Source organism: Mytilus californianus, unplaced genomic scaffold (assembly GCF_021869535.1).
Source record: "Mytilus californianus isolate M0D057914Y unplaced genomic scaffold, xbMytCali1.0.p SCAF_5, whole genome shotgun sequence".
Classification (NCBI taxonomy): Eukaryota; Metazoa; Mollusca; class Bivalvia; order Mytilida; family Mytilidae; genus Mytilus; species Mytilus californianus.
The window spans coordinates 14,529,423-14,601,511 of NW_026262701.1; the positions used below are offsets into that span (position 1 = coordinate 14,529,423).

At 32.9% G+C, this 72,089-nt stretch overlaps 1 pseudogene; it reads left to right on the forward strand.

Annotated features, from left to right (window-relative positions):
* Window positions 1-2,397: 2,397 nt before the first annotated feature.
* On the forward strand, window positions 2,398-46,071 carry LOC127701826 (uncharacterized; annotated as a pseudogene).
* The last annotated feature ends 26,018 nt before the right edge of the window (window positions 46,072-72,089 follow it).

Sequence of the window (72,089 nt, forward strand, 5' to 3'; positions counted from 1 at the left end):
TATCATGATGAGCTTTTTCTCTATTATGATGAGCTTTTTCTCTATTATGATAAGGTTTTTCTCTATTATGATGAGCTTTTTCTCTATTATGATGAGCTTTTTCTCTATTATGATGAGCTTTTTCTCTATTATGATGAGCTTTTTCTCTATTATGATAAGGTTTTTCTTTATTATGATGAGGGTTTTCTTTATTATGATGAAGTTTTTCTCTATTATGATAAGGTTTTTCTTTATTATGATGCGCTTAATTCCCTAACAGTTCCCATGTCGTTGCACTCCCCGATACTATAAAACTCCCCTAGCTGCTACCGAAATGGCGCAAAACTGCCAAAAGATGAACAAGATGAAAGAGATTCTTGAAGAATTAGACATGGGGGAGAAGATCGAAGCGTTTGAGAAAGAAAAGGTCAATTAGCAATGTTTTTTTAATTTTAACGGAAAATCAACTGCGGAGGCTTGGTGTTACAACTATCGGAGATATACACAGGTAGCAACAGTTCTGTAGAAAAATAACAAGGTTTCATACATTTTCTATGGTAAAACTTTGTTTTATTACCTTTAACTAGATTATCAGTATGATTCATGATTCCTCAACAACTTGTTTAATTTTAAAGCCTTAATTTAGCATCATAATCATGTCATAAGTGTATGTGTAACATTCAATAGTTTCTGCCGATTAATTTTTTTCTCCAGAAAATATTTTATATAAAATTTCTTCACTGGAAACTATATCATAATGAAAGAATATCCTTCCCTAAACAATTTCTTTCGTCAACTTTTTTATTAAAATAATGAAATAATGTATTTATACCCCCTCTCCAAAGGAGGGGGTATACTGTTTTACCCTTGTATGTGCGTGCGTGTGTCCGTCCGTAACAAAATATTTTCGTCACAGTTTTCTCAGCTACTACAAAGCATAGCCACTTGAAACCTGGTATGCTGGTGGTCCCATATTGTGGGATATGTCTCAAAGTTCACGAAAAAAGATGGTCCTGTCAGTCCTGACTGACAAATTTTTGTAAATTTTGGGGTAGGTCCACCACTTTTTGTGAAATTTGTCATAGAAATGTTATATGAGACTGACATAATTTCTTGAAGAACCATCAAAGGAATATTTCTTTTCGCGAACTCTGACGTCTTCAGGTCTGCTGCACTTCTATTTCTTGTTTGCTGACTAAGTGAATTTTTCAGTTTTTTTAGCAAATTGCGTAAATTTTCGTTACACTTTTCTCAGCAACTACAAATCACAGCTACTTGAAACTTGGTATGCTACATCTATAGGTGGTCCCATATGGTTGGATACGTTTTCAGGTCTGTTGCACTTCTGTTTCCTTTCCAATATCATGATCGAGAGCGTGGGTATCACTAGTGAGTCGTCGCTCACAGATTTCTTGTTAATGGATGAAATATTATCCTGGATAAAATTTTATTGTGAAAAAAAGATCCAAGATTATTATGCACCATTAAATATTACAGGCATTATTTGAAGTTATATATAAAATCCAGGTACAATTTCATACAAAATAAAATATTAACTGGAAAATAGCTGAAGTTTGACTATATAAGTTCTTATTTATACATGTTAGTTTAAATTTTATCCCGGATGATATTTCATCGTGACATTTCATCCCGGATGATATTTCACCGTAAATTGTATCCCGTCAAATGGTATTTTATGACCAAATTATATTCCAGATGATATTTTACTGTGAGATTGTATCCAGTAAAAATCATGATGTCCTCGGTGTGCTACTCTATTTAATCGTATGTAAACACTGAAACATCATCAGGAAGATAATTTATACTTTATAACGTATGAAATATTTTTTCAGCTCAATGGCCATACAATAACCTGCTTAACAGAAAATATTTTCCAGGGAAGGAAATTGTTTCATAGTCAAATTGTATCCTGCGGAAAGAATTTCACTTAAAATTTTCACCTGGAATTTATTTTATTCAGAAAGAATTATGGCTTACATATGCAACCTTGTTTATTATAGTTAAGAGTAAGATCAGAAATGAAAAGAAATAAGAGGAAGCACCATCATGTAGCACAGGCAGCAACTATGACACAACTTTAGATGAAAGACAGTCACAACAATCACAGTTCATTAAAGAAATAACTAACCAGAGGAATGTATTATTTGGTAAAGACAGAAGGGGTAGAAAGACAAAAATATCACATGGTATGCCCGATTTAGAAGAAGATCTTCCATCTAGCAAAAAAAGTAAAAGAAGTTTTAGAAGTTGGACAGTTACCGTGGTGTGCCTACCAAACAAAGACACCTGCCATATCCCATCAGCTGCAGACAAAAAAAACATTTCAAAGCAGGATTTGGAGCCGGAAGAAGAAAATTTAAAACAACTGTTATTGAAGAACAAGTTTTAAATACCATCATGTCTGATGAAGTCGTTGACAACGAAACTGTTGGTTTTCCTGCCTTGAAAAATTGTGGAGGGTTTGAACTACTGAAGTGCTATCAGAACTGTCGGGAGTTAACGAATATTGAATGTGCTTGGACTGTTGCAAATCTAAAAACAATTTTAGGATGTCAATCCAAACTTTATGTAAGACCTTTCCAAAGAAACCTATCCACAGAACCTATCACAACTACTATTGATCCTTATTCCCAAGTAAGATGTGAAATATATCAGAAGTCTTTCTCAGTGAGAGAATTGCGTACTCACTTAAAAACGTGTAATTTGGATAGTAATGAAAAATGTGACAATGATGAACTGTATAATCCAAAGCTGACAAAAACAGATGGTATTGTACAACATGTTCAGGAGAATGTTGAGGTAGATTCAATAGATATCAATGATGTATGCAGAGATAGACCAAATGACATGTTTTCACAATTTGAAGCTCATCTTGTTAACATTCAACATACCAATATCAGAAATGAGTCACGAGAAATTCCCAGCAGTTCTAACTACATTGTAGTATAGGTAGAAGAGCAGACTAATCAAAACCAGAGTGGATCCAACCTTGAGGAAGAGTGTATTCACGTTGAGCATGATATTCAAAATGCTGATTCCCCTCCAACTTTGAACAATGCAGTAGATACCACTTTAGGCAGCGAAATAGCAGCTTCATGTAATGAGGACAACTCTGAAGTTGACCTTGATTGTACAATTGAGAAAATAATCGAGTCCTGTCTAGAAAAGAAAATAGTAGATCCAGTTGAAATTTTACGATGTGCCCAAGATAAAGTAGTGACAGGAAGACAACTAGATATACAGGAAGGCAACATGGTCACCGAGCTTGAAGGTGACACAAATTTTATCTTGGTAGACCGGAATAAAATCCTGGAAACCTCTGTTGAAGAGATCTCTGAGATTAAGAGTGATGACCTCAGAAAGACTTTGCAAGTTCAGTTTTATGGAGAAGTAAGTATTTTATCTGGGGAAAAAACCCACATTTTTAATTCATTTTTATGTCGCCTGTGTTCATGCAGAAGCGGCATATAGGTATCACTTTGGTACAATCCGCCGTCATGCATCGGCGTCACACAATTGTTCGTTGCACTTTTCTCAGCAACTATACATCTCAGGATACTGATATTTTGTATGGAGCTTTATATGGGTATGATTAGTTACGATAACATAACCATCCATCCAATGCTTTCCCATGAGGGTTACGATTCCGGCTCATTGACTGTAATGACTCAAGCCCGGAATTGATCCACTCTGGGCGTAAAATCAGGAATTGTCTGTTTATTTTAATAAAAAAAACTAGAGCTAGTTGAATTTTGCTTATTTCAATATACATTTTACATCTATAATAGCAAATTTTGTAGACATTGAGACTTAAAAACGGCGTTAAATGCAGAAAATATGAAATTTTGATCTTGAATTTTATAAAGTTCAAGATCAGCGGCTAGACGCTGAAAATAGAAATAAGTTTTTTTAACCTAATGATCAATTCTGACATCTGGGATTGAAAACTATATAATAGTGTTAGATTTAACTTATTTGAAGTAAAAACACAACATTTGAAACTTAAATCGGGTGAGACAAAGAAATACTATTTGCGCCATTGAAGCCAATGGGATGAAATCGTAACCCTCACGGGAAAGCATTGGACGGAGGGTTACATTATCGTAACTAGGGTTTGATGTAATGTGGGATGCGATTTCATTACACGCAGGTGACATTTGCCTTCCCTAGAAAGCACCATCTAGTTTTTTATTTACCCTGATATTGATGATGAAAAAGGCTTTAAGATATATCAACTGTTATTGAGAAGTCCCTCCCTCAATTGCATGCCAAACATTCTGTTTTTCAATTAAAGGTAATAGTGACGATTACTTTAGAACAAGTAACAAGAAAATATTAGGATAACTTCGCACACTAAATGCTGGTATACAAGTCAGGAACGGAATCTACAATTTCCAGGTGTAACAATAAGAAATATTAGGATCGTTTCCCTGCATTGTATACCAGTATTCAGTTTGGAAACTAATTCTTATAATTTTGTTATTGTTACTTCTCAGAGTAATCGTTGCACGTTTCTAAATTAAAAGACAATATATTTAAGTTATTCTTGAGGGTCAATTGTTTTTAACTTTAAAAAAAGAAAAAACATGATATCATATGAATGTTATCCCAACAAGGAATACAGCACGGTTCACTATATATGAGGTCACTTTGACTTATATTTTCTGCTTTCAATCATAAACGTAATGCAGTGTTCTCCTATGAATTATCAATTAGCAACATGGAAATCAACATACATTGTAATACTGAGTTTCCAAAAAAAGATAGCATCTACTTTACATCCTACATGTATTATAAAATCAGTCAAGATACATGTAGCACCAGGTTAAAAAATATACCAACAGGTACCATGGTGCTATAAAGGATTTGGGAGTACAAATGTACACTGTGTGATTTATCATTTGTACAAAATGCATGTACAAGTGTGTGACATGTTATATTTTGCATTAAATCTTATGATTTTTAGACGGCAGCAGACTTTGGTGGGCCCAGAAGGGAATTTTTCAGGCTAGTTTTGGACAGAGATAAAGACAAAATACTTTGAAAATGGTATTAAGGAATATTTGGCATTAGATTATGTCACTGTTGGAAAAATCATGGGTTAGTATCAACATTAAATGTCAGGGGCGGATCCAGTAACTTGAAAAGGGGGTCCATTCAGGGTTCAGGATGAAAGGGGGGTTCACCAGACAAATTTTTGTCTATTTTTGCCAAAAATATGCACGAAAATTTTCGAACGAAAGCGGGGGTTCCAACCCCTGGAACCACCCCTCAGGATCGGCCACTGAATGTAGATTATAATATAACATATATGTTTATTAATAATCATTATCACTTTGCACAAAATATTCTATCACAAAATGCATTATAAAAGGTTGGTACGATTGTGCACATACATGTTTAACATCTATAAAGATGAATCTCCTCAATATTATTTTTTTAGTTTTTTAGGGTTTGTTGCCTCTTCTTCATATTCAAGGGAACCACTACAATAGTTAGTGTATTGCCCACTTTCAAAAGTGCCGTATAATATATTAATCACATTGTATGTCTGTTTTTGGAGTACGATTAATCAAATTTTAATAAGATTTTTACACAACATTTAGTACCAATTTTGATGAGACCTTTCATGTTAAATTTTCTAGTTTTATTATGTCTCCCTCCACTTGGTGAAGTTACATTGTTTTTCTCATGTCTGTTTTTCTGTCTGTCACACATCTTGTTATCCAAACTCTTCTTAAACTACCAAACCTAATTGCATGAAATTTGGTATGCAGTAAAGCCACCATATATTATAGTTTAATCCACTGAATTTGGCTTTGAACTTTTGGAACAAACTTTGATCAATGTTGTTACTGGAAACGTCAAGATCATTTCAGCAAAGAGATGTCAATAATCAGTTTGGATTTTTTTTTTATTACATTGTTGTCTGATTGTGTTGTGCAAAATTATAATGAAATGGAGGGGAGGATTACAATGACCATTAATTTTGTGAAATAAAATTGAAATAAAAAACATGCACAAATAAAGCAATGATATAGAAAATATCTTATAAGACAATTTTGTACATAGTGGCTGTAAGCTTTATTTTATATGAAAAACAGCAAGTAATAATGATACAATAAATGAATTATAATTGGTAATTTAAACTGATGATCCAATGTTGAGTTATATTTATATTTGTATATTTTTTCTAACAGCATTAAGCATTCTGCAGAATGGCTGTATGCCATCATTTATGGATGAGGAAATCTTGAACCAAATTTTTAGTACAGAAGATCCAGGGAACCCTAGTTTAAGGAATCTTCGTTTTGGGTTGGACACGTTGGGACTCTTAAGGGTAAGTTTTAAAAAGATATCAATCATTTTAGATCACCTGGCCCACAGGGCCATGTGAGCTTTTGTCATCCCTTTGCGTCCATCGCCTCCTCTGAAACTACTAAAGCAAATTCTTTGAAGCTTTGCAGGAATGGTCTATGGCATGTTGCAATTGGCTACAAGCTATCCTTATTTCGGAGCGATTTGTTAAAAAAAATATTGCTGCCGTTACTAAAATAGAACATAGGGGTAAATATGCAGTTTTTGCTTTTTTTCATGAACTTCACTTCTGCCGCCTACTATGCTCCTCACGACTAGGCATAGGTGTACCAGATGAGTTCTGCGACGGATAACAAAAACAAGACTAAAACTGGGGACACAAAACAGACAAAGAAATAGACAATGAACATTTAAAACATTGTTATTGTATGCAAAAAGTTTATGAAAAATTCAATCAGGCTTGTGTAGAAAGGATTTCGACACAATTCACAAAGTCATCAATGCCAAAGTTGGTACCTGTCCTATTGAAATCTGCTCTCATTAGTTGGTCATTAATTGCAATGTTCATTGGCTCAAAAATTAGCCGCATCGATGTTTCCCTCTGATCCATAATCAACTAAATCTTTTCACTGAGTTGTGTACCAACTGGATTCTGTATTTGACCTGCGATCCAAATATTGACGGGAGATGAGTTTGTTGTTCTCATTCTATGGCTTGCCCAAGCTTGAGTCCAAATATCAAGTCTTCTGTTAATTTCATCCATGTAAATGTAGTACAGGGCTACTAAATGCAGTTCATTTAGTGGATCGAGAATTCCCTGGTCTTCCATATGATAGAATAAGTTGTAGAAATAGCACAAAACACCCTCGTTAACGTCCCTTTACAATCTCTATATTCGCTGATTGTGCGTGCTTGGGCCTGAAATCATACTGCCGTCACCATGTTTTGTCATCATGAAATCCGCCACAGATACATTTTCTAGTCCCTTATCTGACCGAACCCTTAAGGGTATACCAAAATTCGCTACTCCAGAGAGGAAGCTACTCAATACGGTGGCGGATGTGTTGTTGTCACGACAATGTAGATACATAATTAGCCTACTGAACCCATCAATTCCACCCAGTATAATGAATCTCCATCTTACTAATTTATGGTTACTGTCTTTGTGCCATAAGTTGTTCGGTGCCATCACGTTGTATACACGCCTGTGCAGTCGACCGGTCTTTCTCTCTTGGGTACCAGCGTAGTCTATTCTATGAATGGCATCTCTTAACCTCCATCTTTGTACTTTAATTCCTTTTCCTTTCAGTATTTGACGTAACATGCGTTCGCCACAACGAGGAAAGTCCACGACAATGCCGGAAAGTATATTATCAAGGTTGTCATCATCAATGTCAGAAAAATCTCTTTTCTGTAGTCCAAAATGAGCCATTCGTCGATAGATTGTTCTCTCTGAGAGTTGTAAGAGATTTCCAATGTCCGATATCTTGAAGTCACAATCCAACAACGATTCCATACATTTTTGTTGACATGGTATTTTGGATGACCATCCAAACCATCAGTTTTTTACAGGTTTCATGTTTCCATACTTGATGCATTCCATTCTCAGTGTCATCATATGCGCTAGAATGGTAACTCCTAGATATTCAAGTTCATGTTTTGAAGGCATGCTGACAATATTTAGTGTGATTTTTTCTTTCTCAAACATTTCCCGCACATGAAGCAAGCCAACTTTTTGAAGAACTTTCAACATTTCTGATTCTGCCATTTTTCTTTTTGTTTTATCTTAATTCTCTTAATTTCCCATGAGTCCCTTCTAATAGCTAATTATAATAAGGAAAATGCTCATAAAGAAAAAAACCTCATCATAATAGAGAAAAACCTCACCATGATAAAAAAAACCCCTCATCATAATAAAGAAAAACCTCATCATAATAGAGGAAAACCTTATCATAATAGAGATAAAGCTTATCATTATAAAAAAACTCATCATCAGGAGAAAAAGCTCATCATAATAATGAAAAACCTCATCATAATAAAGAAAAACCTCATCATAATAAAGAAAAACCTCATCATGATAAAGAAAAACCTCATCATGATAAAGAAGGAAGTACCATAAGGCAGTTACGGCGTTCCATAGTTTTCATCAATTTGTTGGATTTTTTTTATAGATAACATAGTTGTTACATTTAGAGGACGTGTTTAAAAATAAATTGACATTCCTATGGAAATCAATGTGTCCCACTGCTTGCTGTCTTATTTAATTGTTCTTATGAGGTCTGCGACATACAGGAGGTTCCATGAAATGAAGAATAACAGATATTTCCCTTTTAATGTCTCGATGTCTCATTCCGCTAAATAGATGATGTCTTTTCACTGAATAATTCTGTTTGGTAACAATGTTGACGAAATCCAATGAACTATAAATAATGGATACGGTTGAGTCATATCTAGACTTAGATCTAAACATTGACAATGAAGGTCGGTTGCGAACTTTACTTTTTGACAAAAGAAAATGTTTTAGATATTCCCACTATGAATGGTCATTTTTTTTAGAAACATTTAGGCTGCGCCTGCATAGGGTGTATTTGCAAGTGAAAAAAATATTTAAGGGCGTTTATTTCCTTTACAGATAGTTACTGCTTAAAAGGGTTTCAAAATGTAAGGTTGAAGTTATCCTTGTGGAAGTTTTACGGACGAAATCATTATTTGGATTACCATTATGGTGTAACAGATTATCAAAGGAAGTTCAGTTAATCGTAAACAAAGTTCCTTCCTTTTTTCCTCGATCGTAAAAAGACCAACTACGACCTATCACCCTGCTTCTAACTCGCAAGAGAAACACGACGGATGCTACTATTCGAGCAGGAGTTAATTGTTCTGGATCACCTTATTTCACCATGGTGTTTGATAGAGTTCGCTTTGCTCAATTTTTAGTTTTTTAGCTGGGTTATTTTCTTGTTGTTTGTCGTTCCGTTGTTTTAACTGTTGGTCTTAAGATTTGTTATTGCCCTTTGTTCAATATTGTTATCTTTTGTCACTGTTTGTACTACGTGTTTTTTTCTGAAAACGTTGTTGCAACACCTGGATAGACACCACTGCAGATGTACTTTAAGTCTTGGAGGGTTTCGCCAGCCAGAAGCTAACAATCCGATGATCTCATGAAATATAAAAAATGAGTATTATTTTGTAAATTTTTGGTCCATTCTAAATATAAAAATTGTCTATACAAAGGCATAGATTGCTCGAGCCAGATTTGTCACAACTTTTTCGAATTTGTTTTTAATGTTGAGTGTCGTACTCACTGATATGTACACATTCATTTCTCTATCTAATAACTTTGTAAAAATGAGGATTATAATTTTATTTGAACACGTCATTAATAGGATGTATACGTATGACCAGTACTAAAAGAGGACTGAAAAGTGAAATTGTTTAATCCAACGATGTGTTGATTAATACGTGACTAGACTATCTTAAAAGTTTTCATATTCCGTATTTGGAATTGATTGAATAAACATTATAATATGCTGCTGTCAGAACAAAATGAATGAATAAGAATTTCCGTTATATAACATTGATTTAAAGGAAATTGTGAGGAAATTTATTTAGCGACGATTTAACACTTTCTTAACGCCAACTTTACAAATACAAATACACTTTTAATCAACTGAAGCTGTAAGTCTGCTTCCCATCAGCAACAATTTGTTGATGGCATACAAAATATTACACTATTTTGATTGATCATAAAAACTAGTATCAGTAAATAATTAAGGCAAAAAAAAAAAAAAAAAAATACATATCATAAACCATGTACATCAACTTTTATTACAAAAAATACCAATAAGGCAACTGTAAAAAATATATTGGAATTTAAAATTCGCTCTCAGTACAATAGCGTTTACTTGATTTCTAATTTTCCCTTGTTGTTTCCTGTGGCGTAATATAGCAGTAAAGTTTGTGATAAAATATCTTTAGAAAAAAAAATTCCTTTCATTTTATTGTTTTGTATTTGCTGTGTGTTTTTTTTTAATTCTTATTGGGTTTATTAATGGATCGATATAACAATAATAGTAAAACGTGCATATGTTAAAAGGTAATGTATTGATTTGCAAATCCAAACGCTTATTTCTTATTTTGAATTGTGTCCATTTGTTAGTTAATTGAATGATGAATACGGCTACATATACGACAAATATGATGACAACCACTGGATTACAATCTCTACAGGCTTGCGTCAAGGAAATAAAAAAGTTTGCGGTGTTGATAATGTGTGTTTGCGATCAACCCTTCTTTCCAACAACTGCTTGTCAAATTTCGTTGAAAGTGTAGCCCAATCTATCTACATGTTTTCCAATCTATGTATTGTATTGATGTGCATGCTTTTTTTTATTTATTTGTTTTCTGAATAGATATATTGTTTATGCCAACTGGATAGCAGTATATGTTAAGTTCTGTATTGAACTATTTAGAGTAAAAACCATGTTTATAACGTGAACGACAATATTTAAAAGCTTCAATGATTTGAAAAACATAAAAACAAAATGTACGCTTTTATAACGCACTTGGAAAGATTATCGAATGTCTCAAAATGGCATAAGAATAAAATTTTACAATCGTTTTATTTCAATTCATATAAAACGAATGAGATCTGGTCCGATTTCCTATGGAACAATTATCCATAAAATCACAGAATGGAAACTATTACAGGTCACCATATGGCCTTCAACAATCATAAAAACATGTACCGTATAATATACTATCTAAATCCATCGGGATGACAAAATGTGAAAAAAATCAAATAAAAAACGTACAGATTCATACTACAATAATAAGCAAAAACATTAAGGGAGACTGAAACAAAATTTTATAATTGATGACTTGCATTAGTCTAGAATATAGACAAGAGATCCTGAAATGTAGAAGTAGTTCTATGTGGAATTTGGTTTATAATGGTTGATACGTTTACAAAAGACCTATTATTTCGTTGTTTTATATCAATAATATACATGATAGCAACAGAAGTCTAAGATGTTTCCCAGTTCTACTATATTGTCATTCAGATCAAGATGAAAGGCTTTCTGTATTCCATAAAATCTCACAAATTGTACACAAATCTAGAGAACATTAGGCAAAAAAAAAAAAAAAACAAAAACCCACAAAAGGACCATTATTGGTATTACCTTGATAATAACGTTTGTTACAAATCACATCAAAGATAGAAAACAATAATCACAGATCTTACAACAACTCTAAATTGAAATCCGTAAGAATAAGTTCTTTATTCACTTTATTTCAGTTTTAATCCAAGTTTGTTGTTGATTTGCAAATTCCTCCGATATGACAAACAGATGCTCCGTTCAGGTTGTACATGTATACACATCTGTTCAAACGTATGATCAATCACGAAAGGTAAGGTTTGTTTTGTGAATCTTTTGTATCATCCGGCTCAAATTATATCTTCACGGCTAAACATTCTTTTTGTTTGCTTACGTTTTGTATTTGACTGACCAAAGAAAAATGGACTGTATTTCTGATTTTTAAGAAAATTTTTGTATATATTTATTTAAGGCATAATAAGTCCTCATCTGCATATCGAATAAGAAGTAAAATCACAAAAAAACTGAACTCCGAGGAAATTTCAAAAAGGAAAGTCCCCAATCAAATGGCAAAATCAAAAAAACAAACACATCAAACGATGGATACCAACTGTCATATTCCTGACTTGGTACAGGCATTCCCTTATGTAGAAAATGGTGGATTGAACCTGGTTTTATAGCTAGCTAAACCTCTTACTTGTATGACAGTCGCTTCGAGCATTTACTGCAGATTCATTTATATTCATGGGCACCAGTTTTCGTGGATTGGGGAAAATTGTTATTTGGTGGATATTTGATTTCGTGGAATTACCAAAATCTGTATACAAGCATTTAGTCCTGTGTTGAACATTTTAATACATAGTTCACGAATTCGAACAAAATCTACTAAAATTGGTTTTTTAACAACAATTTCCTTTCAACGACACAATCATTTACACATGTTATTTTCATTTTTTACAATATTTGTGAAACAGATCTAAACATCGATATATTGCTCGTTAAAAAGCAAAAAAAAAGTGGTTTTTCTGTTCAGTTTGAATTTATATTATATGAATTCCTCCACATAATTTTTTTAAAAAGATTATTTCTGAAAAGATATCAATTTGGATAAATTGTGTTTTATATACAATCCATTCAATACTTTTGTCTTCTTAGCGAAGAAATATTTCTCTAAGTACATATGCAGCTTGTGCATTTGTGTAACAAGGAATAATCGTCAAAATATAATTTACGAAGTCATTTGCGAAGACAACATAATGTCTCTTTTTATCTATCCTGATCCGCCGAACACAAGAAAAATAAATCGCAGAACTTAATGTAATTGATGAAATTACTTGGAATGAAAATCAATATTTTGAATTTATAGAGGCAGTCATGATTGTTTAAGAATGACATTTTTGTGTAACTTCTTCATAGCTTAAAAATCTCTAAATTCACCGCTACTTTATTGTATTTTTTATATCGGTCTTCTTATCATTGAACATATCTTGGTCTCCTAGATTATGATATTATTTGTTTCTATATTTCATAAATTTTACAATCCGACCTCATTTTTTATTGAAGATATATCGTACCTGAAATTGTCAATAAACATGAAGTATATCAGGGATTGTCCTAAATGAAACACAACTATGTCAGACAACAGATAATTGACAATGTGACTTCTGTATAAACGACACCAATGATAAGCCATCTTATTGTAAAGAAACCGGAAACAAGATGACAACATCATAGACTGTAGTAACGTGATTAATACAAAATTAGGGCGAATATTTGGATTACTTTGTCTATGTTTCATCTACAATGAAAGTACTGGACGTCTTCACAGAATTCCTCACCAAGATCATTAAAGCAAATGAACTAAATAATACATCAGTTTACAAATTCGTACACCCATCAATATATTTCAAAAATGATAGAACTCAGGATGTTGTGACATTAATGACAATGACCACTCTGTTGCAATGTTACTAAATATATTCCTTTCAATGGTCGGATAATTCTCGTTGTGCGTACGACACAGTGCATATATTGACCCCCTTTCAGACTGTTTTGGAAGGTATATTAAGTAAAGCGCTTCGGACGCAACTAATGAATAAAGTTTCACCAAATACAAAACATTTCATTTTATGCTGTCTTGATACTGGTTATTGTTTTAATTTCAACTGGTTTTAATAACTGGCCTCCACAATATAGAAACCTGCAGCATCGTTTTACCATTTATTTTTTTAAGAATTTATCAATAAAAAAGTTTAAGATATAGACTTTCTCCTTTGAACCCAATTGTATCTTTTTTATATAGGGTTCCTATTAGTAACGTTCATCCCTTCGAAAGTTTACGAACGACATAACATTTGGTTGACCGCTAAGGAATAATATCTGCGTCATGATGACCATGGATATGTTCAAATTATCATAGCTTCAATATCTTTTCACCGATTAGGACACCATTAAGTGCAACTTATCACCTAATATTTACTTCCCATGAGCAAAACGGGGAAGTTTTACAGGATACGCTTCCCCTGAACATCTGAGATAATCATGGTTTTAGGTTGAGCTTCCATTGCACAGTCTAGAGTTTTATGTGTTGTTTTTATTGATTGATTGATTGGTTGGTGTTTAACGCCACTTTCATCACTATTGTGCTCATCCGTGGCGGTAAGATTTTATTGGTAAAGGAATCCCGAGTGCCCGGGGAGAACCACCGACCTTCGGTAGGAAGACTGAAAATCACAGTCAATTAGAATTGGAGTCGAGTGCACCTACCACGTGCGGAATTCAAACTCAGAATCTCAGTGTTGACAGGCTAGTGGTACAGTAGAACGATTATGTAGACCACTTGGCCACCGAGGACACTTAAAAAAATATCATGCAAAGCTCTGATTTTTTTTGTCCGGCTTTGGCTATACTTCTTGTCATTTTTGGTTTATCAGCTCTTCATTTTTTTAATGAGGTTTTAATTTTTAAATATATATTGGCCTCGAGCATCATTGAAGAAACATTTATTGTCGAAATGCGCACCTGGCGCAGTAAAATTGGTACCGTTACTGTTCCTACGTTTTTGTTTTTTTTTCTGATTTTTTATTACCCCGTTCGTATGTCTTGCCTTTTTTAATTGAATGCAGATTACTGATAATTGCCACCCAGGGCAGAACGCTGTTTTTTTCATTATCGTATCACAGTTTAACTGTGAAAACTCGAAATCCAGATGTTTGATATTTCTTGAGCGCTTTCGTATTATTCTATTAATATTGGATAATGGTATTTTTGCTTCATATACACGAAAATTAAAACGTGTCACTTCGATTTACCGATTAAGATTATTCTAATAATACGTCTGAAAAAAATTCTAACTGTTCTTTTAACATTCCTTTAATCAAAAGGAGTTTGACTAAGATCATTAATTATTGAATGATTTTTTGTATTCATTTTGTTTTAGAAACTATTTAATATCATTATGGGAAAAGCTTTTATAACAACTTAAATGAAGTAATTATCTGTCCATTTGTAAACAGATTTTATTTCTTTTTTCGTAATAAAAAGGAATATTGCGGAATATCTTTTTATTAAGTAACCGATAAGTGTGTTTATATTATACCTCGAAATGACATCAACAAAACTAGATCAAAATTCAGAAATCTCCAAAACATAAAATGGATTTTAATTTTTGTTTTAAAATCTAGGTCCTACCATGCATTAATACTTCATAAGGTGCACATGTTTGTCTGTAATCAGAAGACATTTTATGATGTGAACATGGCTTTTTGTTTAAATTTAATGAGAAAGTCATGTTAAGCTTTCATACTCAGACTTGTTTTAATCTACTGGTTTGTCTGTTTTATGTATATCATCTCCCTGCAGATTTCCTAAACTTTATATAATTAGACCAAATTCTGATATAATTGCCTTCAAGTTCATCCAATGTAAAGAACAAAATATAAGGACAAGTAAAATGCCAAAGTAATAATCGGTGCGTTCGATTACTTGTAACCAGATTATTTATTCCCGTCAAAGGTTATGGTCAAATTTTTTAAGAGTAATTATTCAAAAATAAGTATTTGCTTTTAATAGTAAATGAATTTTAGTCTGAAACAGTCATTTTGATCTGAACAGTTCTTTATAGATTCAACAAAAGATTATTAAATCATTTTCAACTTTTTAGTCAATTTTTAGAATTATCCACAACGATCAATTCAGTATTGTTCAGACCAGAACATGACTCTTTGTCATGAGTCTTTTCAGATGATGATAAGATCAATTTGACAGTTTTAGACTAAAAATCGTTTAATATTGTATAAAAAAAAACTCATCATAGATAACAGGATTAAAATGTGTACGTCAGATGAGCGTCTCACAACTCAAAAGACTCATCAGTGATGCTCGAATCAACAAAGTTGAAAAGGCCAAATAAAGTACGAAGTTGAAGGACAATGATACCAAAGAAATAAGGAGACTTGTAATAGTAAAAGTTAAGTTAATATTGACATTTAAAGATCTGCAAACAAGAAATAATGTTAAGATCCCCGAGCCCAAAGGGCGAGGTGATTTGAACAGCTTTTTGTGAGGAGGTCTTTTAATGTCAATATTAACTTGCCATCAAACTTTTACTGACTTACAAGCCGTCAAAAACGTAAGAAAACTACACAAAAAGCGCCCGCAGAAGCCTTGTCCCCTTAATATGGACGAGGCTAAATCGGATTAAATTTTAATGATAGTTAAACAGTACTCAGACATATATACAAACAACAGTTACCTAATTGCATCGAAAACGGACCGATTAAATGGCAGTTTATCATTTAATAATTTTATTATTTTAAAATGTGATGCTTTAAATTAGAACATACTCACCCGTTCTTGTCCAATAGGAAATCAGTTTTTTCCCTTCTATTTTTCATAGTACATGACTTTCCATATTCTGGACGCCTGTCTTTGCTCCTTTCTAATAAAATCCACATAACAAAAAACAAATATGAAGCTTAAAAATGGAAAAATATTAAATACTAAACTCGTTCAAAGGGTATCTACACGTCTCAATCTTCAAAATCGCTTATCTAAAAATACTACCATCGCTAACATTTTTAACTATAAAAATCGTGGTTACCCTTCTATCGATAAGTGTCATGCCAAAAAATGACTTACATGTCCCCGTCTTTCCACCAACAATACGGTGAGGTCTACGTATAATGGTCGCACTTTTTCTTTAAATTTTGAAACTGATATAACTTGAAAAACAAACAGTATTATTTATTTACTCACATGAAACAAACCGGGATGCGGTATTCAGTACGTAGGTGAAACTGGACGATATTTATCTAATCGCACGCAAGAACACCTGTATCGTTTTAAAAGACCCAATAAATTCAAAAGTATCATTTATCAACATCTTAAAAAGCACAATCATCCTATTAAATATTTAACAGTTCAACATTTAGAAGTAGTAAATAAGCAGCCTGGTGAATCTCATTCAAAGTTTGTACGATCACGAAAAAAATTAAATTAAATTGGGTCAAAAAATTACAGACAGTCTACCCTCTCGGTCTTAATGATAATATCATGGGTAATATATCAAGAACCGATTCTGTTAACATTTTGGATATAGTTTCTAAAACCGTTCTCATGGGCGTAGAAAAAATCGCAATCAAAGAAAATTTCGGATTAACCATACAAATATTTCGGACCTAATTTCTATTTCAAAAAACAACGGCAGACATTATCTACTAACCAAGCTCTGTTCTTTACCTATAAATAAATCAAATAAAATTTTAGAGGATTGCAACACAATTTCATATTACAGTCCTATGTATGAAATCGTTCAAATTATAATGGCATATTGTTATTCTAAACTGTTTCCCAAAATTAATCGCCCTGAAGATCATAAAAAACATTTTATTAAAATAAAGTATGTCAATAAAGGTTTTGATTTTGTAAATATTGCCGGTATTTTTAACGACCATTCTGTTAAAGAACAAATTCCTGTATATTTTGATACATTGTAATACTGAACTCCCTCTTATTTGTTATATTTACAAGCAATCTACCCGAAAATTCGTGTTTAATTATAGCCAAATCTGTAAAGATGTAAATATCAGTGAAAATACACCTCCGTCATGTAATTGTAGTAATTCTGAATACACTTATGGCCCCATTTCCCATGTTATAACAGGAGACCTTAACATTGTTCGCGACCGAGAGTTAAAATCATTCCTCAGTAAAGGACCTAAATATCGTCCCCCGTCAATTATTAATTGGAATGAGTGTCGTAATATCATCCACGACTCACTTCGTGCTTACTGTTTGGAATGGATAAAACGGGAAAAAAGCTGACAAAAAATCTTTGGACTCTTTTTTTAATTCAGTAATGAAGATAGTTGATATACGTTTACAACATTTTAAAGAAAATTTTACTCTTAACAACAACCATTAAAATCCTATTTCTCCTTTCAAACATAAACTAAAAGACCTAGCCAAGGAATTTGTTTTTGTCCCGGCTGATAAAGCTGCTAATAAAATCATTATAGTTTGACGTAAATTTTACATTGAGGTTCTGCAAAAGGAAATCACCAATTCACCAACATTCCAACTGACTTCATTTTCAGAAAACGATATCTGTAACAAACATAAATAATTAGCTACTTCTTTACAAGCAGAACCAAATACAATGAAAGTCCCAAATATGTACTGGCTTCCGAAACTACACAAATCACCTTACAAATATAGATTTATTTCGTCTTCAAGTCATTATTCCACTACTAAATTGTCTATTCTACTTACTAGTACACTTGGTACAATCAAAAACCTGATAATAAATTGTTCAAATAAGGCCTTTGAAAATAGTGGAATTAACTACTTTTGGAGTGTCAAAAACTCGTTGGAAGTACTTGATAAATTGCATGCATATATTGGTGATTTTGAATCTGTTTAAAGTTTTGATTTTTCTACCCTATATACTACTTTGCCTCATATTCTTATTAAGAAAAAAATCACACACCTAATTAAATGGGCATTTAAAAAGTCGGAATGCGAATACATATGTTCAAACTCTTTTAGGTCATTTTTTAGTAGCAACAAACAAAAGAGCTATGTCAATTGGACATGCTTTGATACTATATCTGCCCTTGAATTTTTACTTGATAACATTTTTGTTCGCTTTGGAGATTCCGTATATCGTCGAGTTATCGGAATTCCAATGGGGACTAAATGTGCATCACTTAGTGCGGAACTGTTTTTGTATTGTTATGAGTTACAATTTATGACTAAAATCAGCAAAGACATATCGAAACAACATCTGATACAAAAATTTATCAATACTTTTAGATATTTGGATGATATATTGGCTCTCAATAATGACGACTTCAGTATGTATACTAAAGAAATTTATCCTGTTGAACTTACTTTAAATAAAGCTAATACTAACAATGACCACTGTCCTTTCCTCGATCTTGATATCTATATCATTAACGGGAAGCTTAATACAAAAATGTATGATTAAAGAGATGATTTTTCATTTCCTATCGTTAATTATCCATTTTTAGATGATGACGTCCCCTTGTCACCATCTAATGGTGTTTATATATCTCAACTTGTACGATTCGCTCGTGTATGTAACAACGTATTAGATTTTAACGAGAGAAATTTATGTATTACTGAAAAATTATTACACCAGGGTTTTCGATATCATAAACTAGTCAAAACCTTTACTAAATTTTATCATCGGTATAAGGACATCATTCGTAAATATAACTCAACATGCAGATATCTAATACGTTCAGGTATTTCACATCCAATATTTTATGGTAATATTCTTTACAAAGCACAAAAATGTCAGTATTCACCTCAAAAGCTAACGAAACCTTTAAACAGACTTATTAAGAAAGGATATAGTTACGATACTGTTGTCAGGTCATTAAAGATTGCATATTTTGGCTTAAGTATTGATTCACTTATAGGGTCTTTGCATCGGAATTAAACATATTTATTCTAAAACCAGTTGTTGGCATGACACGGGTTATGTTCTTCTCATATATTTTATGATAGTATAATACTAAACCCCTGACAGGAGGGATTGTGCCTGATATTCATATGATGAAGACATAATCTTTCAATCAGTTTAATTGAGGTCTGAAGCTGGCATGTCAGTAACAGCTAGTAGTCTGTTGTTATTTATGTATTATTGCCATTTTGTTTATTTAATTTGTTTCCTATTCTGACATCGGACTCGGACTTCTCTTAAACTGAGTTTTACTGTGCGTACTGTTGTACGTTTGTTTTTTCTACATTGGCTAGAGGTATAGGGGGAGGGTTGAGATCTCAAAAAACATGTTTAACCCCGCTGCATTTTTGCGCCTGTCCCAAGTCAGGAGCCTCTGGCCATTGTTAGTCTTGTATCATTTTTAATTTTAGTTTCTTGTGTATAATTTGGAGTTTAGTATGACGTCCATTATCACTGAACTAATATACATATTTGTTTAGGGGTCAGCTGAAGGACGCCTTCGGGTGCGGGATTTTCTCGCTGCATTGAAGACCCATTGGTGGCCTTCGGCTGTTGTCTACTCTATGGACGGGCTGTTGTCTCTTTGACACATTCCCCATTTCCATTCTCAATTTTATACTATAAAATGCTATACATGAATGACTTTTCTTTGTTGATTAATTATGAAAGTGATCTCTTAAAAACTGCACTAATTAAGTGTACAATCCCCCTGAGGTAATTTCTATAGGACAAGATCAAAAAGAAAATCATGAGTACTGTTGTTTGTCTGATTATTATAAATGAAAACAAGATATCAGAACTATAAAAGCGTTTTAAGTTGAGATTTTCAATCTGATACTGATCACAGCTCACAACACAACTCACTTCTTGGACAAATCATTATGGAATTCCCTGATGAATTGAACGCTTTATTAGCAGCTATGAACGTGTCTGGAAATGAACCTGTCTGGACATTTTCGGCAAGTACTGACCAGGTGAGAGTACAGTTAATATGGAACAAATCTAAGGAACCAGAGGCATCCACCAGTAAACCCAAGCCAGCCCTGAAAAAGAACAAACCACCATCCACCAGGAGAAGGGACGCGAAGCGTTATGACCAGTGGGTGCAGGCCAAAAGCTCTGCTGCAACATCGGCTGAGGTAATACCACCAACCACCAGCGTAGACCAGAATCATCAAACAGAAGCCAGAAAAGAAAAGAAAAAAAGAACTGAAAAGGGGGCAAAGGTGTTGGTGAATTAATATTTAAAATAAAATCAATGTTTTTTCAAGAAACAATGTCTGTTGGTAAAAAAAAAAACCTAATACATTCATCAATAAAAAAAGTAAGCATCTGATGTTAAAACGATTGTAAATTTCAAAATCTATCGATAAAGTTTTATCTTTATTGATAATTATACAATTTTAAAAAAACTGATTTTTATAACATTGCATGCTCTTTAAAATTAAGAACCTTTAGACATATAAGTATTAAATTGTACCTGAAGCAGAAGAAATCTCCATTTATGAACAATTTATCCTTTTTTGTTATCACAAAACTATCTCATTGCCATTTCATCCCATCTTTAAAAATGACCATTAAATATGATTTACATCCCTTTTACTAATCATATGAACAAGATGGCCGCCATGGCTAAAAATAGAACATTGGGTAAAATGCATTTTTTGGCTTATATCTCTGAAACTAAAGCATTTAAAGCAAATCTGACATGGGGTTAAAATGTTCATCATGTCAAGATCTTCAGACGAATCAATCTACCCGTTGTTGGGATGCTGCCCCTAATTTGGTAATTTTAGGGAAATTTTGCAGGTTTTGGTTCTTATCTGGAATATTATAATAGATAAAGATAAATTGTAAACAGCAAACATGTTCTGCAAAGTAATATCAACAAATAAGACAACATGACAAAAATTGTCAATTGACCCCTTAAGGAGTTATTGCCCTTTAAGGTATAGAACCACTTATTCAGGCCCGGTCGGAAAGAACATACAAGAAAGTAGTATATATTTAAAACAAAATAGTTCCTATGCATAGCTGTATCTTTGTCAATAGGTGAAATATTTGGGTAGACTTGTATCAAATGGAAGCTTGGGGACTTGGGATCACTTTAGAACCCTTGTTGAAAGTTTCTTTTGATTAATAAAGAAGTATATAAAATTATAATAGGAGCGCACATTTGCCCTGTTGTTCATATCAGAAGTACCTGTTTTTGTACTATCAAACTTCCGGGAACCAGTACGCTCTAATATGCAATTAAAGGTATATTGAATTTGAAAGTCAGGAATAGGTATAATTTTGACATGAAATGACTGCCACTTTATTTGAACTTAAGACAACGTAGCCATTAATGCTTGAAATTGCAGAATTTAACATAGAAAGCAATGGAGCACCTGTGGTAAATTTTATGACGTTCTGATTCGTTTAACGCCGTCACGTAGAGACCCCCTATGGATTCGTAAGGGGGGTCAATAGATTTAAAAGAGATATAATGACGTAACGTCTGCTCTTATTTATTATTGTATTTCATTGTTTTTTTTATATACCTATTGAAGCAAACATTTCCCGGTTTTGGGATAGGTTAGATTTTCACTCAAAAACCGTCTGAAAATTAAACGGAGGTTTCAAACTGTTGTCACTTGCATTAATTCTTAAACATTCTAGGGTTGGGATGATTTAATTTTCAAAAATGCGTAAACAATACACGCGTTAAAGAGAGGCGAAAGATATCAAAGGGATATTCACACTCATAAGTCAAAAGCAAAATGATGATGCCAATAAATAAGATTAACGCTTGGAAAGAGTTATTTACTAATGCTAACATAGAACAACCTGCATTAACGAAACCTTTCAATTTTACCAATATATTTTCCCGAAAACTCGGCAAATTTGTTCCTTTAGTATTAAAGAAATTAAACACTTAAAACAAGCTTCACATTTGGCTTTTTCATTCGTTTAAATTAAAAGTATTTTTTTCAGCAAATGTATATTAATTACTTAATGCGTTAAAACAATAATTAACGCGTTATAAGAAGATTTAAAACGTGAAAGAAGGTTTAACGCGTTAAATGAGGGTTTAACGGGTTAAAATAAGGTTTAACGCGTTAAAATTTAAGGAAAATATTTAATTTTTGCAAATGTATCGTTTTAAATCAACGTTAACGCATTAAAAGCAACGTTAACGCGTTTAAAAAAGCTACTTTAACGCGTTAAAAGCTACTTTAACGTGTTAAAAGCAACGTTAACGCGTTAAAACCTATTTAAAAGCTATTTTAACCACTAGTAGCAAGATTTAAGTCTGAAACGGTCATTTTGGTCTGATCAAGTCTTAATCGCCTTGATTTACTGCTAGGGAAAAACGTTAAGACCGGTTTAGACTTTCAGACTCTGTTCCGATATATCGTGTTCAGTCAGGTCAGTCGGGTCAAGATAAACAAGACAGATTCTTCTAGCGTTCAAATAAGACTTGATTAGATCACGTTCAGATAAAATAAGACCAAAGGTAAAAAATCTGTTTAGTTGCTGTAAGATCGTGTTCAGTCGTGTTAAGATTTTAAATATTTTAAATAAAACGAGCGACACTTTATCAGTGTTTATCAGGGGTTACTCCCCTTTATGAATAAAATCGGCATAGCTAGGAGGATATTCTTTTGTGGTCTTTTAATGTAATACTGTATATCTATTTCATTAAATAACGTATGCAAACGTACAATTCATTTTTTCCCGATAGAATTTTTAACATTTAATTGGTTATATAAGAAAAGATTAATTGTCTTAACCGGGAAATGTGTTAGTCATTAAAATTTTGCAGTCGTGCTTTCTGACATAAAGTAGTCCTGTATTTATTCATTCCGCCCGTAAAGATATAATGATAAGTAATATATCCCAAAGATGTTCTGAAATTTTCTTAAACATTTTTTGTTTCTAATGTAAAATAATAGTTCTGATCCATATAAAATTTGTCAAGAGAAATATATTCTAAGTATCTAATTTACTTTAAATTTTTAAATATTATACAGATGACAGTTGCTTGGTGAAAGTTATTTACATTTCAATAAACGGATTATCTAAGCAGTCAACCGAAACGGGTTGTCATAAACTATCTAAATAATTACCCATGCAACGCTTATGATGTTTTATCTATGGACGTAAAATGAATAAAGTTCCATGTTTTATCTTATATAAGGATTTACCGGGTAAAATTATTACATTGACAAATAAAACATTATTTTTTCAAAAAAAATGCAACAAGAATAAAGAATATTTTAAGAATTTAGTTGACAGTTTATATTTACCATTAGGTACCTATAAAGACCGATTTCGATACCTCTCTTGATTTTCTTTTATCATCAAGTTTTTTTTAGCAAGAACTAATACAAGAATAAATCATATAGAAAAATATCAAACAACGATTGATAAAATCTTGTGTACGGTTTATATTTCTGTTTCGTATCAGATTTTTTTTATAACACCAGCGTTACTTCTCATTTAAAAAACAGTGAGATGCTTACTTGCTTTTTCGAAATTGACCAAAAAGCTATAGAATAACGTAGCGAAATGACTGTACTTATAGATTATACCTTTGTTTTTCCATTTTGAATTGTTTTACACTAGTCATTTTGGGGACCCTTATAGCTTGCTGTTCGGTGTGAGCCAAAGCTCCGTGTTGAGGCCGTATTTTTAATCTATAATTGTTTTATACTTTGTAACTTGGATGGAGATGATTATTTGGCACACATACCACATCTTCTTATTTATATTAACCGGGAGCAGTTTATAATATTTTCATTTCGATAAAAAGAAATATGCAATTCAGTAAATCAAATCGATTTGTACCATATTGTTACATTCAAAAGTCTTTAACTGAAGTAAATGATTGATAGAAATACATTATTTGTATTGCATCGCTCCTAAAATAATGTCCAGTGTCAAATATTACACATCGATGATCACTTAGATGTTCAACTGATTCAACCAAAAATTAAACTTAGGACTAGGATCAAATGCAATTCATTACGTTACAATTGTATCCAATATTAATATTGCTAATAACATTCAGTCGAGGAAAAGACACATGTGACATTGATATGCATTGGTTTGTTCTAGCCTGATACGGCGAGCGCGTGTCGACAAAAAAGGTCATGTTAACAAGAGAACAATTGTTGTGAATCAGAGCCAAATTGACCTTTGTTCCAACTTTACTCATAAATAATGCGTGCTTGTGGACAAAAGGTCACAGACGAAAGGTCACAATTCAGTTTCTGAGACTATTTTCTTTGAAAAAGAGAAAATACTTATTTAAAAAAATATATTTTGTATGTATCTTGAACTATTGTATATATAAACCAACTCTGTAAACAAATGTATTAAATGAACAAATAATTGTTTAGTAAACAAACTATCAAAGTGGATTGGTACCTAAACAGCTTCATGGTGCTAAGAAATATTATATCATTTGCATGATTAAAATTTAATAAATCTGCATTTACCAAGGCTAATGAACAATTTCATAAACTGTAAAAAGAATATATGTAATACAAAGGAATTTTTCAAGATATTTCTCTTACATACTTAAACAATTGTCACTTCCTGTCCTGTGACTTAGACCTGTGACTTTTCAGTGTTCGCTTACTGTTAAGAATAGGACCTCCCTTACCCAGGACCTCCCTTACTAATGGAGAGAAAGCTGTCGGGACTACCAATCCTAAGTGTTAGAGAGAATAAAAAGTACATCAGTCATTCTCAATTTTATATGTTTTGCGTAAAACAAAACGGTTTTAAATGTTGAATTTAAGGAATGCTCGGATTTAAGAAAAATAAATCTTTTTCGTTTGCTTTTCGTTGAAATCATCCTGAATATTATGTAATATTGTACGCTGAACATTCAACGATCATGGCCAAGCATGTGTTCTTCAAAATGCAATCTGTAGAAGAAAAAACACGGTTTTAAATCATGTACATTGGAAATCAAGAATCGTGTGTCGTGTTCGACCTATAATCCTTTATTTAATAGTCGAAATTGACTATTAATATATAGTTTTGTTTTGCACCTACGTAACTCTATGTATGCATGTTTTTGCCACTTTGCTTGGAAAAATTGTCATATATCTTAATTCTCTTTCAATAACATTTCCTTATTCAATTTGCTACTCGTCTACCAAAAAAAAAATAGATATTGTTTCATTTTTGCCATTTTGGTTATAATAAGTTCTTGGTAGATGTATGTCCTTTATGATCTCTCAGGTAAATATCAAAAATGAGTCCTGAGTTTTGACGGTTGTGAATTAAGGATTAGTTACTTTATGGAACACTTATTTCCTTGGATGGTAGTACAAACTTGTATTTTATCCTTTAAAGTTAGTATGCCTGTTTAATAATTTACAGTTTTAAGGAGAATTCTTCGTCTTTTGCAAATAGATGAAGAATAAAATGAAAATTTGCTTTCGATTGCATTCAGGCAGAGAGAAATATGTTTTGTTATATTTCAGACGATTTTTAGTACGGATATTAAACTATAATTCTTAATCTCTTCCAATTTACAAATATAATTTGGTATTGTTTTTTCTGCAAATGGTAGATGAAACTTGTATGTTCTAACTTTTTCAGAGGTCTGTGAAATCTTGAAAATATGACGTTCCCGGAAATCACAAGTCGCTATATAGAATGCTTGTAAAATTCAGAAACTTGCAGTACGCTCATATTTAATACTTTTCTGTTAAAAAAGAAAGTGTAAAATTAAGAAGGCGAAAACGGGAAAAGGGGAGGGTTGTTACACGAACACTTTCTTCGCAATTTAATTCTAAACGAATAGTGATTATCTAACTTTTTGTTCAAATATCGAATACACAATCAAATCACTAACTTATCCACGCTTGCAATAACCTTTTTATTGACAGGTTTCTGCTGACATTTGATTGGACAACAGTTTAATGTAGGCGTGACAATCTATCACATTTATCCAATCAGCTGTCTTGTTAAACAAACCTGTGTGCGATGACCCACTGTCCACATAGTTTAGTTTAGAGAGTTTAGTTGTTTTTTTTATAATGAATTGATCATCAAAAGGACGTTGTTGCTATTGTTGGCCAGGGACTTTCTATACTAATGAAAAAGTCCATGTGTGTGCTTGTCAGATAGAAATAGACAACGCTTATATTTAAGAATAAAAAAAGTGATGAAAAAGAAATATTACTATGCATTGGATGGATATTTAGACTAATTCACTAGCTGTGTTATACAGACGGAGAAATAACGCCACGTGTAGCCAGGATAAAAAAAAATGATGATTTTAATTATGCTAAAAATGATATATTATCCAATCAAAGGGGAAGCGATATGTCGGCTCCTGAATCCGCCACTGACCAAGCAAATTACGACATAATTAAACAATTAACAACCTTGTAAAAAAATAATAGAAAAGCGTCTTTTTTATCCCTTATATTTTATGATATTTTGTGGACAATATAAATCTTAAATCAGTGTTTCAAAGTCATATCAGATAAAAAAAATAATTGCAATTTCTGCCACAAAAAAAAACGTATTTTAGAATCACGAAATAATTGAAATCGAATTTGGATTAGTTTTGTGCTCAATGGAATTTATTAAGACTTTAAAATATCTGTTCCTTTATATTCGCTATTTTGAAATCGAATTTAATGAGGTTCATATATAAGTATGTGCCAAAACAGAAAAAATACAGTTGCAAATCAACGGGTACGTCTAAACACTGCCCAGGACCTCCTGAGTGCACTCAGGACATACAAAGTGCACCCAGGACTCTTTTAAAGTCATCGTATATGCGCACAGGAAAAATGTTTACATTCTTTTCACGTTGTCTATTTTAGTGGAAACTTTTGGAATATTTTGAAAACGAACTTAAATAGATATTCAACATTTTTATAAAATAATGAGGGCACGTGTCACTGATTCACAACTACTCAGCCGTGAATAATCTAATCAACAAAATTGATTGGATTATCCTTATTGGTTATGAATATTCAGATTCAATATTTTATTAATCTATCTTATGAATATTATGTTATTAAAACAGTGTTTTTTATAAAAATTTAATAATGCGAAATTTTAAAGTTTTTTCGAAATTGATTTATGTAATTAAATACTTTGTGTATGGACTTTAACGATAATGGAGAAAAAAACCTCAAAAGTCCCATTTAATGTATTTTTATACAGTTTATGTGTAATGAGTCAGCTAAATTAATTTTGTTATTATACGTTCTGCAGTTCTAAAGTAAAAGAAATAACAATTGATATTGTTTTATAGTTTGTCTATTATCAGTTCGTTTTTGTTTTTCTTCGTGAATTTTTTCTCCTTTTCAACATCAATTAAATAAACGAATATCATATTTTATTTAATATAAACATACAATGTGTTTTTTGTTTTGTTTTGATAAGTCTAATATCTTGGTAGAGTACGTGCTTTTATTGGTTTCTTTCTTTGGTTTGGCTTATGGGCGAGTTTTTGTTTTATTTTTATTTAACATCTGTGCATAAGGACTTATTCGTTGTAAGAACGGACTGAGTATCTTTCAACAGTCTGCGAAATAGTCTTTCTCGCTGTTCTTGATTATGAGTCTTGCAAAAACAACATTAAATTGATATGAAATAACATGTTTTCTGTAAGACCAAAAAGTTCATAATTTCTCATGAGCTCGATTTAAAACCAAATCTTACTACCTGAAAATGTTAAGAAAAAAAACCAAATATGATAAATGACGGGAGTTCAATGTACGCATTATTTTAGCCCGTTTGTGAAAGGGGGGTCGGTCTTGATTGGGACAGAAAACTGACAGAAAAATGGAGTCAAATTCATTATTCAGAATTTATTTTCTCATTGAAATTCGTTCAGGCTTGTAATCATGGTAATACTGGAGAAGAACGATTTTAAGGAGAAACAAAACTTTACTGTTTGAGTTTGATTATTTGAAAATCGTATTTTGATAAGTACGGCAACAAATACAGATAAGAACGGGCTTCATTTAAAACCAAATATTGCCTTATTAAAATGTTGATGACAAATTCCTTCTTCAGATTTTATTTCCCGTTTCAAACTCGTTTGAGGAATTTATTACTCACTCATCGGTACAGCGGATACAGCTTAATAGGTACTTCGAAGGGTGAAAAGCTATATACCGTACATTCATTTAACTATGCACCGTACAGAAGGATTTATGTGGTCAGCTATACACTGTACACAACGCTTCTTTTCGGAATAAAATATCGAAAAATAACATATGTATGAAAGATTTCAATGCCAATTATTGAAACAGCTATACTTATTACGTACACACAGTGCATGGCCTTCTATCAGAAAAAGAGTTGCAATATTGAATATAGAATCATATCGGATGAGACGAGCGCCAACTTCTTTGACAAGTATTTGCACATGTTTTAGTAAGCGTTCTTGTTTTAGGAAAATAATGAGACTTCTCTAATCATCAACCTACGACCAAATCATTTCTTAAAACAACAATTATGTTTAGATTGAGGTACACATTGATATTATGTAAACAAAACAAAGACTTTCTTACCGTGTCAGAAGAAAAATCGATCACGTCCGCTTGGATAGTACCTATATCCGCTGTACCGATGATACACGGTGTTACTGGACAAGAACGAGTGAAAAAAGCGACAGTGTCTTGTAAATATGTGGATACACTTTCAATAGTCACACACATATTTTATATACATTTATTTCGGGAATTATTTTTTTAATTTATTATGCGCTCTATTGATGCCAGATTTTCCTTTTTTTTACTATCAATGTTCAACCACACCTATATATGCATTCTTATATTATAGGACTTTCCTCGTAGATGAAACAGGGGTTTTATCCAAAAAGGACGTCACGTTTTGCAATGAATAAGATCTATATTATTTTTAACGTTTTCAAATGAAATGAATTGAATTGAAAATTTCCCGACTATAGACAAGACAAGACGTATACATGTACATATACGTAGACTTCGTTTGGATGTGACATGTCTTTAAAATTAATACAGTCGAAATAAGACTGAGAATGAAACTTTTTTCTGTTAACTATGTACCATAAATTTAGGTACATCTCTCTACGATTAATCAGTTCAGTTCAGTTCAGTTTCTTGTATATTCCTCCATTAATTGTGGAGCACTACCCATAGGGTATAATTGTAGCAACTATATACACCTTAGAACATAAGGAAACATTTAATTATGTACAGATGACTGAATTAAGGCAATAATAATTACTAAATAATTAATATTATAACTAATTCATAGGATTGTCATCATAAAATTTTAAAAATAATATTCATAATGTGCTGAAGTGTAAGAATAAGTTAAGTAAGAACTGGATATATTTACAAATAAGAATTTAGAATTAAAGTGGTCTTAAATTAAACTTTCTTATAATTGTTAGTTAAAGGTGCTATACGTACATCAGAATTTATAATGAGAAGGTTATTTTATAAGACTTATGTAAAAGGGTTGGGGTTTAGAACGATTCATCATATATACATGTTTTCCTTCACAGTTTAAAGTTACCTTATTTCGGATCTTATCATTATTCTTTAAAGGTAACTGGATATTTTAAAACTTTGCAAAATTTTTTTATTTAATTTAGGTCCTAATACGTCATAAAATAGTAAGATGATAAAGTAGGGAACTATTTTATTTTCAAAAAGTTTACTTATACTGTACTTGTGTTCAAGTTTTTTATCCTTTTTGTCCTCTGAGTATATGCATGGCTTGGGTGAAAGAAAAGCAATTGATCTATACTCATGCAAATAACCCTTTCAATTATGAATTCTTATAAACTGAACAAGTAATAGCTTTTCTAAAAAGCTAGCCGTCTCATAGCTGATGAAAGTGGAAAATGTTTTCTCTTTGTAGTTCAATTCGTTCAAAATTGTATGTAAATTGTAGTAGATAACAAAAATTATAAAAGGCTTATACCTTTTTTTAGATTTACCAATTTTTTTTGGGGGAAAGTATTAAAACTGGAAATTGGGGGTAATGTCTTTTTATCGATTATTTTTTTTCAAACAGATCGGATTTGTTCGTTGGCTTTTTCTTTGGTTGTTTGGTTGTTTATTTGTTTATTTGTGTTAGAAAAGTATGGCCGCTTCCACCTGAAAGTTTTTCGTTCATAATAGGCATCGAAAAGTGTAGAGAGCAGGCATTGGGGTAATGCAAATTTGTAATTGTAATGCATGGTAATGCATTACATTTTTCCAAGTAATTGCATGTAATGTGTAATGCAGCAATTTGTGCATTACATGTAATTGTAATATAATGCATTACTTTAGCAAAAAGTTGTGTAATTTCATGCATTACATGGCATTACATGTCATTACTTTTTTCACATACTACATCTTTAACATATTGTTGGAGTTTTAACTAAACCAAATTTAAGATTTCTTGATTAATTAAGAATATGTTAATTTTAATTAAGGTCTATGTTTATTTTATAATTAGGGAAGTAATTCACAGTAATTAAATATTTCGTTTAAAATTTAAAGAAAAACAACAAAAAATATATTTATAAAAGTAAAGTCAACATTAAGTTAAAATAATTAAAAATTGTAAAAGTCAAATTAAATAGACTTTTTACATGTATACTTATATTCAATTCATGGAACAGTTACTGCATAAGCTAGAATCTTTTGTGACTTGTAGTTGTTTTTCAAAATGTTTAATTTTTCTATTCACTAATAAAATTTTCAAATGTAATGTGTAATTCAAGGCATTACTTTGCAAAAGTAATTGTAATATAATGCATTACTTTGATAAATGCATGTAATTGTAATTGTAATATAATGCATGGTTTGGTCAAAGTAATTGTAATATAATGCATTACATTGCAATGTAATTCGCCCCATGCCTGGTAGAGAGTGAAACGTAGTAAAATTTAAACATATAAGAACACAATTAATATATTTCCAACGGTATCTCACATCTTTTCAAAAATGATCCTTAAAATGTAAAGCTTCACATATATATATGGTTATTTTTGTTGTCGATGAAGATTTTGTCTATTCATTGTAGTTGGACTGCAATGTGGAATGCCCCACGCCTCTTTTTCTATATTTGAATAATGTGTATCCTTAACAATTAAATGTTTCTTTTTTCAGATTATTTGGTTTTATTGGACTTCTTGATTTTATTTTTTGATGAAAAATACTCAGAGTCGTGAGACGGGTAATTTGTTATATAAGACCTATTGTAAGCGCCTGAAAACAAAGTAGTTTCGCCGCCATTTTTTTTCAAATCATAATAGACGTCGTTGGTTATAAAGAAGGTGATAAGTTCTGCAAAGCTACTCTAAGTTCACTATGAGGCCATCAACATAAGAGAATCAACAAATTTGACCAAAACTTAATCAAGCATACAGCTTGATACTGTATCTTTTGTTATTGTTTTACTTGTACATATCTTCATATCTATTTACTATACCATTTAATGTTGGATGACGAATAAGGCCCTTATCATACTTACCCTTAAAAGCTTGACATACTGGATTGACATAATCTTTTGTGGGAGACCGTTCGTATGTTGACATATAAATGTCTTTTTGTTTTATGATCATAGTATATGTATGTTTATACTTGTTTTTACAATTCTTGTAGAAAACATACAATTAAGAATAATCTTTTAAAGTGCCAACAGTATTTTCGTCTTTTAAATTTATAATTTTCTTTTATTTCTCTTTCTCTCATTTAGCATGTCTAGTATAAATAGTCAATAAACCTCAAAACAAACATTAGAAGTTTGTTCCTGACCCTGCTCATAGTTCCAAGTAATATCTGAATTATTTTTTGCTATTAAGATTATTTTTTGTAACAAAAAAAATGTTCCGTCGTGACATTTGTTCCGCTGGAACTTATTTCATAGGAAATATGTTCCACCGGAATTTATATCACAGAAAATTTTTACCCGGAATATATATTTTAAGAAAATATGTTCCAGCACTGTAAAATTTGTTCCGGAACTAATTTTTTTACTAAATGTTAAATAAGTTCCGGGTGTTATAGATTAACATGATGCATTAACTTTATATCAAGCAAAACATTCTATAGTTGTACCTGACAAGTTTAATATTCAACATTGAAGTCTTTAAACAACACGACAACGTTCAAAATAAGGTAAATCTTTGAGAAATTCAAATTAAGTCAGCATATATATTGTACGTAGATAATATGATTAGAAAACAAATGCACAACTATGATTAACAACTGCGATAAATATTTAAAACACACTATTTCATTTTTTGTCTCGCCTTGACGGAGTCAAAAAGCGAGACATAGGTATGCTGTTTCCGGCGTCGGCGGCGGCGGCGTCGTCAACAATGTATTAGTTTGTGATTAGGTCTAGTTTATGGCGAACCACAAGTGGTAGGTCAATCATATTTGGTATGCAGTTGTATTAGCATTGACACATCTCATTTCCATGGAGATTATTTGGCCCTGCCCCCTCAGTCATGGTCTATTGACTTTGAAACTTTTGCTTATTTTACATGTATTAGTTTGTGATTAGGTCAGTTTATGTGGAACCACTAGTGGTAGGTCAATGATATTTGGTATGCAGTTGTATAAGCATTGGCATATCTTATTTCCATGGAGATTATTTGGCTCCCTTAGTCATGGTCTATTGACTTTGAGAATTTTGCTAAGTTAACATGTATTAGTTTGTGATTAGGTCAGTTCAAGGGGAACCATTTAGGGTAGGCAAATGTTAATTGGTATTCAGTTGTATAAGCATTAGCACATCTCATTACCATGGAGAATATTTGGCCCCGCCCCCTCAGTCATTGTCTATCGACTTAGAAACTTTTGCTTAGTTTACATGTATAAGTTTGTGATTAGATCAGTTTAAGATGAACTGCTAATGTTAAGTAAACGATATTTGGTATGCAAATTTATTGGCATTTGCAAATATCGTTTCCATGGATATTATATAGCCTCACCCCCTCTTCATGGTTCATTGACTTTGAAACTTTTACATAGTTTATAAGTTAATGTTTGTGTTTAGGTTTGTTTAAAGGGAACGACTTATAATAATTCAATGGTATTTGGTATGCAGTTGTATTAGCTTTGGCACATCTCATTTACATGGAAATTGTTTAGCCATGTACCTCAGTCATGGTTAATTGACTTTGAATATTTGCATAACTTATGAAACATGTTAAAGTATTGCTATTTTAATTTCAACATTTGCATAATCAAAATTACAAAAGGATGAGACATATTTCTGTGATAACAGTTTATCTACAAATTCTGATATGAAGTAACATATGTTGAATTGCAATATTCATAAATAAATGATTGATCTATAAAAAATTTCTGACGGATTTTTCTTATTCTTCGCTTATCTGCCTCATTAAATTATTTTCATTTGGATATTTTTGTATGGATAATGTAATTAAACATTTTGCTATACTCCACAGAACCCATATTGGATGTTTACACCTTTTATTTATTACATTATCAATATAATACATGTTTTTATAATGTACTTGAATTATAACTTTAAGCTCACTGATAACAATGCTCAGTATAAAAGATAACTTGTATAACCAGTGGAACATATTTCACAGACAAGGAACTTATTTCACCAGGTAAGGAACAAATCTCACAAACCTGGAACTTATTTCACTAGGTAAGGAACAAATTTCACAAACCCAGAACTTATTTCACCAGGTAAATTGTGGAACTTATTTTATAGAGATGGAACAAATCATATAGAAATTATCTGTGAAAAAAGTTCTCCCAGAATATATTTCCTGTGATATTTGTTCCACTGGAACTTTTTTCACAGGAACTAATTTTGGCTCACATATTCACAACTATTCTATATATTATAGTTAGACTTGGGAGGATAAAAAACTTTAAAATGTTGTAATGACATGTCCATTGAAGAAGACCGTAGATTGAACTTTAGAAGTAAATTGTCACGTTTTGTTTGTTGCTTAATTGGGTTGCTGTCTAAATCAATTATGTATACTTCACATCTCCTTTAAAATCATTCATAGAAATTAAACATTGCTTAAAATATGTTAGCATATATCGTCTGAGAGTATATTTTTAGTCTTCTGTTCTTCAACCTCTGCTATATCTTGCTAGGAAGAGCTAGCTAGGTAGATCTAGACAACATCCAACTCAGCCAAACGATCTTGGGGTGTGTGTGGGGCACTTATTATGTAATGAGTGGAAAGGATGAGTCGCTGGGATAGGTCACTGTTTGAAGCTTCATGAAATTGCATGAGGTCGAGAAATTTAGGTGAAATATAAGACAAGGATGATGATTGAATCTGAAACTAATCAGATGTCGATATTTTTTTACAGATGCAATTAAAATCACCAGAGATTGTGTATATATGTCTCTAAAATCACTTTCGTAAATGTTTAAGATATTTGTCAAATCTATTTACTAGTATCTCCCCATGAAATAGCGTAACAATGATAGCTATGTGCAGGTATATATACTTATTGTAAAAAATATATATGATAGCTAGGGTAACTGCATGTATGTTCTTTTATCATTCAATATATATAGTCAAATGCGTTTTGTTAAAATATACTTTTTCACTCATTTGGTCTTTTGGAAAATGTTGTTTGTGCTGTATTTAGACCCCTCTACCAAGAAATTTGTTTTGCATGCACACGTATAAAAATTGCGGTTTTTATCCAACGCAATCATAGGTTTGAACGTTGTTTTCAATTTAGACTTGTTTATATTTTTTCGTTTGGGCTTGTATTATATTTGCCTTCGGACTTATATGATCCGTTCATCCTATTTTGACTCTTTCAAAATTCAAGAGTCTATCCTAAATTGAGGTAAATTATATGGCCTTCCAAATACCGTTTCGATTCCTAACATCACTGAAGAGACATTAATTGTCGAAATCCGGATATGGTGTACAAATGTTTGCACCTCATGTTTGCGGTATACCATCTTTTCCGCAAGTTTATTGTTTTCTGTTTGGTAATAAATTAATGATAAGAACTTATTGTTACATCTTGTGATCCGTTTATTTGTCAATCGCCAATGGCAGTCAGCAGGGTTTAAGAACATCAGTTGTTCGACCTGCTAGTCAAATGCGTTTTGTTAAAATATACTTTTTCACTCATTTGGTCTTTTGGAAAATGTTGTTTGTGCTGTATTTAGACCCTTCTACCAAGAAATTTGTTTTGCATGCACACGTATAAAAATTGCGGTTTTTATCCAACGCAATCATAGGTTTGAACGTTGTTTTCAATTTAGACTTGTTAATATATATATATATATATATATATAAAGGGTGGGGTATTGGATGTCTCAGCTGCTCACCTCTGCCATAGAAAGGTCGAAGTGCCGCCGCCGCCGCCCCCGCCCCCTGAGATAAAAATTCTTATGTAAATTAATATTAATCGAACAGAAATTATTTGATATCTCCGTTTTAAAATGTTTGTGTTGCCTTTAGATTATCTTACTGAGTAGGGGGCCTCGGTGGCCGAGTGGTCTAAGTAGTTACTACTGTAATCACTAGCCAGTCAACACTGAGGTTGTGAGTTCGAACCCCGCTCGTGCGGGTGCACTCGACTCCAATCTTAATTGACTAGGATTGTCAGTTTTCCTATCGAAGGTCGGTGGTTTTCTCCGGGCGCTCCGGCTTCCTCCACCAATAAAAACTGGCCGCCACGAAATAGCCCAAAAGCGGTGCTTAAAAGTGGCGTTAAAACACCAAAAATCAAATCAAATCAAATCTTACTGAGTATAAATAAATATAACTTAAGAAAAAGGCATTTTCCTAAAAGTTTTCTTATGTTTTCACGTATAAAATGTACGTAACATGAAATAATCACTTGTGTGTTTACAAATCTTCAGGAGATTTGGCTATTTATAGATAAGTGTTACCTGTGTACCGATATGCATGATTGGTAACCAGGCAAATCTATTTACTAGAATAAAGAGTTCAGATCCGACACTTTACGGGATTAAAAGACATTTACTAGGTTTGAATTGTCCCAACCAATGAACGAAATTTAATTATGACAGCGTCAGTAATATCTTCCAATTAGGTAGTAAGAAAGCCTTCAGCCCGCAGACTGTCCATCGTTCAACTCTTAATACCGTCTCCGAGGAGACGGTAATAAAAAGTAATCAAACAGAACTCAAACTATAGGAGATGTGGAATAAACTTCAATTTGACAGCAACCAAACGACAAAAACGCCATAGGTAAATCAGATATGTCTTTGAGTAAAAGCCAATTTCTATTGTTTCACTGTTTTTATTTCAAATAGCGCAATTAAACAATCACTTTTTCCAAATATATTTTTTCTAACAAAGCATCAAAGAAAAGATCAACAGCCCTTTTATCATTACTACTTAGCAACAAGGAAACATAATTTACCAGTTAAAGATTGGTTGGATCAATTTTCAAGGTGATCAGACATAACACAAGAAGAGCGCGTGCCTCGTAAAAATGTTAACTTGTATTTGTAGTATTTGTATTTTTATCCATCTGATGAGTTAAGCCTCTTTCAACTGATTTTTATAGTTCGTTCTTATGTTGTACTGTTACACCACTGTCCCAGGTTAGGGGGAGGGTTGGGATCCCGCTTACATGTTTAACTCCACATTCTGTATGTATGTGCCTGTTCCAAGTCAGGAGCCTGTAATTCAGTGGTTGTTGTTTGTTTATGTGTTACATATTTGTTTTTTGTTCATTTTTTGTACATAAATTAGGCCGTTAGTTTTCTCGTTTGAATTGTTTTACATTGTCATTTCGGGGCCTTTTATAGCTGACTGTGCGGTATGGAATTTGCTCATTGTTGAAGGCCGTACGGTGACCTATAGTTGTTAATTTCTGTGTCATTTGGTCTCTTGTGGAGAGTTGTCTCATTAGCAATCATACCACATCTTCTTTTTTATGATAACTTTTAAATCTCTTAAGATTTTCGAACCAACTTTGAACATATTTTTTTACATTATAATAATCAATCTTAATTTACGATCTTGGTGCATATTTAACCTTTCCATTCATATCCTTAGTTCAGACGACATAGTACTATTGGCAGAAAGTGCTGATGATTTACAGAAACAGCTGGATTCTTTCAGTGAATACTGTAATATTTGGAAGCTTAAAGTTAACTAAAGTGATGATTTTTTCTAGAGGCAGAATGCCGTCAAATTTACATTTTTATATAGCTATAGACAGCACTGACATTGAAAATATTAAAAGAATTTAACTATTTGGGCATATTATTATCTAGAACTGGTAATACTAAAATAGCACAGAAACACCTAGCAGAAAAAGCCACACAATCTATGTTTAAGGTGTTGAAATCAGGCCGCATACATAATCTTTCCACTCAGTATCACTTAGATCTTTTCTATAAAGTTGTGAAACCCATACTTTTGTATGGATGTGAAATTTGGGGGCATGGTGATGTTGAAATTATAGAAAGAATCCATCAGAAATTCTGTAAACTTCTTTTGAAACTGAAAATTCCACACCTAGCTATATGGTATACGGAGAACTTGGTAGATATCCTTTAAATTAAAAATAGTATCTTAGTATCTGCTAAAGAGACTAAGTTATCTTCTTTCGCATATACACTATAAAAAACACTATTTACTGTTAATAATGTATGTACATTTTTTGTGAGTGAAGTTAAAAATATATTGGATGAATGTGGTTTTTCAAACATTTGGATTTCTCAATGTTTTGGTAATGATATATGATTAAAAAATGCACTAAAGTTGCGATTACAAGACCAATACAAACAGTTGTGGAATACACAATTTCAAGAGTCTACATAATCAGTAAATTATAGAATTTTTAAGTTAGAATTAAATTTTGAAAAAAAATATTTTGATATGTTGGATATGCACGAAAGTATTATTTTATGTAGATATAGAACCACAAACTACAGACTCTCAATAGAGACAGGGAGGTGGAATAATGTTAATAGAAATGATAGAAAATGTCATCTTTGTAATATTGGTAGCATTGGAGACGAATTTCATTATCTGCTAGAATGTCCATTTTTTAACGACAGTAGAAAATTATACCTTGATAAGTACTATTTGGCTTATGTTAATACACTAAAGTTTAGAAAATTGATGAGCAAATTAAACAAAAATTCAGAGCTAAAAAGATTATGTAAGTTTATAAAGTGTATAAATAAACATGTGGGTCCTCCTAGCTAAAATGTATATTATTTGGAAACCACTGTATTGTATATATATTTTGTAAATAGATGCATATTCATGTACATATTTTGCACTCTCTCTGTACCTATGTATCTGCAATGGTTATGGGAATAAAGATATTGGTATTGGTTTATATGAACTCGTCAAGCTTCGGTGGATTCAATCAACACTATGATAACTGGACACATTATACAAAAGTCGGCGCGTGCCATGTAAAATGTGTATAACTCTTTCATTTCTAAATACATTTACACCAAAATTTAAATACATGCTCTTTATTTACAACATTATCATACTGAATGACCTTGGTACTTATATGACTGTTCCATCATGGGCTTAGTGCAGTTTTCAGAGCTTAGTGCACCAAGGCGGCCTAGGTGGTGTTTAGACGTACCAGGTCTTCAACAAGAAACAGGGGCGTGTTTTTTTGTTCTTCGGTAGTGAGCCAGAAGAGGTCCATTTCTGTTTTTTTGCATAGGGAAGATCTTCTGGCCCTCTTCCACCTCTTCGTTTTTGATAGGTAGTTTAGACGGCAGAGGCACATAACAAACATGGCGTCGTTTAGTCTAAATGACATTAATAAATTTATGAATGCAGATATATTGGAATGTGAGCTGTGTTATAAACGTTTTTATGGTATGACAGTCTTAATAGGACATCCCTGTATGACGATAAGCTGGATAAATATAAGAACTACACGGACAATAAAAGTTAAGGGACGACTATTTGATATTCTAGGGAAGGGATTTTGATTGATTGGTGTTTAACGCTACTTTCAACACTAAGTTGGGCTATTCCGTGGTTGTCAGTTTAAATTTATAGAGGGCATTATCAACATTTTTAATCTGTCGCTTATTATGCATATTTTTCAGCTCTTAATTACCAGCCCACCCCACTAAATGAATGAATATCAAATGGTTTTTCTTCTTATTTAACACAAGTTTAATTGGTTGATTGTTTGTTGCTAATTATTAACGCCCAGTGACAAATATGTCATGCATGTTCAGGACTCGGTTCAAAACACGAGTTTAAAAGTCAGGTAAATAAATAAAAACGAAGAAATGTATGATTGCTAATGAGGCAACTATCCACCGGAGTTCAAATATGAAGTGGATGTAAGCAATTATAGACAACCGTAATTAAGGCCTTCAACAATGACAAAACCCGATACTGTCAAAAGGCAAGACGTGAAAAGTGTGCGAAACAATTCAAACGAGAAAACTTACGGCCTAATTGTACATAACAAAATAATTTACAAAATATCAAATATGAGTCGAGACATGAACCAACGACAACAACTAAACTACAGGCTCCTGACTTGGGATAGACACACACAGAATATGGCAGGGTTGATATAAAAACGAAGATTGCCAATGAGACAACCCTCCAGAAGAGACCAAATGACACAGCAATTAACAGCTATAGGTCACCATACGGACTTCAACAATAAGCAAAGCCCATACCGCATAGTCAGCTATAAAAGGCCCCGAAATCACAAATGTAAAACAATTCAAACGAGAAAACTAACGGTCTAATTAATGTACAAAAAAAAATGAACGAAAAACAAATATGTAACACAGCAAAAAACGACAATCACTGAATTACATTTGACTTTGACTTTGGACAGAGCATACATACAGAATGTGGCGGGGTTAAACATGTTAGCGGGATCCGGCCCAACCAGCCCCCTAACCTTGGACAGTGGTGTAACAGTACAATAACATGTTTGTGAGCGCTTAACCCTCCCCGAGGCTGGGACAGTGGTGTAACAGAACAATATTAGAACAACCTGCACAAATCAATTGCAATTAGATTAACTCAAAAGATCGGTACGAGACACACAAAAAAAACTTACATTAAGACAATAGACACAAAGCACCGAAATAAGGGTATTTGCAATTACTGGAAGTTTGCTCAAAGCTAATTACAACTATAGTACTGAAATAAATCTTGTTCTCCAAGACTGAAGTATCAATCAGTACACAACCAACGGATTTATTATAAAAAAAAAAGAAGAAAAAACAGTCTGAGAAATGTCTGGTATACATTGTATATATATACTTGCATATAGATCCATATACAATGAAAATTTTTGAAAAGTGGTGGTCCGAAGGTTTTGACCATCGAAATTATGCAATAGAAATAATAGTTAGGACCAGAAGATTTTCTTCAAGGACCACCAGAGAAAAATGATTTTGAGAACTTTCCGATATCTTTGCTCTATACAAAAATAATCCAGTTTGGTTACTTTAAAAAAATTGAATAGACAAGATGTCCTTTTTGATCATATTCGAGACAAACATTGACGAATTTTTGTGCAGTTTAAGATTATTCTTAAAAATCAAATAGTGGGGGTTTACGCCTGATTTGTCTAGCAAAATTGAGTTAGAGGAAAGAACAAAGAAACATGTCACGAACAGAGCACACTTTTACAGTCATGTCTACCGGACGTATCTTAATTTTCTATAAAATCATCGTAAACTTCATTTAATATGTCATCCAACATAACAAAAATCTGCTATATTCGACGGCAAATTTAATTTTTGTTTTATTGATCTTCCGTAGAATATCTCCAGGTTATCTCCAGATTCATTTTTTTTGGACTCTTCACCAGAAGACATTCTGGAGATGTGCAGAATAGACCAATAAAACACGCCCCAGGTGTCTACACGAAATGTCAAGGTCTAAACGTCATGAGTTTATATAAAATTCGTGAATACAATAAACAAAAACAATTATATGAAAGAATCTAAATAATATAAATACTCATTATTTTACACGTATTCGAGGGATCAAAATAATCAGTTCTACAAATTGCTGTTAAATGAAATATTTAAGCCAATTTTACAAATATTTATACCTGCCTCTGTAATATGTCATATTGACGGACCACATTATTTTTTTTTTTATCGTTAGAGACACTGTTGCAAAGCTCATTTTCCGTTCACTTTAACAACCTACAAAAATTGCCTAAACTTTTAATCTTAGACTAGACAGCGTGAAAGATCAATACACTTTGGTAAGTGTACAAACGGCGTTTTGACAAACCGGTAAATAATCATGTTTTCGCCCGGGGATATGAATTTGACATTAAACGTCCTTCAGTAACTTTACAATACCCAGCCGTGTCATTTCCGTATATTGTAGATGGAACGTGTGACAAATATACACCAGCAATACCAATACAGGTGAATTTTACCTTTTTAAATGATTCCAAAGAGGGGTGCATTGCATTTGCGCCAATTTTGAAAAAAAAATCAATCTTTCATTTGCGCCAAAAAAATAAAACTACGCCATTTCACAGGTAACATATAACGGAAAAGTTTTAAATATTCATTTTTACATCGTGAATAAGATGATTTTTTAAGTATTCCCCATGGATAACTTATTTTAAAAAGTTCATAATTATTGTTTATTATAAAATTGCGAGTCAGTAAGGTTTAAAATTATATAGTGTTCGCATGTTTGAGGTGTCAAGATGGATGGATCTGAGTAAAATCCGTTAGTTTTCTCAGAGTTTGATTATTTCATATTTTTCATGTTGGGACCGTTTTTAGCCAACTTAACGGAATGGTTTTTAGAAGACCGTACGGTTGTCTCTGGTGGCTTTCGTCCACCTCATTTGAACTTTACGGATAGTTGTTTCATAAGCAATTCTTATTATACCACATCTCCTTGTGTTTACATAGAATGTAGGACAGAAAGTCACAGGACAAAAAGTCACAGACAAAAAGTCACGGACAAAATGTCACAGGACAAAAAGTCACAATTCAGATTTGAGATTATTTTCTTTAAACAAGAAAACACTAATTTAAAAAATAAAGTTTTTGTTTTTTCTTGAACTGTTATATATGAAGCAACTTTGTAATTAAAATTTATTCAATAAATATCAATAATGATCAAATAGTTGTTATGAAAACAAAATGTCAAAGTGGCTTGGTACTTAAATGGCTTCATTGTACCAAGAATTATATCCTTTGCATGATTTAAATTTAATAAACTTTCATTTATCAAGGCTTATGAACAATTTCCTTAACTTAAAAATGAATATATGTGATAAAAAGAAAATATTTCAAGAAATTTCTCTTATATATTCAAACAATTGTCAACAAATTATTTGTGACTTTTTGTCCTGGGACTTTTTGTCCTATCCAATTTGTGACTTTATGTCCTGTGACTTTTTGTCCTGTGACTTTCTGTCCGTTTACATAGAGGAAATTAGTCTGTAATTTTTATGACCACACATATAGGTTATCCAGTATAAATAAGTACATCTGAGCCGTTGCCTACAAGTCTAGTGTCGGAACAAACTTTTGGTTTTACTCCAGTATATATATAGTCCTTTATTTCTAGTTTTTATGAACTCGTTCAATTATAACATAACTGTGTTTTAAAGTTATTATTCAAAGTCTCTTTTAAATAAAACAACTTTTTATACTATTCAAAATTGAGAATGGAAATGGGGAATGCATGTGTCAAAGTGACATCAACCCGACCACAGAGCAGAAAACAGCCGAAGGCCACCAATGGGTCTTCAGCACAGCGAGAAAATCCCGCACCCGGAGGCGTGCTTCAGCTGGCCCCTAAACAGACACCAAGTGATGGATACAATTGTGGCTTATATTGTTTAATTAATTTTTTAGAGCAAAAGCATAATTGATTGTTGGTTGATTAACGTCCAGTGGCAAACATTTCATGCATATTCAGGACGACAAAACTTTTCAGAAAAAGATTATGAAGTACTAGGTATAACAAATGTTAAAATTTTCTCATCATTGACCTTTCAATACAATTTTGTTTATGATTTGATCTTTCGTTGTCTTTCTATGGTTATGAAGTCATAAAGTATGTTCTATATATTCTAAGTTAGCATATCTGTACAGTTTGTCATTTTGACTTTTTTTTATTTTGCCATGGCGTTGTCAGTTTGTCTTTGAATAATAAATTTGAATATCACTTTGGAAATTTAATTCCGCCTTTTTACAAAAATCATGAGATTTAAATTTGATAAGATGAAAGATTATATTTTAGACTAATACGTATGCACATCTGTACAATTTAATGAGATTCTTGATCGGGGGTAGACAATTCCTCTATCTAAACCAAGAAAACCAATATGTCTGCTGTATAATTCACCTACTTCTATTATATAAAATTGAAAACTGTCCTAACAGAACAAGTATCGATTTGCATATTTGTAAAATTTAATGTCAGTGGTACACACAGTGGCGGATGGGGGGGGGGGGGGGGGGGGGGCGGATTTTGGACCCCCTTTTGTTAATAAGGACATACGGTTGGATCCCCTCCCTTTATCCTTGGTTGGGAACCCCCATTTAAAAAGACTGGATCCGCCACGTGCACTGTACACAGATTTAGTCCGCATTGTTTTCCGGGCAGAATAGACCACCACTGTTACTAATTTTTATAGTTGTAAATATTTACGCTAAATTTTGTTAATAAAGGTAGGAACAGTTACAATTGTGTGGTCATAGATTTCGTAAATTTGTTTTCTGAATCCATATAGCAAGTGGCATGACATCATAATGGTGAATCGGGGAAATCACAGAAAGCTTATGGAAATGTTAGATTTTTTTTGATATATGACAATAGCGCAAAAAGTATCAAATATGTTTTGATAGAGAGAAAAAAATGACTGTAGCTGTAATAACTATATTTTTATTTGTTTTTAATTGTGTCGCTCTTTGATGACCATTTATGAAACCTGCATTTTCGTCTTTCATTCTTACGTACGTCTAGAAATTTACAGAACTCAAATTATATATCTGAATAAAAGGAGTTGTCGGTTTTATTTACGTCAATAATATAGCAAACAAACCAAAAACAAAAACAAAAACCAAGCGACATCCAGAGAGCAAAGTGGATTTTTCGGCTTGCAGTACAAACTAAGTATATTAAGTATAAAGAACAGTTATATTATAACTATACCACGTCAAAAGTTCTCTCGTTCATTTCATTCCATAGTAGAGTGAAATGACTAACTTTCATTTGACCTTTAAAGAGGCAGAATTAGTTGACACAAATGTTATGCCTTTTTGCATGGCTGATTGTATATATTTATGTTGAACATGTTAAATTCAAGGCGATCTTGTAGCGAACGCACAACCCTATACTGTGTTTGGTTTTTCTACGATATCTAGTTAAGAAAAAGCTTTATTATCGGAGGGGTGAAACGAGGGAGAAAATAATATGTATTAGATACACATTAAGGGCGTTAGCCCGAATAAGTGCGTATTACTTACACCAAGATAAATTGAATATTGTCAATGCAGAATGACAAATTCAATAATTTAGGACAGGGACTTTCAATACTAACGGATTCCCTGTTAAGGAGGAGATCTTTTAACAATTTGACAATATGCTATTGAAATGCATGATAAATGCAGGGTATCAAATTTATTTATCGACATCTTTGTGTAAAAAAAGATACAATTTTGCTAGATAAATAGAAAACAATAACACATTTCCTTGCATAATCTTATCTAAAATTATTGAAAATTATCATAATTTATGGGTATTGTTTTAACATGATACACCAAAGCCGAATTTTGTATGTTTGCATTACACACTTGCACTGTTTGGATTAACGTATCAATTAGAAGGTAGGTTAGAAAATCACAAAAAAAGAATTAAAGGACAAAACGCCATTATATGGTTTTCCGGATAATGTTTTTTTTTTGGCAAATATTAAAAAAAAAATCTTAAACTTTTACATATACATAACATTTTAGGTAAACACCTAGAGTTACATATATACCAGCATACATTTTTGATAGGAAAAAAATGCTATCAAAGATACTTCAGAAATGCCTAGCTCCATGCCTAAGAAATATACATCTTTTTTATTGTTCACATTTATTTAACCTCCATTCAACAATGGGAAGGAACATTTGCCTCAGCTGTGAAATGAATTGATTTAAAACGACTTTTAACATATTTACTTCAATCTTGTCAATATCTTAGCATAGAATATGATCAGAATATGGTCTGTGTATAAAACAAGTATACCGCTGTAATAAAAGCACTAGACAATTTATACATGTAAATATATGCTACTTCCAACAGAATTTTGTTTTGTTTTTAGTTTTTAATTATTTTTTTGTCATTATCGTTTATTTTTTAACCACTAAATTTGCGGTTTTGTGATATATTCGTGCAGTATTAACAATGTCGTCAAAAGTGTTCAGAAAGAAGCTATTATAAAATGTGTCAGAACCTTAAATTACACATACATGAACGGAGCTATGATACCATGACAGGTGTACATATGATGTAATTGTGAAATAGCCATTGTAATTGCCAAGTTTTTGACAGTTTAAGGATCATTTTTGATTAGTGGCACGTGCCATCGAATTCAATCTTTATTGACAGAAAATATTAAATAACGAATACATTTATTACTATTATAGGAAGAAAAAGACGAAGAAGAATTATTTGCTATAGTGCAACTTGAATAAACAAATAAATACATAATCATTTTATATTAATTAAAATTGTTATTAAAATGAAAGAAAGGATTAACGCATTTACAAGGATATATACTCGATGCTGAACTTAATGGTCAGTCACAGAACGGTTTTCAAAAATGAGCATAATTCATTCTGCTCTCCATAATGACGACTTCAGTATGTACACTAAAGAGATTTATCCTGCCGAACTGACTTTAAATAAAGCTAATACTTACAATGAACACTGCCCTTTCTTCGACCTTGATATCTATATCTTTATTGGGAAGCTTAATACCAACAATTATGAAAAAAGAGATGATTTTTCATTTCCTACTGTTAATTATCCATTTTTAGATGGTGACGTTTCCTTGTCACCATCTTATGGTGTTTATATATTTCAACTTGTTCGTTTCGTTCGTGTATGTAACAACGTATTTGATTTCAACGAAAGAAATTTCTGTATTACTGAAAAATTATTACACCAGGGTTTTTGATATCACAAACTAGTCAAAACATTTACTAAATTTTATCATCGGTACAAGGACATCATTCGTAAATATAACATACAGATATCTTATACGTTCAGGTATTTCAATCCAGTATACTATGGTAATATTCTTTACAAAGCACAAAAGTGTCGGCATTTACCTCAAAAGCTAACCAAACCTTTAAATAAACCTATTCGGAAAGGATATATTTACGATACTGTTGTCAGGTCATTAAGGATTGCATATTTTGGTATAAATATTGATTCACTCATAGGGTCTTTTCATCGGAAATAAACACATTTATTCTAAAACCAGTTGTTGGCATGATACGGGTTATGTTCTTCTTATATATTTTATGATGGTATGATATTAAACCCCTAACGGGAGGGATTGAACTTGTCAATGATTTTCATATGATGAAGACATAATCTTTCAATCAGTTTAATTGAGGTCTGGAACTGGCATGTCTGTAACTGCTAGTAGTCATTTGTTGATTTATGCATCATTGTAATTTTGCTAGTATTTCTTTTCGTTTTGAGATTTCTCACTATTTCTGTTGCGCAATACTGAGTAATTCGGTTTTCGGACTTTATATACTGTTTTACGCGCCCTTTTCATTTCATCGAGATTTCACACACCAAACGTGTTCGACAACTTTATTACATTTAGATTGTAATATTATGCTTTGCATAAATCCTAATTCTTTGTATTTTCTTTTTGTAGATATTAGTATGAACAGTTGAGATGAATAAGATGATGTGTGATATATAGACTTTAATATTCAATTGGTTTATTTGGAAAGAACTGTTAAATTAAAACTGTTTGGTGTGTATCTTCTGCCATATAAGTCTTTGTTGTTTCTTTATATAGAATCAGAAATAATTTATGTTCGGACGAGCAAAGCAAGGTAGAACATAATTAGGTTCTTTTGTTACCTATTCTGACATCGGACTCGGACTTCTTTTAAACTGAGTTTTACTGTGTGTATTGCTATGTGTTTCTTTATTCTACATTGGCTAGAGGTATAGGGGAGGGTTGGGATCTCACAAAGCATGTTTAGCACCGCCGCGTTTTTGCGCCTGTCCCAAGTCAGGAGCCTCTGGCCTTTGTTAGTTTTGTATGTTTTTTTAATTTTAGTTCATTTATATGTTTTGGAGTTTAGTGTGACGTCCATTTTCACTAAATTAGTACATAATTTTTTTAGGGGCCAGCTGAGGACCACCTCCGCGTGCGGGATTTTCTCGCTGCATTGAAGACCCATTGGTGGCCTTCGGCTGTTATCTGCTCTTTGGTCGGGTTGTTGTCTCTTTGACATGTTCCCCATTTCCATTCTCAATTTTAGTTTTAGGTGTAATGAAGTGCGCAAAAAAAGCCCTGACATGACAAAATGTGAAGGAATTCAAACTAGAACACCAATAGCCTGAGTTGTACTAAAACGATAAGCAAAAATCAAATATGACAGACAACAACCAAAATTAACCACGGAATTATATGCTTCTGATAGTCACATAAATAATGTGGTTTTGTAACTTATGATTTTGAGCACTCATCACTCCCAACACCATGGACAGCAAAACAACTGTACAACAAAAAGAGGAATAAAATGTAAAAGTCTGCTGTGAATGGCTTGACTTGATAATTGGAGTGCTTAGCATCCATCCAATCAGCACAAATATGAAAAGAAAAAAGACACACATTTACTGAAAGCTAGTTGAAAGCCAATTACAATTAATAGATAATGTTTTTTCTTCCAGAAAACAAATAATCCATCAATGAAATTCGAATCAGATATTCCCAATAATATCCTCAGTTTAATGGAAACAAATTTTATGAAGTCTGATACAGATTTTTTGTAGGCGAAGCCTTTCAACTGAGGTATCATACAGAGGCGTCTTATGTGTCATAATGTCCTTATGGAGAGAAAGGTTAACCTTTTGGATAATGCTGTTTTTGTGTATGTTACCCATGTCATCCTGCAGTGAGTCTATCCTTATATATATATATATGATCCGCTTACTTGGCAATCGCCAATGGCAGTCAGCAGGGTTTAAGAACATCCGAATGAGTTTTGTTAGAATATACTTTTTCACTTTTTTGGTCTTTTGGAAAATGTTGTTTGTGCTGTATTTAGACCCCTCTACCAAGAAATTTGTTTTGAATGCACACGTATAAAAATTGCGATTTTTATCCAACGCAATCATAGGTTTGAACGTTGTTTTCAATTTAGACTTGTTTATATATATATATATATATATAAACGCCTGAAAAGTGTACAAAACAACCCAATAACAAAAAAGAAAACTACAAATGTAATTATTTATAAATATTTCAGATAACAGATATCCTTCATCAGTATGATTATGATCATGGATGTCAAATGAATCATATCAATCTACTTTGATTAAACTATAACAATCTTGAAATTTATACAATAAAACAGTCAAACCGAACATCATAGTTTAGACGCAAGTGTTATTGATGTTGTTTTGTACACTTTTCAGGCGTTTATATAATTTATCTACTGTGTACATGTATCGTTACTCGTAACGATCCAGCGCCCTCGTGGGAAAGATCGTGGAATATTATTCAGACGTTTTATATATATATATATATATATATATATATATATATTGAAAAGTTTGGTGCATTTTCAGCCTTACCTTTTTTTTTCTATAAATATATATATATATTTAATTTTTTTGGAACGCACCTTTATATATATATATATATATATATATATATATATATATATATATATATATATATATACAGCACAAACAACAATTTCCAAAAGTCCAAAAAAAGTGAAAAAGTCTATTTTAACAAAACGCATTTGACTAACAGGTCGAACAACTGATGTTCTTAAACCCTGCTGACTGCCATTGGCGATTGCCAAATAAATTGATCACCAGATCTAACGAAGTGGATCTTTAATATTAATTTAATACCAAACAGAAAACAATAAACTTGTGGAAAAGATGGTATACCACAAACATGAGGTGCAAAAATTTGTACACCATATCCGGATTTCGACAATTAATGTCTCTTCAGTGATGTTAGGGATCGAAACGGTATTTGGAAGGCCATATAATTTACCTTAATTTAGGATAGACTCTTGAATTTTAAAGAATCGAAATAGGATGAACGGATCATATAAACCCGAAGGAAAATATAATACAAGCCCAAACGGAAAAATATATAAAAGTCTAAATTGAAAACAACGTTCAAACCTATGATTGCGTTGGATAAAAACCGCAATTTTTATACGTGTGCATGTAAAACAAATTTCTTGGTAGAGGGGTCTAAATACAGCACAAACAACAATTTCCAAAAGTCCAAAAAAAGTGAAAAAGTCTATTTTAACAAAACGCATTTGACTAACAGGTCGAACAACTGATGTTCTTAAACCCTGCTGACTGCCATTGGCGATTGCCAAATAAATTGATCACCAGATCTAACGAAGTGGATCTTTAATATTAATTTAATACCAAACAGAAAACAATAAACTTGTGGAAAAGATGGTATACCACAAACATGAGGTGCAAAAATTTGTACACCATATCCGGATTTCGACAATTAATGTCTCTTCAGTGATGTTAGGGATCGAAACGGTATTTGGAAGGCCATATAATTTACCTCAATTTAGGATAGACTCTTGAATTTTAAAGAATCGAAATAGGATGAACGGATCATATAAACCCGAAGGAAAATATAATACAAGCCCAAACGAAAAAATATATAAAAGTCTTAATTGAAAACAACGTTCAAACCTATGATTGCGTTGGATAAAAACCGCAATTTTTATACGTGTGCATGTAAATTTCTTGGTAGAGGGGTCTAAATACAGCACAAACAACAATTTCCAAAAGTCCAAAAAAAGTGAAAAAGTCTATTTTAACAAAACGCATTTGACTAACAGGTCGAACAACTGATGTTCTTAAACCCTGCTGACTGCCATTGGCGATTGCCAAATAAATTGATCACCAGATCTAACGAAGTGGATCTTTAATATTAATTTAATACCAAACAGAAAACAATAAACTTGTGGAAAAGATGGTATACCACAAACATGAGGTGCAAAAATTTGTACACCATATCCGGATTTCGACAATTAATGTCTCTTCAGTGATGTTAGGGATCGAAACGGTATTTGGAAGGCCATATAATTTACCTCAATTTAGGATAGACTCTGGCATTTTAAAGAATCGAAATAGGATGAACGGATCATATAAACCCGAAGGAAAATATAATACAAGCCCAAACGAAAAAATATATAAAAGTCTAAATTGAAAACAACGTTCAAACCTATGATTGCGTGGGATAAAAACCGCAATTTTTATACGTGTGCATGTAAAACAAATTTCTTGGTAGAGGGGTCTAAATACAGCACAAACAACTATTTCCAAAAGACCCCAAAAAAAGTGAAAAAGTCTATTTTAACAAAACGCATTTGACTAACAGGTCGAAAAACTGATGTTCTTAAACCCTGCTGACTGCCATTGGCGATTGCCAAATAAATTGATCACCAGAGCTTGTATTATATTTTCCTTCGGGTTTATATGATCCGTTCATCCTATTTCGACTCTTTAAAATTCAAGAGTCTATCCTAAATTGAGGTAAATTATATGGCCTTCCAAATACCGTTTCGATCCCTAACATCACTGAAGAGACATTAATTGTCGAAATCCGGATATGGTGTACAAATTTTTGCACCTCATGTTTGTGGTATACCATCTTTTCCACAAGTTTATTGTTTTCTGTTTGGTATTGAATTAATAGTAAAGATCCACTTCGTTAGATCTGGTGATCAATTTATTTGGCAATCGCCAATGGCAGTCAGCAGGGTTTAAGAACATCAGTTGTTCGACCTGTTAGTCAAATGCGTTTTGTTAAAATAGACTTTTTCACTTTTTTTGGTCTTTTGGAAATTGTTGTTTGTGCTGTATTTAGACCCCTCTACCAAGAAATTTGTTTTACATGCACACGTATAAAAATTGCGGTTTTTATCCAACGCAATCATAGGTTTGAACGTTGTTTTCAATTTAGACTTTTATATATTTTTTCGTTTGGGCTTGTATTATATTTTCCTTCGGGTTTATATGATCCGTTCATCCTATTTCGACTCTTTAAAATTCAAGAGTTTATCCTAAATTGAGGTAAATATTATGGCCTTCCAAATACCGTTTCGATCCCTAACATCACTGAAGAGACATTAATTGTCGAAATCCGGATATGGTGTACAAATTTTTGCACCTCATGTTTGTGGTATACCATCTTTTCCACAAGTTTATTGTTTTCTGTTTGGTATTAAATTAATATTTAAGATCCACTTCGTTAGATCTGGTGATCAATTTATTTGGCAATCGCCAATGGCAGTCAGCAGGGTTTAAGAACATCAGTTGTTCGACCTGTTAGTCAAATGCGTTTTGTTAAAATAGACTTTTTCACTTTTTTTGGTCTTTTGGAAATTGTTGTTTGTGCTGTATTTAGACCCCTCTACCAAGAAATTTGTTTTACATGCACACGTATAAAAATTGCGGTTTTTATCCAACGCAATCATAGGTTTGAACGTTGTTTTCAATTTAGACTTTTATGTATATATATATATATATATATATATATACAACTCGTCTAAACATCAGCCCAACAATGTTAGATCTGTAAATTTGCTATCGCAAATTTTTAGTTCTTCCTTCGACGGGATTCGAACTCATGCTACTGAGATATCGTGACACCAATTCGCCTGCACTGTATCCGACGCGCTAGACCACCCGACCACCTAGGCTTCAATATAAAGCTTTCGGTGGCCGGGTGTTACCTTTCCTCGTCAGTTTTAATCTAGCGTCGTAATACAGTTCATGATATATAAGGCATGAAGATCGAATAGTTACAGATCAGCTGAAATATCCATTGTAAAGGATTCTACAAATTAATGCAAGATACAGTCACAGAAAAAATTATATTTATAAGTACGTCTGAACCAGTGACAACTCTACAGCAGATTTATCCATCGGATCACCAGCAGTGATGGTGATACATGGCTGTGTACATTCTGTATATACAACTCGTCTAAACATCAGCCCAACTATGTTAGATCTTTAAATTTGCTTTCGCAAATGTTTAGTTCTTCCCTCGCCAGGATTCGAACTCATGCTACTGAGATATCGTGACACCAATTCGCCTGCACTGTATCCAACGCGCTAGACCACCCGACCACCTAGGCTTCAATATAAAGCTTTCGGTGGCCGGATGTTACCTTTCCTCGTCAGTTTTAATCTACCGTCGTAATACAGTACATGGTATATAGGGCATGAAGATGGAATAGTTACAGATCAGCTGAAATATCTATTGTAAAGGATCCTACAAATTAATGCAAGATACAGTCACAGAAATAATTATATTTATAAGTACGTCTGAACCAGTGACAACTCTACAACAGATTTATCCATCAGATCACCAGCAGTGATGGTGATACATGGCTGTGTACATTCTGTATATACAACTCATCTAAACATCAGCCCAACAATATTAGATCTGTAAATTTGCTTTCGCAAATTTTTAGTTCTTCCCTCGCCGGGATTCGAACTCATGCTACTGAGATATCGTGACACCAATTCGCCTGCACTGTATCCGACGCGCTAGACCACCCGACCACCTAGGCTTCAATATAAAGCTTTCGGTGGCCGGGTGTTACCTTTCCTCGTCAGTTTTAATCCAGCGTCGTAATACAGTACATGATATATAAGGCATGAAGATGGAATAGTTACAGATCAGCTGAAATATCTATTGTAAAGGATCTTACAAATTAATGCAAGATACAGTCACAGAAATAATTACATTTATAAGTACGTCTGAACCAGTGACAACTCTACAGCAGATTTATCCATCGGATCACCAGCAGTGATGGTGATACATGGCTGTGTACATTCTGTATATACAACTCATCTAAACATCAGCCCAACAATATTAGATCTGTAAATTTGCTTTCGCAAATGTTTAGTTCTTCCCTCGTCAGGATTCGAACTCATGCTACTGAGATATCATGACACCAATTCGCCTGCACTGTATCCGAGGCGCTTGACCACCCTACCACCTAGGCTTCAATATAAAGCTTTCGGTGGCCGGATGTTACCTTTCCTCGTCAGTTTTAATCTACCGTCGTAATACAGTACATGGTATATAGGGCATGAAGATGGAATAGTTACAGATCAGCTGAAATATCTATTGTAAAGGATCATACAAATTAATGCAAGATATAGTCACAGAAATAATCATATTTATAAGTACGTCTGAACCAGTGACAACTCTACAACAGATTTATCCATCAGATCACCAGTAGTTCTTCCCTCGCCGGGATTCGAACTCATGCTACTGAGATATCGTGACACCAATTCGCCTGCACTGTATCCGACGTGCTAGACCACCCGACCACCTAGGCTTCAATATAAAGCTTTCGGTGGCCGGGTGTTACCTTTCCTCGTCAGTTTTAATCTAGCGTCGTAATACAGTACATGATATATAAGGCATGAAGATGGAATAGTTACAGTTCAGCTGAAATACTATTGTAAAGGATCCTACAAATTAATGCAAGATACAGTCACAGAAATAATTATATTAATAAGTACGTCTGAACCAGTGACAACACTACAACAGATTTATCCATCGGATCACCAGCAGTGATGGTGATACATGGCTGTGTACATTCTGTATATACAACTCGTCTAAACATCAGCCCAACAATGTTAGATCTGTAAATTTGCTTTCGCAAATGTTTAGTTCTTCCCTCGTCAGGATTCGAACTCATGCTACTGAGATATCATGACACCAATTCGCCTGCACTATATCCGAAGCGCTTGACCACCCTACCACCCAGGCTTCAATATAAAGCTTTCGGTGGCCGGGTGTTACCTTTCCTCGTCAGTTTTAATCTAGCGTCGTAATACAGTACATGGTACACTGTAAACCGGGAAATTTTCGCGCCGTCTTTTTTTCGCGATTCGCTACCAAATCTAAATTCGCGCAGTTTTGATTTCGTGATATCCCAGTGTCCTACATAAGTATTTTATAATAAATGATTTGGAAAGTAAACAATTTTACATGCGTCGTAAATCAAGTGATAAAATCAAACAGAAATCCTTTTTGTCGGTTCATTTATGTGAAAGTAGTTTAAAGTTATTAGTCATGTTTGCTTTTAAAAACACATACACAATAAACAAAGAAGAATGACATATTCGAATCATATTTAGAATGAATTAAATGTTGTCAGGATTACTGCTAATTGATTAATCGATTGTTTGATCTGATTAGTCTGTGTAGCATATCATACAATGAGGTAATCCTTGTAAAACTGATTGACAGCTCTTTACATATTTGAAAAAATTGTTTATATAACAATATCCGTAATATCCGCTTGCTTGATATGTCCTCCATGTTAATTAGGCTAGCATGAGTTAATTGTGATTTCTTACATTGCCTTTCATTTAGAAATAATTTAAAGTTATGATATTCGGAATAGATCTGCGGTGTGTTAAACCGGTGTTCTGCAGTAATCCTGTAAATATTCTATTCGTATACGTTCATGTATGGTCTTTATCTTATAAATCGGCTTTCCTTGAAATATTCGCGGCTGTTTTATTTTCGCGTTTCAACTATTACCGCGAAAATAGCGAAAATAAAACTGCCGCGACAATTTCCCTGTTTACAGTATAGGGCATGAAGATGGAATAGTTACAGATCAGCTGAAATATCTATTGTAAAGGATCCTACAAATTAATACAAGATACAGTCACAGAAATAATTATATTTATAAGTACGTCTGAACCAGTGACAACTTTACAGCAGATTTATCCATCGGATCACCAGCAGTGATGGTGATGCATGGCTGTGTACATTCTGTATATACAACTCGTCTAAACATCAGCCCAACAATGTTAGATCTGTAAATTTGCTTTCGCAAATGTTTAGTTCTTCCCTCGTCAGGATTCGAACTCATGCTACTGAGATATCATGACACCAATTCGCCTGCACTGTATCCGAAGCGCTTGACCACCCTACCACCTAGGCTTCAATATAAAGCTTTCGGTGGCCGGATGTTACCTTTCCTCGTCAGTTTTAATCTACCGTCGTAATACAGTACATGGTATATAGGGCATGAAGATGGAATAGTTACAGATCAGCTGAAATATCTATTGTAAAGGATCATACAAATTAATACAAGATACAGTCACAGAAATAATTATATTTATAAGTACGTCTGAACCATTGACAACTCTACAACAGATTTATCCATCAGATCACCAGCAGTGACGGTGATACATGGCTGTGTACATTCTGTATATACAACTCATCTAAACATCAGCCCAACAATATTAGATCTGTAAATTTGCTTTCGCAAATTTTTAGTTCTTCCCTCGCCGGGATTCGAACTCATGCTACTGAGATATCGTGACACCAATTCGCCTGCACTGTATCCGACGTGCTAGACCACCCGACCACCTAGGCTTCAATATAAAGCTTTCGGTGGCCGGGTGTTACCTTTCCTCGTCAGTTTTAATCTAGCGTCGTAATACAGTACATAATATATAAGGCATGAAGATGGAATAGTTACAGATCAGCTGAAATACCTATTGTAAAGGATCCTACAAATTAATGCAAGATACAGTCACAGAAATAATTATATTAATAAGTACGTCTGAACCAGTGACAACACTACAACAGATTTATCCATCGGATCACCAGCAGTGATGGTGATACATAGCTGTGTACATTCTGTATATACAACTCGTCTAAACATCAGCCCAACAATGTTAGATCTGTAAATTTGCTTTCGCAAATGTTTAGTTCTTCCTTCGTCAGGATTCGAACTCATACTACTGAGATATCATGACACCAATTCGCCTGCACTGTATCCGAAGCGCTTGACCACCCTACCACCTAGGCTTCAATATAAAGCTTTCGGTGGCCGGGTGTTACCTTTCCTCGTCAGTTTTAATCTAGCGTCGTAATACAGTACATGGTATACTGTAAACCGGGAAATTTTTCCGCCGTCTTTTTTTCGCGATTCGCTACCAAATCTAAATTCGCGCAGTTTTGATTTCGTGATATCCCAGTGTCCTACATAAGTATTTTATAATAAATGATTTGGAAAGTAAACAATTTTACATGCGTCGTAAATCAAGGGATAAAATCAAACAGAAATCCTTTTTGTCGGTTCATTTATGTGAAAGTAGTTTAAAGTTATTAGTCATGTTTGCTTTTAAAAACACATACACAATAAACAAAGAAGAATGACATATTCGAATCATATTTAGAATGAATTAAATGTTGTCAGGATTACTGCTAATTGATTAATCGATTGTTTGATCTGATTAGTCTGTGTAGCATATCATACAATGAGGTAATCCTTGTAAAACTGATTGACAGCTCTTTACATATTTGAAAAAATTGTTTATATAACAATATCCGTAATATCCGCTTGCTTGATATGTCCTCCATGTTAATAAGGTTAGCATGAGTTAATTGTGATTTCTTACATTGCCTTTCATTTAGAAATAATTTAAAGTTATGATATTCGGAATAGATCTGCGGTGTGTTAAACCGGTGTTCTGCAGTAATCCTGTAAATATTCTATTCGTATACGTTCATGTATGGTCTTTATCTTATAAATCGGCTTTCCTTGAAATATTCGCGGCTGTTTTATTTTCGCGTTTCAACTATTACCGCGAAAATAGCGAAAATAAAACTGCCGCGACAATTTCCCTGTTTACAGTATAGGGCATGAAGATGGAATAGTTACAGATCAGCTGAAATATCTATTGTAAAGGATCCTACAAATTAATACAAGATACAGTCACAGAAATAATTATATTTATAAGTACGTCTGAACCAGTGACAAATCTACAACAGATTTATCCATCGGATCACCAGCAGTGATGGTGATACATGGCTGTGTACATTCTGTATATACAACTCATCTAAACATCAGCCCAACAATATAAGATCGGTAAATTTGCTTTCGCAAATTTTTAGTTCTTTCCTCGCCGGGATTCGAACTCATGCTTCTGAGATATCGTGACACCAATTCGCCTGCACTGTATCCGACGCGCTAGACCACCCAACCACCTAGGCTTCAATATAAAGCTTTCGGTGGCCGGGTGTTACCTTTCCTCGTCAGTTTTAATCTAGCGTCGTAATACAGTACATGATATATAAGGCATGAAGATGGAATAGAAACAGATCAGCTGAAATATCTATTGTAAAGGATCCTACAAATTAATGCAAGATACAGTCACAGAAATAATTATATTTATAAGTACGTCTGAACCAGTGACAACTCTACAACAGATTTATCCATCGGATCACCAGCAGTGATGGTGATGCATGGCTGTGTACATTCTGTATATACAACTCATCTAAACATCAGCCCAACAATATTAGATCTGTAAATTTGCTTTCGCAAATTTTAAGTTCTTCCCTCGCCGGGATTCGAACTCGTGCTACTGAGATATCGTGACACCAATTCGCCTGCACTGTATCCGACGCGCTAGACCACCCGACCACCTTGGCTTCAATATAAAGCTTTTGGTGGCCGGGTGTTACCTTTCCTCGTCAGTTTTAATCTACCGTCGTAATACAGTACATGATATATAAGGCATGAAGCTGGAATAGTTACAGATCAGCTGAAATATCTTTTGTAAAGGATCCTACAAATTAATGCAAGAAACAGTCACAGAAATAATTATATGTATACGTACGTCTGAACCAGTGACAACTCTACAACAGATTTATCTATCAGATCACCAGCAGTGATGGTGATACGTGGCTGTGTACATTCTGTATATACAACTCGTCTAAACATCAGCCCAACAATGTTAGATTTGCTTTCGCAAATGTTTAGTTCTTCCCTCGCCAGGATTCGAACTCATGCTACTGAGATATCGTGACACCAATTCGCCTGCACTGTATCCGACGCGCTAGACCACCCGACCACCTAGGCTTCAATATAAAGCTTTCGGTGGCGTGATATTATATATACAAGTCTAAATTGAAAACAACGTTCAAACCTATGATTGCGTTATATATATATAATAAAGGTGCGTTTCAAAAAATAAAAGTACTATATATAATTGTGAACCTAGACGTCGATTTCAACCTGAAGGGATATTTTTTAATTCATAACCCGTTTTAATTTTTTTCTATGAATATACCGCATACACATGTACGATATGTGATAAAAAAAACCTTAATAACATAGTATACATAATAATTGAGTTTTTCAAACGAAACTTTTTTATTGAGGAGTAGTATTATCGCAGGAAAGCTCATTGCAGGATGATATTGAGTGCAATCTTCACATTAATCACTTTATAACATATTTGTGATCTGCATTGATTTGTGTTTGGTTATTAAGATTTATAATATTTTCGAAATTCAAGCACTTCAACATACTTAAGGCCTACAAAAACCACATATTTCGAAATCATCATTTTAAAACTTTTGTCATAATATCTGCATACACACAGAAGTTGTCTAATCACGTAGGACCCTCTAACGGATTTGCTTCGCCCGTACGTACAAATCGCCACCATGCGGCACGTTATTCATATCTTCTGTCACACGTAATTCATTCCTGAGTGTGCTAAAATGTTATCGTGTTCATTGGTGTCATCTTCTTGTGTTTGTGGTGATATATTTTCATTTGCAGCACTTGTGTTTGGTTCTGATAGTAAATCGCGTAAAGCGATGCATTCAGAGTTCATGTTGTTTAAGATTCCTGTTACAAAAAGGGCGTTAGGACTTCTATGGTTTTCCGTTGACAAACCGTGGTTGTTATTTTGAAATCGGGTTTGTTCAATCTTGGGAGGAAGACGAAATGTTATATCTACATATCCTCTTTGTCTGTGATGTCCAGGACACCCCGATACTCCAAAAACGTCAACAGATCATAGTATTCGTTAACAACATTATTCCATACTTCCACCCAACGACGTTTTAACACTTTAAACAATGTTTTAACGCGTTAAACGATGTGTTAACGCGTTAAACGATGTTTTAACGCGTTAAATAATGTTTTAACGCGTTAAGCAACGTTTTAATGCATTTAAACAATGTTTAAACGAACGCGTTAAAGTAATGTGACGTAGTAACGATATTGTGTTAAATTTAACGCGTTAAATGTGATTCATTATTACACATGTGGCAAGTGCGACAGGTACTTTATCGCGATAAATGTCTTTTTGCACTTCCGGGTTAAATGTCAAACTTAATCAATGCAAAGTTTAACGCGTTAAATATATTGATTTCTTCACGCGTTAAAACTGTATTAATCGCGTTATATGTTAACGCGTTACTTTATCGGGTTTTTGACATGAACAACCTTTCATACATGTCTGCCGAAACAAAAGACAGTTATTTTCTTATTCCATATTCCGAAAAAGAGTTATCTTATGATAACTGTACTCAAAAAACAAAATGTACATACATTATTTCACTACACAAATACACGTAAAAGCAAATGATGTCTAGCGCAGTGAATATCAATTGTTAACTTGTTCTTCGGGTTATACGTGACGTTATATGCGGGTTAAAAATCAATGATCACCATTTTCTTCATGTTAATGCCCTGTTTTGTTCAAATTCAATTTTATCATGGTCATAAAGAAAAACCTATCAAAATAATAACTTAATGGAATAAGAACCCGTTTCCTTTACTTGTAACGATAGGGTGAAGAAACTGTTAAAGATTTGAGGACAAATTCAAATAAAAAGAATGTAATAAGCTACAATTCATTTTCATTCCTAGATTATATGATTTTTATTGTTTATTTATGTTTAAAGTGCACATAGACAAAATGTTTAAATCATGTTTCGGTTCATGATTTTTGCCACCTGTTGTTCAGGTTTATACATAACTGTATATATTATAGATATGTATTTGAATTGATCAAATGATATCAAATTTATTTGATGAATAGTTACAATAAATCTAATTATATATCATCATTATTCTATCGTTAACAAAGTGTGATATATGATGTTTCATCTGTTAGTTTTTTTTCTAATGTGCAATAGCAATTCATTTTGGAATAAATAATCAAATATATAAAATGCAGAGCTGATGTATACATTAAAGAGAACTCAATATTAATTTTTTTTCTAGATAACAAATACATTAACGTGTTTATGTTGTGAAACAGGTAATATTATTATCATTTGATCATATGTGTTATCTGTGCCTTTTCCGTTCGCAATATAGCAAAGCTATTTGATAGAGTCTTACATTTTTAACGACCAGGACTAGGGTTGTGTCGTTTTGTTTGTTTTGCACACTGTCGTTTAAATTGGCTTGTCAAAATTCTAAATATTGTGCACAATGGTGTAGGGATTATCCATCAAATTTAATTCATTGTTGTACCCAAGAAATACATCCTATTGGTTTAGTTTGATTGCATCTATAATACTAAAATAACGAGGTCCAATTTGTTAGCCGGCATGACGTAATAACGAGGAATCAAAGAATTCAACTTTATATATTAATAATATAGAACTATGGTGTCGTTTAAAAATTTCACCATTCCATGCCCTTTTCATTTCCACATAATTATCGTTATCAATAATTAACACGTTCCGGGTCGAATCCGATACCGATACCAATAGTATATGTCACATGTAGTTTCCAGTTACCTGTTATCTTCTGTAAATCCCTCCTCTATTAGGAAAACACGGAATTCTTTCAGTGTTTGTTTTAAATCTGTGTTACAGTATAGTACACTCTTTTAACAAGTCTCTTTTGTTCCTCCTCAATACCACTATATTTTGGTAAATTAGTTAAAAGCATAAATTCAGTTTATACTCAGTTCATTGTAGTGAGAAAACCAGGACGGGTTCAAACAGAAAGATTTTGAAAACAGAGAAAACTGTGCACTTTACAATAAGCATGACTTTATCCGATGACAATACGAATACTAAAAATCCAGGCTAAAATACGTCATAGGTACTTTAATTCAGTCACGGATCCGCGAAGTCGCGGGTGTGTTCTAGTATGTCTTAATTATGCCGTTCACGTTGTTGCATTCACAGCATCATATTTGTTTTTCTAATTTCTTTTTTTTTTATATTTTATATTTAAACCGGATGATGATACACGCAGAGGAAAACCAACTACCATTAATCTTGTTTAAGAAAAATAGTTATCACCTTGACTGTTTTTTTCTTAAACAAGATTAATGGTAGTTGGTTTTCCTCTGCGTGTATCATCATCCGGTTTAAACAAGAACATACTAACAAACAAAAGTGTACACAAAAATACACAGAAAACGAAAGAATTTTCATTGAGTAAGACGAACCCTACCGAAACAGGCATGGTATGTTATTCCTGTTTTACAATTGCCACCAGTCTTGTTGCACATGGGAAGTACAATTCAGTGACAAGTTGCATCGGCGATGTCGGATTCAATGAAAAGAGAACAGGGCGGTGACTGCAACGCGTACATTATGATGATGTTTGTAAAAATTAAAGGTTGAAGATACTACAAAAATGAAAGATTTCCTACATCATTGAGAAAGGTATTGAATTTAAGAAGTATTAAATAAAACCATTTAATTGCAGATCTTTGATAGGTTCATTTGATTTCAGATCTTTGATAAGTTCGTTTGATTGCAGATCTTTGATAATTTCATCTGAATGCAGATCTTTGATAATTTCATTTGATTTCAGATATGTGATCATTTCATTTAATTGAAGATCTTTGATCATTTAATTTGATGTCAGGTCATTGATAATTTCATTTGATTGAAGTTCTTTGATCATTTAATTTGATGACAGATCATTGATAATTTCATCTGATTGCAGATCTTTGATAAGTTAATCTGATTGCAGATCTTTTATAACTTCTTTGATTTCAGATTTTTGATAATTTCATTTGATTGAAGTTCTTTGATCATTTAATTTGATGACAGATCATGGATAATTTCATCTGATTTCAGATCTTTGATAAGTTCATCTGATTGCAGATCTTTAATAATTTCTTAGATTTCAGATCTTTGATAATTTCATTTGATTGAAGACTTTTGATCTTTTAATTTAATCAGATCATTGATAATTTCATTTGATTGAAAATCTTCGATCGTTTAATTAGATGACAGATCATTGATAATTTCATTTGATATATTCACAATTTGTTTAGACTCTGCACAATCTAAACACTTGACGTATTATAGGACATCTATTTACCTCTGTACATAAAGGTTTTTGTGTTGTCTGTGTCGTTGAGTTTTCGCATCTACATATAGCCCACATCTACATATAGCCCACATCTACATACAGCCCACATCTACATATAGCCCACATCTACATACAGCCCACATCTACATACAGCTCACATCTCAATACATCCTACATCTACATATAGCCCACAACTACACATAGCCCACATCTACATATAGTCCACATCTACATATAGCCCACTTCTACGTATAGCCTACATCTACATATAACGAGCATCTACATACAGCCCACATCTACATACAGCCCACATCTACACATAGCCTACATTTACATATAGCCCTCATCTACTTTCGTTCAGACTTTTAAGGATGTTCGCTTATCTGCTTCAAAATAACAAGCTTTTTAAAAGACTGATATAAATTAATAGTATATAAATAATGGAACTAAAAAAGCAGAAAAAAATTAAGAGTTCGTGACCTTGTTTTTGAAATATAAGCCATTGAAAACTTGGCGGGAAATGATTCTCTTTAGATTGTTCATACATTTAACATTAGCACCTTTTTTCTTTCAAAATCTATGAAAAAATAACAAGGATTTTATAAGATTTTCAAATATGGCTTTTTAAACTATATGTAATACATTTATGAAAAGAAAAGTAGGGGTTAGCGGGAAAATATGTATTGGCACTGCATAGATAAAAACCAGAGGATTCTGAGTTTCTGACAAAAATTCAATTTTATCATGGTCATAAAGAAAAACCTATCAAAATAATAACTTAAAAACCGTTTCCTTTACTTGTAACGATAGGGTGAAGAAACTGTTTTGAGGACAAATTGAAATAAAAAAAGGTTATAAGCTACATTTCATTTCCATTCCTAGATTATATGATTTTTATTGTTTTTTTATGTTTAAAGTGCACATAGACAAAATGTTTAAATCTTGTTTCGGTTCATGATTTTTGCCACCTGTTGTTCAGGTTTATACATAACTGTATATATTATAGATATGTATTTGAATTGATCAAAATGAATTGCTATTGCACATTAAAATAAAACGGACAGATGAAACATCTTATATCACTTTGTTAACGATAGAATAATGATGATATATATTTAAATTGATTGTAACTATTCATCAAATAGATTTGATATCATTTGATCAATTCCAATTTATTTCTCTCTGAACCACGTACACTGTCTGCAATCTTGTGTTTCCCGTCGAAGGCTACTCTTTTGACCAGTACTCTGTCGCCGGGTTGCAGAATGGCTCCTCTTACTTTCTTATCATAACCTGACTTCTGTCTTTTTTGTGCTGTTCTTGCTGATCTTGTTGCCAACTCGTAAGCCTTCATTAGTCGTTGTTTCATGGCATCAACATACTTTGTTGCTGGTTCTTTCTTGCAGGTTATATCTGAACCAAAGGCAATGTCCACTGGTAATCTTGGTGGTCTACCAAACATCAAGTAGTATTTCTCTAATGACAGGTAGTCCATGCATACAAATTCCAACGGTTGGAAAGACTCGATGTTGATGAGTGGTGCTTTCTCGTTGGCTGGTGTTTTGCGTCGTATACATCTGTTGCAATGGCTTATCCAGTTTTCAACATCTCTGGTCATACCATACCATACAGATCGATCTCTGACTAGTGAAAGTGTCTTGTCACGGCCCTGTTGTCCCATATCATCATGAAGTGCTGTAAGGACTGTGGTAATACCGGCTTCCGGTAAAACTTGTTGTTTCACTGGCTCTTGGTCAATGTTGATTTCTCTATACAGTATGCCATCTTCAAGTATGAGCTTGTCAAAGTTGTTGATAACCAGATGTTCCATGGCGTTCTTTCTATCTGATGTTTGGCTGGCTTTCTATGCTCTTGGACCCAGTATAACCATTCTTTCATAATCTTATCGTTTTTCTGTGCTGATTTGATGTTGACCATAGACTTTGGTGGCAAGGATGGATCATCAGTTGTTGTCGTTGACATTGACAAACATTGCAGGTATGGCTGAACGTGCTGCAAGTTACAGATGGCCTTCACGGACTCAGTACACATGCTGGAAGTGTTGGTCTTTCCGAGCAGTCCTGGTAGCCTTGACAAACCATCAGCATCAGTATTGGCTTTACCTGGTCTGTAGACGATGTTGAAGTCGTATGCTGATAGTGCTGCAATCCATCTATGTCCAGTAGCATCTAACTTGGCTGTTGTAAGGACATATGTCAACGGGTTGTTGTCTGTTAGCACAGTAAACTTGTTTATGTAGAGGTGGTCTCCAAACTTCTCAGTGACAGCCCATTTTAATGCAAGGAACTCAAGCTTATGTACAGGGTAGTTCCGTTCTGCTTTACTAAGTCCACGACTGGCATAAGCTATGACTCTTTTCTTGTTGTCTTGTTCTTGGTATAGTACAGCACCAAGTCCTAGCATTGAAGCGTCTGTATGCAGCTCAAAAGGTTGGTTATAACGTGGAAAACCAAGTACTGGTGGCTTCTGTAGTTGTGACTTCAAGTTGGTAAAGGCTTTATCTTGTTGTTCACCCCATATCCAGTTTGATGGTTGTTTGTAGTTGGACTTGCATCTCTTAGAATTATTTAGCGCTGCATTTAAATCTGTTAACGGCCTGGCGATATTGCTGAAATCTTTTACAAACTTTCTATAATAACCAACAAAGCCGAGAAACTGTCTGACCTCTTCTGGTGATGTTGGTTTTGGCCAATTCTTTACTTTCTCTAACTTGGCTGGATCAGGCTCAATATCATTCTTGGAGACAATGTGGCCAATATATTTCACTTTCTTTTGGAAGAAGGCGCATTTCTTGGGTGATAACTTCAGTCCACTTTCTGGTAATCTCTGTAGGACTTTCTCGAGACGTTCTAAGTGTTCCTCGTAGCTGTCAGAAAATATGATGAGGTCGTCTAGGTATATGAAACAAATGTTGAGATGAAGATCGCCTAGGATATCTTCCATCAGTCTCTGGTATGTTGCTGGGCTGTTCACAAGTCCAAATGGAAGGCGATTGAACTCATAGAATCCCAACGGTCCTACTGTGAAGGCTGTTCTCTGTTTGTGTGATTCTTCAAGCTCCACTTGAAGATATCCAGACTTCATATCAAGTAGGGTTTAAAAGTTGTTTCCACCAAGTGCGCCTAAGATCTCTTCGCTCCTCGGAAGAGCATATGAATCACGAACAGTCTGATTACTAGTATTTTATTACCTATAGTCAATGCACATTCTTAGCTTTCCATCTTTCTTTCTACACAGGACTACATTTGATAACCATGTAGAATGTGATCGACGAATGATACCAGCTGCCAGAATTTTATCAAGTTGGGTGCGAACTTCTTCGAACATTGCAGGTGGAATGCGTCGATGTCGCTGTTTAAATGGCCTTTCATCCTTCAAGTCTATTCGGTGGTGAACTCTATCAGTATGGCCAATATCTGTGTCTGAAGTACTGAAGACATCTCTAAACTGACGAAGTAGTTTGCTTTCCCTGTTCTAGTTGTTCATCGTCTAGTAGATCTGTTGGTAGACTTACATCATACAGAACATCGTGGTTGTTGGTATCAGATGTTTCAATTTCAGCAATTGAAACTGGCTGTACTTCACACAAGATGGCGTTTGGTGAAAGAGTGATAGTTTTAGTAGTAACGTTGCTGATGTGTACTGGTAATAGTCGATTATCTTTGTAGTTGTAGGAGACTAACTATGGAGCAATGTCTAAATCGGTTTGCATGGCAGCTCTTTCTGTGGGTTGTAGCAAACAACAAACTTTGTTTTCAGCTATACTCAGTTACAAATATGTATAATGATATATAATAACTGAATAAATGAATACCAATATCAGAACATTATGTGTTTATGTGTCACATCATAATGTATAAGTACTATATACTACAACTGTATACGATAGTGTTGCTTTCTGTGTATACTTTAATCTGTATAAGTCACATATAGTTTTACTAGCAGTACAAACGAACTATCATAATAAGATAACTGTCACTGTGTATATGCAAGTGTGTATGAAAAAAAAAATTATAAATGACAAAGTCAAAACGTCAAGTGCTATGACCAAGTACTGATGCACCAAAAAAAATAATTAAAGTTTAAGTAAATGTATACTGAATGTAAGTATTGATGCACAACTACCAGTTCGCACTTAACGTGGTGTTTCAATCAATCGTAGATTAAGTCAGTGATAGTATAACGCTATACCCTAGAAGTAATTGAAAAAAAAATCAAGTCTTTTTCAATCAGGTTTGTGTAAAATGTGTGAAAAAATTAAGTGTTGAAAGCAAACTATGCTGTACACAAGCTACAATATATATAAAGTAAAATTGCCTACCTTATAGATAAGAATATTTTCAACACAAATAATCAATGCACAAACACAATGTACAATAATCAAAAGCAAATGTCAAGTTTTCAAATAGTGAACACTAAAACGTCTAAGTTACAATAAAGTAACTTTCGGTACGACAAATCTTCTAAGTCGGTAATACGGTATACATGTATGAAAACAAAAACACGTGGACATCCACATGGCTAACGGAAGTAAACATCAACACGTGCACGTGGACTGGAAAATATGTGTGACATCATAATTGGTAAACATCAACATCTACGGTCAAAAGCAATACTTCTGGAACGTCGGACATCTGACGCTTCTCTCTGTGCCATCTCATTCCATAATACTACGTGGGCGCCAAATGTGAAAGGGGTCTCTTCCGGTATAAATAACAAGAAGACTTTCTAGAGTTCGGATGATTTATTACCAGAGAATAAAACTCTAAAAATAACAAAATTATAAACATTAATGATAGTTCATGTAACATAGAATATATTATACACATATTATATCACAGACAATTTTAATTCAGTTTAAACAATTTCTGATATAATAGTGTTACTATAAACAGTTGATACACATTTACTATGGAATGTTCATTCATTCAATTGTGTAGTGAAATGTACATCACATGTCACATGTACTTTAATAAACCGGTTTCTGTGACCGACATTAAAATATAACGCTAATCAGTTTCATCGTGTTTACAACCAAATAGAATTAGATGTATCCTTAAAATTACCTCTCGCAAGTACATGAAAGTTTACAATTAAACTTTACAAATATTACAACATTCAAATAGTATTTACTATGTCTGAATATCGACATATAAATTCTATACAACTGGTTTGCTAAAAATGCGCAAATCGTCAAAGGAAATAATCCATGACTTACTATTATTTCTATAGTATAAAATAGTACAAAAACTACAAATTATGCGCTTACCATGTGAGTGAGTTCTCCAGTAAATTAGGAACTTGGCAAAAGTATAAACAATTAATCTACATCAGAGTCCTGAAAATCAAAATACAATAATAAGAACGGACTCTTAGTAATTATATAAAATACTAAACACATGACAATTGTATTCAATTCGTCTATATAAAAATAGCATTACGCAAACATGTAACTCGAATATTCTTTTCACAATATACTCTAATTTATCATACATGCCGCCATTTTTCTACATGCAGTATTCGTAAAATACTGTTATTACGATATCTCTAAACATTACATAATTACGCTATGACCAGCGGCAAATATTACATTACTCTATAAAAATATGACCTAGCTTCTTTACGAAAATACGCTAATTCAAATCTTTCAATCCGGTGTTATAAACATGCGATCTGAAGAGTATTTACTCGAAAATAGGAAAGTTAACCAAATCTATTAATTCGTGTCAAAATGTTAATAAAGAAGAATGTGCAACTTACTAGTCATGTCTAGAAGACTATAAAGCTGAATCTAGTAATATACAATCTGTAAATATGGTTTGTGAGTTATAACATCTGGATAAATAAATGGACATATTTCACTGACCAATGTCCAGGTAAATTCTACACAAAGAGCACAAAGGAAAAACTCAACTTAACTGCCATTAACTTAGAACCAATTAAAACAAGAGTTCAATTTCAACCCCCATGAATATGTATGAGTAACATCAATACGTAAATTATATACTAAATCAAATCTTAAAGGATAAATATCCTTCAGTAAAAATACTTCGCAAGAGTGAAATAATAAAACTAAGACTCCAATAAGAATTAGGTAAGTAGATCTTTAATATAAATCAATGATTTCAAAAGTGCAAATTACATAATTTATGAAGCATAAAAAATCACTCTGCTACACACGGAAAAACGAAAGAATTTTCATTGAGTAAGACGAACCCTACCAAAACAGGCATGGTATGTTATTACTGTTTTACAATTGCCACCAGTCTTGTTGCACATGGGAAGTACAATTCAGTGACAAGTTGCATCGGCGATGTCGGATTCAAGGAAAAGAGAACAGGGCGGTGACTGCAACGCGTATAATATGATGATGTTTGTAAAAATTAAAGGTTGAAGATACTACAAAAATGAAAGATTTTCTACATCATTAAGAAAAGTATTGAATTTAAGAAGTATTAAATAAAACCATTTGATTGCAGATCTTTGATAGGTTCATTTGATTTCAGATATTTGATAAGTTCATTTGATTGCAGATCTTTAATAATTTCATCTGATTGCAGATCTTTAATAATTTCATTTGATTTCAGATCTTTGATAATTTCATTTGATTGAAGATATTTGATAATTTCATCTGATTGCAGATCTTTAATAATTTCATTTTATTTCAGATCTGTGATCATTCTATTTAATTGAAGATCTTTGATCATTTAATTTGATAACAGATCATTGATAATTTCATTTGATTGCAGATCTTTGATAATTTCATTTGATTTCAAATCTTTGATAAGTTCATCTGATTGCATTTCTTTAATATTTTTTTGATTTCAGATTTTTGATAATTTCATTTGATTGAAGTTCTTTGATCATTTAATTTGATGACAGATCATTGATAATTTCATCTGATTTCAGATCTTTGATAAGTTAATCTGATTGCAGATCTTTAATAATTTCTTTGATTTCAGATTTTTGATAATTTTATTTACTTGAAGTCCTTTGATCATTTAATTTGATGACAGATCATTGAAAATTCATCTGATTTCAGATCTTTGATAAGTTAATCTGATTACAGATCTTTAATAATTTCTTTGATTTCAGATTTTTGATAATTTCATTTGATTGAAGTTCTTTGATCATTTAATTTGATGACAGATCATTGATAATTTCATCTGATTTCAGATCTTTGATAAGTTAATCTGATTGCAGATCTTTAATAATTTCTTTGATTTCAGATTTTTGATAATTTTATTTGCTTGAAGTCCTTTGATCATTTAATTTGATGACAGATCATTGATAATTCATCTGACTTCAGATCTTTGATAAGTTAATCTGATTACAGATCTTTAATAATTTCTTTGATTTCAGATTTTTGATAATTTCATTTGATTGAAGTTCTTTGATCATTTAATTTGATGACAGATCATTGATAATTTCATCTGATTTCAGATCTTTGATAAGTTAATCTGATTGCAGATCTTTAATAATTTCTTTGATTTCAGATTTTTGATAATTTTATTTGCTTGAAGTCCTTTGATCATTTAATTTGATGACAGATCATTGATAATTCATCTGATTTCAGATCTTTGATAGGTTAATCTGATTACAGATCTTTAATAATTTCTTTGATTTCAGATCTTTGATTATTTCATTTGATTGAAGATCTTTGATCGTTTAATTTGAAGACAGATCATTGATACTTTCATTTGATTGAAAATCTTTGATCGTTTAATTTGATGACAGATCATTGATAATTTCACTTGATATTTTCACAATTTGTTTAGACTCTGCACAATCTGAACACTCGATGTATTGTAGGACATTTATTTACCTCTGATCATAAAGGTTTTTGTGTTGTCTTTGTCGTTGAGTTTTCGCATCTACATATAGCTGACATCTACATATAGCCCACATCTACATATAGCCCACATCTACACATAGCCCACATTTACATACAGCCCACCTCTACATACAGCCCACATCTACATACAGTCCACATCTACATATAGCCCACATCTACATACAGCCAAAATCTACATACAGCCCACATCTACATACAGCCCACATCTACATATAGCCAACATCTACTTTCGTTCAGATTTTTAAGGATGTTCGTTACTCCGCTTCAAAATAACAAGCTTTTTAAAAGACTGATATAAATTAATAGTATATAAATAATGAAACTAAAAAAGCAGAAAAAAATGAAGAGTCCGTAGCCTTCTTTTTGAAATATAAGCCATTGAAAACTTGGCGGGAAATGATTCTCTCTAGATTTTTCATACATTTAACAGTAGCACCTTTTTTCTTTCAAAATCTATGAAAAAATAACAAGGATTTTATAAGATTTTCAAATATGGCTTTTAAAACTATATGTTATAAAATTATAAAAAGAAAAGTACGGGGAGCGGGCAAAATATGTATTGGCACTGCATGGATAAAACCAGAGGATTCCGAATATCTGACAAAAAATTCAAAAACAAGAGGGGCGAACATCCTTAAGCGAAAACAAAAAACTGTTTTCTCATAAAACAAAATAAATTTAAACTTTATACGTTCAAGGCCATCATTCACTTATTGATCGCTCACAGTGTATATTTGTGTCTCAGTGTAATTCGTGAATTGATCGTAGATAAGTTATTGATCTAAGCCTTGCCACATTCTAAATATTCTACCAAAAGGAAAAGTTTGTGATTGCACTTTTTTAAATATTAAGAGACACTGAAATGATTTGAGATTTAAAGTTTTAAATTATTTTGCAAATTCTTATGGAATAATAGTTTTATAACATAATCAATTTTGTAAGAAGTTATTGATAAACATTTGAAATATACTTTGCTGTTCTAGTAACTCTTTCAACAGTATGCTCCTTGAATCCAGAAGAAAATTACACTGACTGCTCGTCTCTAGATGTTGCAGCAACAGATTGGAACACGCACTGATCTTGAAATATTTGAAAAGAGCAAATAAGTGTTTGTATGTAACAGATGAATATAGGTACCACAGAATAAAAATACACGGATTTATAGAATTTAGTAACCGTGTTTTTAAAATTAAATACACATGTGAACGTACAACATTTGTCACATTGAACCAGCTAAGAAAAAAAGATGAAGAACAAGAAAAATCATTTAGCGTTATTGCATGCAAGAAATCATCAGTTATCATAACACGTACTTTGACATATTTGTTGACAGCAATTTAAGTATATGAATCTTATAAAAGGTATGAAATTGCCGACCTGTAGACTTTCGAAAAAGAATTTAAAAGAAAAAAAGTGTCACGTCATGAATTAAATAGTGTGA